The sequence below is a fragment of the Ruditapes philippinarum genome, unplaced genomic scaffold (genome assembly GCF_026571515.1).
Source record: "Ruditapes philippinarum isolate M1 unplaced genomic scaffold, ASM2657151v2 ctg5375_1_1_1_1, whole genome shotgun sequence".
NCBI lineage: Eukaryota > Metazoa > Mollusca > Bivalvia > Venerida > Veneridae > Ruditapes > Ruditapes philippinarum.
Genome location: NW_026855535.1, coordinates 30442 through 102530, shown reverse-complemented (window position 1 = coordinate 102530; position 72089 = coordinate 30442). Strand labels below are relative to the sequence as shown.

The 72089-nt window shown below is 31.0% G+C and overlaps 2 protein-coding genes across 2 annotated transcripts; one reads left to right on the top strand and one right to left on the bottom strand.

Annotated features, from left to right (window-relative positions):
• Window positions 1-38940: 38940 nt before the first annotated feature.
• On the bottom strand, window positions 38941-39569 carry LOC132743655 (uncharacterized). Its single transcript, XM_060732207.1, has one exon. It carries the CDS (start codon window positions 39469-39471, stop codon window positions 38983-38985), a length of 489 nt encoding a protein of 162 aa, XP_060588190.1. The 5' UTR covers window positions 39472-39569; the 3' UTR covers window positions 38941-38982.
• An 8549-nt stretch (window positions 39570-48118) lies between these two features.
• On the top strand, window positions 48119-52777 carry LOC132743654 (uncharacterized). The gene is made up of 8 exons (XM_060732206.1): window positions 48119-48320; window positions 48629-48965; window positions 49161-49418; window positions 49628-49988; window positions 50121-50402; window positions 50759-51025; window positions 51839-51970; window positions 52191-52777. The coding sequence occupies exons 2-8, from the start codon at window positions 48909-48911 to the stop codon at window positions 52535-52537; spliced, it is 1704 nt and encodes a 567-aa protein (XP_060588189.1). The 5' UTR covers window positions 48119-48320; window positions 48629-48908; the 3' UTR covers window positions 52538-52777.
• The last annotated feature ends 19312 nt before the right edge of the window (window positions 52778-72089 follow it).

Here is a 72089-nt window from a genome sequence, read left to right as displayed (position 1 = left end):
TATTGGTTCAAATCTCGCAAGGGATTTTTTCATTATGATACTTTCCAGCTAACTCAGATGTCCGCTCGTGCCTGAAATAATGCATGTAGGGGCATCTGAGGGTTCCCACCACTAGTATAGCTAGATATACGCAATGTGATGTTTATCGTCTCGGTCTTCAAGTACTAAATTTGTATGAACTTTATCTAATTCAAACAAAAAGAAAGAGAACACAACTCTGTAGTTCAAGGACCCGAGGGTGTTTCAAATACACTAAATACACAACACATCTTCAGAATTTAAATGCACATTGTTTCGTGCATAAATGAGTTCTTCTACATTAATGAACACGTATACCTGCCGAGAATTAATATAAAATGATTTAACTTATTCTTTCATGACTTTAAAATCACTTTTTTCTGCAAAATTTCTAGAGTTTCTATCATATTATTCAAATATTCGTCGGAGCAATTTAGTTATAATGCAACAAAGTAATTCAAAATCAGCACAAAGAAAGCTATTTAAATATAACACTTTAAAAATGCAGTTTGAAATGATATAACATAAACGTCAAATAATCATATTGTTGCTCATCACTAACATTCATAATGTATTTCAATAGAAACAGATTTTGATGACATGGCTGTTGATCTATTTTGTTTTAAACCACGAAATATATTTTAAAGGTAAAACGAGGTGGCATAATTTCTCACATTTATCCGATCAACCGATGACGAAATAAAAAGAAGTAACATATCATTTGAATGAGAAAATTAAATAATTTTTATAGCTGACACATTTCTGATAAATAGATTTATAACACCGAAATCCAAAGGAGGCAATATTATGCAAATTGCCTTGGATATCTCTATCTTTAATGTATTACACCTTTCATTTTAAGCATAGTTTGTGGTTGAAATAGGATTGCATGATATTTTGAATATTATACAGGAGTAATTGCCGGGCCCCCCAAAAAGGATGTCCAGTTCCCCTTGCTAAAACAACGGCAAATATAGGTCAGGTTAAGATTTAAATTTGTAATATCCGTATTAAAAACTATATAAATTTCTCTTGATTTAAGCAATGGGTATAATCATTCATTTGGATGTAAATATTAAGTGCAGGCTGCTAGAAATAGAAACTAAATTATTTTAACGGAAACATAAACTTAAGTTGAAGCCATCAATTTTCTCTCTTTCTACGAGAATGTCTCGTGCCTCCAACAGTTTTGAATATCATTTCCATACATTTACCTTCAAATGAAGCACAGTTAATGCATTAGGAAATTTCAATAAGGAAGAAAAAGCATTTTGATTTCTGAAATATAAGACAGCCATCGGTGCCTTTTTGAAGCAAAACGAAATTAAAATACATTATCAGACGAACGTAAATATGAATTATATATTGTCATTTTTACAGATACTGCAAATACCGTGGTTACAGCTGATACTTAATTTTAGGCAAAAGACAAATAGTTAAGAATATTTGTAGAAAATTTTATGGTTTAACCAGAATGTTGACTCCAGCTAACCATGGGATGACATAGAAAGTATAAAAGTGCAACGCAAAAGTGTCATCAAAATGTAAATAGCACTGATATTGAAAGGTGTTTTGACTATAAAATGTAATGATGTCTATACACGCAAACATTGTTTGTGTGTCATCTCTAAGTTGGATCACGTCCTGTTATTGTAGCATACTTATTTAAAGTCTTATTATGCTCCATAAATACTTTTTATTTTATTTCTCAAAAGCTTTTTAATATTGATGTACTTTTATCGTATCCAAAACGTTACTCATTGGCCAATTACCTGAACCATCTTTTTCAACTATTGCTTTTTAGCAATAAGTACATTTAAGTCAATGAATATTTTGTATGGAAGTCAAAATATCACTTTGTTTATAACTTCCATGGACAATTATTTCACATTTATCGCTACTTTCTTCAGGTAAAAAGTAACTAACAGTCGTTTAAACTTTACTAAAGTCATGTAAGCCCTTTCTAAAGAAATAAACAATTATTTTTTTAAGGCATAATGTGCATTTAAAAACAGTTATATGGTACTTGACACGTAATACAAATTTCAATAACTACCATGAAATAACAAAAAACTTCTGTATTAAATATAAAACAATTATTTAAATGTTTTTTTAGCCTCACTATTTGATCTTTCTTTGCATATTTTTATAGGAATTAATAGAAATGTGTGCAAAAAAAAATAAGTTTGTCAATTAAATACGTTGTTTTGTTCATATGAATATGGGATCTTAACAGTGTTAGAGAAAAAGAACAAAGAAAAACTTACAGGGAGGAAAAAGTGATGTGCAACTCTATTCATATGAGATTCATATGATAAAACAAAGTCGTTTTCTACAAGCAATCAAGTCAAAGACATTTTGGAATAACTATGAAAAATAAAATCATTTAAAATAATATAATATAAATTGTTGTCTGTTTTAAAAATGTAATTAAAACATATAAGAACTATAAGTGTATGTAAAAGTATATGCAAATTCGTTCTGTGGCCCTAACTTTAACATACGAGGATTGATCATAAAGTTCTTGGCCTGATGTACTTCCGGTAGTCAGAGAACCGAATTTATGGTCTTACTTGTCAATATAATCGCCCTCTACATCAAACTTGTTTAACCCTTCAAAATAGAACTCTCTATTTTGGTCCTCAAAAAACTCATTTATCGCCTCCATGACACCTACATTGCTTCCAACGTCTACCACGAAGCTTGGTTTTCAGATTCGGAAACAGAAGTCGGAGGGAGCCAAGTCAGGAGAATATGGGGAATATGGGGAATTGGGAAGAATTTCAAAGCCGCAGTCAGTTGCAGCAGCCATCGCTGCTTGGAATGTGTGAGCTGGCGCATTGCCGTGCAGGAGCAGAACGCCTTGAGTCAGTTTACCCCTCCTTTTACGCGCGTGTTCTTGATACAGACGTCTTAATTCGTCTTCATAGTACGTAATGTTTTTGGTATCGTTTATGGTACGACCTTGCTCAAGATAGTCAATCATGATTATCCCCTGGCTATCCCAAAAAATTGAAGGCATCATCTTCCCTGCAGATGGCACCCTCTTGAATTTCTTCGGAAGGGGTGAGCTAGGGTGCTTCCACTGCACGATCTGTTTTATGCTCCCCGAAGATATTCGGGGAGCATATAGTCGCCGGGTTGTCCGTCCGTCCGCCCGCTCTCACGAGACAGTTATAATATGGCTAGAGGGACAATAGGTAACTGTTCTTTCTCTTCGATGTCATTCATTCCGTAATGGAATTTATGTGGCCATTTTCTTTTCTATGGCTAAAAATAACAATAGAGAGGACAATACAGTAGCCACATTATTACTGTCCCGTTAGAACGTCCGTTAGTCTCTCAGTTCGTCCGTACGTCCCGAATTCGTGTCCGGCTCATAACTTCGTTATTTAAAGTCGGATTTTACAGCTATTTCACAGAAATGATCACCACCTTAAGACGACGTGTCGCGCGCAACATTTGGGTCGCTACCTTGAAGGTCCTCTATGACCTTGCAGCAAAATCGTGTCCGGCCCATAGCTTCGTTATTTGAAGTCGGCCTCCATAGTTTCATCGTTGGTGGCCTCTTTTGGCCGCCCAGGCCACTCATCATCTCAAATGCTCTCCCTGCCCCTCTTAAATTTAGCCGCCAATTTATCTCACAGTGATACAGGAAGGGGACTCCTTCCCAAGTGTATCCATGGAGACTTCATGGATTTCCTTGGGGGACATCCCTTTGTTACAGAGGTACTTTATGACGGCTCTGATTTTAACTTTCTCCATTTGGTCTAAATGACACACCCCTCTACTGATCAAAGTGTGTATGATACGTATTCTGTGTAAAACCGCATGTAACTCAGTTATCTTCAATAAGATATTTGTATTGTGTGTAAATGTCATTGTTGTGGCTAGAAGTATAATTATGGGGCTGAGAACTGTTTTATCCTAAAATATTATAATTATTTAGTCTAGAAATTGAAGTTTAAATTAGTTTCAATTAATTGGTAATTTTGAATAAGCAATTTAGCATAATTGTATAAACACACAGTTGATATTATAAGTAATTTTACAGGAGTCTATGAGATTTGTTTACAGCCTGTATCAATCTCATATAACTATAAAACAAATCCTAAATGGAACACTTTGCAATATAAAATTCGTTACCATGGTTACGAGTCAGACGACATTTAGTTATATCAGTGTCACGTGGTTAATGTGGCATTATATCTGTAAATCAAGTATAAAACCCCATTAACCAGACCTAAGGTAGTTTTTCCAAAAGTCACGTTCGGTTATGTGATTACTTAACAAGAACTAAACATCCTTGTTTGCTTTAATTAAACCGTCAGAAAGCAATAACCGCTCTATATTTTGTTTTATTGAATTAACCTTTAAAAAGTAATTGTATGTTGTTTGTTTTATTAACTGAACGGTCACAAAATTAATAACATACCAAACACTATAAACATTGCATTCTTAGTTGGTTAACTACCCAGTTTATACCTTGAAATGTTCACGCCATGTCTCAAAGTTTAGTAACATAAATCATCCCGGTTTATTTCTTGAACCCGGTGCTAGGTTTGCTAATATTTTCACCTTGGTCACTAAACTAGTAACTTGTGTAAGCACGCTTAAACTTAACGACAATTATCGATGTATTCCATTCGAACTGTCAACTGAACTAGCATGGTAACTTAATGTTAAACATCAATTTTCACTAGAAAATATTCATTGAACATATAAAAAAGCGTTTCCCAAACGGAAGCCAATTTCCTCTTGATCCCGACCAAAATAAGTCCGAATCTTGTGAAGGACACTTGTGAAGGACAATGTTACTTCAGATATTTGGCAACAGATACTGCTCTTACCTATCGACAAAGGTTTATCACTCGATTCCAAGGAAAAGGGTTAATATAAAGTGCCCATTATGCCCATCCACATGTAAATAGTAAGTGCACATGTAAAATTTAAAAAAATTAACATTTTTGCCATAATTTTGTTCATTTAGATATATTACAATGCACCAATAATCAATAATCCACGTGCCCCACAGAATTTTCTATAAATGTCGTTCGAAATTTATGGGTACTGTTCAATTTTTAAAAAGAGTGGGGCAGTCTTTTTATAATTAAGGTTGTTTTTATATTGTAATATTTACCAATTTTATTATCAATTATTAGTCAATGACCATAACAAAAGCCTAGCTGTAAAGTATATTACTAATTCAGCAGGACTTGACAGCAAAGAAATGAGCATCATACCACTTTGTCAACTTTTATAAACACAAATGCTTCATTTGTAATACGACTACCGACTTATACAAACATTAAGAACTATGATACAAACTATACATTAAGGATACTACAAAACAGACATTTTAAGATATAAAAATAAGTATTGCAAAATTGCAGCATTTATCGTAGAAATAATATAACATTTCATTTGATATTACTTATTAACTACTCACAGACAAAAACATGTCTTGTTCTCTAAGAGCTATATATAGAACAGTATAGCATATGTACTTTATATATAAGGTATATCAAGGTATATTTTATTATTTTCAGTGTTTTTCTTCTTACTCTTAACTGATTATTCTTGCATCACAAAAAGTTAGTGAATGTTGATTTTTTTATCTTATAAAATCATTTTAAACTATTAAATCTTGTTAATGTATGCCAGAGATGAAAAACAAAAATCACATTAAAAATGCATTGAAACCAGGATTATATTTCTGGCTTCAATATTGTTCTCCATCTTCCTAAATTTCAAAAGCTCAAATAACGTTATTTGATTTTTTTAAAAGCAATTAGTTTTGGCATCAAACATCATAATTGAAGTTCTGTTTTGGAATATCAATACTCTATCAACACACATAGAAAACGTGCCGATAAAAAATGATATTCCATTAACGTTCGAGAATGATGTATTTTTTCACTCTGAATTAACCCAAAAAAGGATATTTTAATGGAAACTGATTTTAGAAGCTATTAAACGATAATGTGTGATGCCAAAAACTATTAATGTTGAATTTTATTTCTGTGTAGACACTTGATATCTTAAAAACTCGTGCGCATAAACACGGATTGTTAAAGCAGTTGATCGAAATGGTCAAAAACCATTCTTGCATGTATTAATAGTTTACATCAACATAATGATGCTTTTCTTTTCCATTCCAATTATTGTCTGTGAATATATGATTTTGCTTTTTGTTGCCATAGAACCAAGTGTTGGGAATAAATATATTTAAACTTACTTTGAAATTATGTCTACCTTAAATGTAAGGTTTAAATTTCTTAACACATTGTTTTTACTTTTCCATCGTCATGGATTTTATTTACTTGAGTTTATTGTTTTTCTAGTTTTAAGCTGATTTTAACACTTTTCTTGTCATATCTCGGCGGTATTTCCACCCACCAGATACTTCACCAGTAATTACTATTTCACTTAAAGTGACCCACTACTTATTCTACATGTTTTCTGAATAAACAAGAGACCAAGAATACTTGCTTCGAAGAACTTACGCCTCAATCTTTGGAGCAATATCTTTAGATATGATACATACATGTATATAATCTATACAAGTTTTATTCTATTATAATATTAGTTTATTTTCATTGCCTTCGATAGATCCCCCATTGCAGAATGTTCTGAAATTATGCCGACAAAAAACAAGACAGAAAGAAAATATACTGATAATATAAAAAAAGACACGCTTTTAATAAAGATTTATTATAAACGTTTTGTGATAGCGCATTTAACTTCTGAAAAGTAAAAGCCAAATAATACTCTTTACAGACCATCTGAAATTTCAATTGTACTGTTATACCTAGTTAATATATTGAAATGTTTTTTTCAAAGGAGCGTCTAGTAACATTTCATATGAAAATTATGTGATACTGATACAGTGCTTTTTATATCCACATCTTACATCTTCTTCCTATATTGAAGTAAATATGGCGTTTTCCCGCCTATACGGAACTTCTAAGTCCTAAGAGCTAAGACCTAAGTTCTAAGATCTAAGTACTAAGATCTAACATCTAAGTTCTAACTTCTATGATATCTATATACAGTCAAAATAATTGTAGTTATCCTACACATAGTTTTCAAACATGAAGTTTACGTGCACTTTACGTCTAGTTTTGATTTATAAGCAAACGCATCAATCTAGCGTGTCATTCAGGTCTTAACATTGCAGAGTTAGTTGATGCCTTATCGCCAACATCAAGCAATTTCTTTTAAGCTTGCCTACGAAAAAATATTTCTTGATAAGTAAGATTACCATTTCATAGTTGAAGTGTTTATTAATATTATTTTTGTCTCAATTTGGAGGGTATTATATCTTTTTTTTGGTTTTGCCTTGTGGTTAAGATGTTGCCATTAAGGATTGGTCCATCCAAATTGCAGCCACAGTATATCCCTGAGAGATCGGAAGAGGCGACTAAATGGGTTCGAATAACTGTTTACCTTCACGAGGTGGCTTGGTTTGACACCTGGTGTTGTTTTAAGTTTGCAAACACCGAGGTCAGCAAAATACGTCTTCCAGTTTAGGCGCCATATGGCCTAAATTGTTTTGATGTGTCGTAAACCAAAGAAAACAAACTTCTTTATAGAATAGTGAATTGATGTTGTTAAGAACTGATATTCGTTATCAGTGATTACTGGTTATTTCATACCAGCAATTATAGTTAACTTCCTAGTTCTTATTCACAAAGGAAATCAATTTTTGAATGCAATTAAACGGACCCTTTCACATATTAAGATTGTGCAGTAATGAAAACTCACTGGACTTTAAACCTAACATATTCTTTACGTAATCAACATGTATGTTTGCGCAAGTATAGACGCTATTATGCAATAACTATCCATTACCGTGTCACTAATAAACTTCCAGGCTGGGTCATTACTGGTTGCGGGAGAGAAAACTTTATCTCTATTTGCAATTTACACGTCTTGCCTGTTATTAGTGAAACATGATTTACGACACAGTTATAATTGTATTCTACGTCAAGAAATAAATGTATACAAAAAAGTATACATACAACATATCCAATGCCATCATTTGAATAGATAAGTGCAACAAACAATTTTAGCGTGTTTAAATCATCAAAAACTATACTTGTGCATTTAACATTTTTATTGTTGGCTTTTGGCTTGCTCAATATTTTTCAGGTCATTACACTTTTAATTATTTTACATCTCTATTTTAAAAAAGACAATAAACAATACCTTGCCCATATGAAAATAACATGTATGACATAGATGTAGATCAAAATTGGAATATTTATTTATTTATTTTCTTCTTTTTGAATTTTAAATCTTGTGAACATATTTTTCAATGAAATACAATATCTGAATAAACTTAACACAACAGTGTGTATTTTGAGTTAGAATTAGGTTCCAGGTATTCAAGATGTAAATTAAATTAATCCAGCTGAGGCGACGGCTCTACATATTTTTTATTGGCAAACGTTCAAAACAAGGTGAAGTACTAACATAAAACAGTCTTTCAAGATTTCCTCCTCTTTTATAAATGTTAATTTTACAGCTGTAAAATTTGTAAATCAACTTTCAGTTATCTCTAAAATACTGTTTCCATGGTAACGTATTTGTATATTTGCAAATAAATATCGTCTAAAACCGCAAAACATTTTAAGGTATTAGACACTTATGTACTGTATGTGGATCAAAACTACATATTAATTGATCTGTACTATTCTAAACATACATACATATATCAAATTATTTAATGCAACATTTTTGTTGGGTTTCAAAGTAGAGAAAAACAGAATCCATAAAGAACGTCCAAAACGACAAAATTGAAAATATTGCAGGCTCGGTTTAACTGAGCATGTTCATGGACGGTAGTGGTAATTGCAAGCTACCGTCCACGCCCCCTAGCCCCGGTTTAAGCAGTTTAAGTCACATCGATGCTGTGAAAGTACACTATTTACCGGTGTCTTATGATTAAAAATTAATAACCATACGCGGATTCACCAAACCTTTTATGCAAGAATAACGCTATTGCGGGCTTGGACTTTAAATGCGTCTTCGTGCTTCAGCAAAGGGTAAAGCACGCAAAAAGTTACATTGGCCCTCTATTTTTTAAATATTTGCTCATAAAATAAGAATAATAATAATGTCTTCCAAAACATATAGACAAAGATGAGTCAGATATCTGTTAATAGCGTTCCGTTTTAAAATCACTTTTGCAATTTCTGCTTTCATATAATGCCGTTTCTGCCTAGACAGATTGATATCCGTTACAGCAGTCTGTATTAGAAAATCTGTTTAGAAATATTACATTCATTTGTTAATTCAACATTATTACACAGGAAAGCGTGGGCTTTGGGCTGATAAAATATATAATTCAGGAAACAACAATTTTATTCGTGAAGTCATTATCAATTAACCTAACGTACGTAAATGCCATCGAGTATTTCCTTATCACCTGGTAGGTATACATTAATGGAGAACAAATCGTACATAAACAGATAAAGATCACGTAAGCAGTGTCGTTTTGGCACGTTTTTTAAATGAGTGTGACTCAGGTGACATTGCTTATTTCAATGAAGGCACCTGTAGTTTCTAATCAGAACAACTGTCAACTGACATCGTAGTAGCACATGAAACGCCTGACAAAATGGTTTCTTTACACGTGTAAAACATTCCGAAACGCGGAATTACCGAAAAAGACGAATTCCTGTATTCAGGAATAGCGGTTATTAACCTTATTAAATCCCTCGACCAGCGGGTTTGAGTTTTAAAATGTAGATGTCAATGCATGAAAAGGGTGCATAAACCCAAGTATTTTACATTTATAAATTTAAAAAGACTTTTTGGCGTCTTTCTGAAGTTTAACGCAGTAACAGTACAATAAGCAAGAAATAAGGGCTGAATTAAGAATATCAAACTCTTGTGTTGTTAAAAGTAGCTAAAGTTTTTTGCTATTTCCTATAAAACCCAATCTAAATATTGAGGCGTTAAATCTGACGCAGAAATCTCTTTAAAGATAATCGTGTGGCTGTTATCTCTATTACCATTGGTATTATCAGAGTATTATCGAACGCATGTGGCCATGCTTGTGTATTTCAAAGCTATAAAACTGTTACCATAGGAATTAAGTGAAAGCTTTCGTTTTTAACAAGTGATGTTCACAAAACATTGCAAGCGTACATTAATAACTAGATATAGTGCTCCAACAAATTATGTCAAGAGTCTTTGCTAGAACAATAACGAATGGAAGTGAAATTGAAAATTCGATTTTATTTTGCAATTCATGGCCCGATTTGAGTTTCAAGCATAAGAACGCTTTTTCAGTTTAGGTCATTTTGCAACTTTTCCAAATGTATGAAATTTTAAATGGAGTCAACAGTCAAAGTAAAACATAAATAGGTGCAATGGCAAAAGCAAAGATCAATAAAAAACTGGTTGTTTACGTAAGCGACAGTAATTGTTTCAAAGGTCATTTTTACGCCAGAATAAACATTATCGAGTCAATAATTAACCTTTAGGAATGATCATTATAGCTTGCCTGAGAGGAAGCTTTGTCTCTATTTGCTTTTTTATACATCATTACTGTAATTATTTGACCAAGATTAATTTCCCTTACGTAAAAGAAACTTAGGAAAGAATATGGATGGTGTTTAGTAAATCATCACCACATTATACTATTATTTCATTTTTAAATCTAATAATGCTAATTCTTAACGTCATATTATCTATGAAACTGCCTCTAGAGAAAGTGTTTCATAAAGACTTAAAAGCTTTCTACGCAATCCTGATTGCAATGTATATGTATTGTTTTATTGTATTATATACATTAGAGATATTAAAATTGTTAAAACTAAACTAAACTAAATTGCACGTTCGAATAAAATGCACATTCTTATTTTTAAAATGTTTTTTTAATCAGTTGGACATAATGGAAACTAACTTAAAAAGGGAGTCACTTTTATGTCACAGCTGTTAATGTTCATCTAATGATAATAACTCGATAAAAGATTATTTATCAATAAGTTTATTAGTCTATAAATAAAGCAGTCATAAATTCAAACTAAACATTAAGTAAGTAAATGTATGTCATGTGAGCGTGATTATTTTATAAGGTTGTGACAGTACATTTTTGTTATTAAGAAATTGTGACGCACATAAACGACAATACATGCGTACTAACTATGTCTGCTTACAATCTCGATATATTTACAAAGACCAAATGACGTCACCGTGCATAGTCCTGGTGCGTATTGTTGCTAATTATGACAATAAATATTGAAATTAATGTCCATCACGCGTACTGAAAGAGAGATTTTAAATCGATTTAGACACTGAACATTTTGTCAGGCCTTTCAGCTATATAGAAGAAGGAAAACTATTTAGAATTGCCTGTTTTTGTTAAATATTTAGGTAATTTTTCAACTCTATATAACAGCTTATCCAAATGTGACACAAATGTTTGGTTTGAACCTCAATAAATGACACACCAATTTTACAAACATATATATCCTATTCGGGTATAAACTAACGCAATGGAGTCCTTTGAATTGTCAAAGTATCATAAATAGGTGCAATGGCAAAAGGCCTAGCACATATCAATATGAAAAACATAGTTTTTATGTAAACGACAGTTACTGCTACAGAAGTCATTATTACACCAGAATAAACATTATCGTGTCAATAATTAACCTTTAGAAATGATCATTATAGCTTGCCTGAGAGGAAACTTTATCTCTATTTGCTTTATTTACACGTCGTTACTGTAATTATTGGACCAAGATTTATTACCCTTTATACACTTTACGTAAGGGAATCTAAGGAAAGAATATGACTAGTATTGTAAATCATCAGAACATTACATGATGATATAAATTAAAAAACTAAGAATCTTAAATATATACGTCATGAATATCTTTGATTTTTAATTTTTCCATTAGAAAGTTTCTTGTTTGGTAGTAAAAAAAAAAAAATTAAATGTCATTTCAGCTACTTTTTTTTCATTCTGATATTTCCTGATACAATTTGTTTGGCTTCTTAAGCAAGTTTAATCAATTATATATATCTTAGTAAATAAATGTGTGTGCCTTCTGAAAGAGAAGCTCACCAAATGATTGCAAGATGTTATATGATGTTTCTAAGTTTTCTTCTCTTTTACATTTACTGTAACCTAAATCTTAGTTGATTTCTTTTCGTGAATGATAATGTATCCAGTGCTTGAGGTTATATTCCTAGAACATGATACAAACTATATATTTTGCTTAGACCATTTCTTGACACTGAATAAAGTAAAGGGAAGAAATACTAAAATTGTTGGCATTCATTGACGTTGTATTTTCTTTAAAAAAATGAAATTCGGAAAATATAGACAGCTTATGTTATTTTAAATATGTCCTATGTTTTATAAAAGAAATGAATGCTATATCACTTCACAAAAACAAAAACATGAATAACTAGATGAAGTGCTTCCACAAATAATGTCATGTGTCTTTGTTCAAACCACAAGAATGGAAGTAAAAATGTAATGATTCATAGAGAAGAGAAATTACCATCTTGGCTCCTTGTAAAACAGAATGGATAAATTCCTTGCACCTATATACGAGTACGGGTACGCGTTTTGTTTTGTTTTGATTTACTTAGTTGATATATCTTTTAAATTAAACTATTTTTATCGTTTAAGATTTTCGTCTTGAAAAGATGTCTTTTAAATGTATTTTGCTCAAATTGATATTTGAATGCTATATAGTGTCTTTTGTAAAGAAAACATGAACACTACACACAGAGAAGATATGTTTTAAAACGTAAGCAGAGCATGAATACTTGTACATAGTGCATTAAAAATGGCAGTTTTTTAAGAAAGGAACACACTGACTTTACCAGAAATAGGGAGTGCAGCTTCCCAAGCATAGTTTGTGCAATTAGACAAATTAGGTAATAATTTCCAAGACTTCAATGAATGTATAATAATAAAAGTATTGTACCAAAGATGAGCATGGGATAGCAAAATTAAAAGTTAAAGTCAAATCTTGTTTTAATGTTAAGTGCAATTTTTATTAAAAAATAAATTTCCCAAAAAAGATAAAAACCAAAAAATTTTTTTTTTTATTTTTTTATTTTAAAACACTCCAAAATGAATTTTCTTTTTCATTGGCGTAAGCCAGGGGCAGCAGATTAAAAACAGATACCAAAACATAGTCATTTTAGAAAATATGTTTGTAGTACGTACAAAGTTGAATATCATCGTTTATTGAAAAGGGATGACAAAATAGAAGTAACAAAAACATTAATAAACCTAAAATCTATATCATAAAAAATAAATAAATAAAGCTCTATCCATCATGCATCGATATAAGACTGGGGTTTTATTGCCAAAAGAGATAAAAAACAAACTAAGAACACGCCAATTAAAGCAATAAGAATAAGTGAAAGGTTTTGTTAAGTAAACATCATAAAGATATGCATTCGGAAGGGCGGGCACAACGACCAAAGGAACAACATAATAAGACAAATCAAGCTTTAACCCAGCCATTTTATGTAACCAAATTTAAAGAAAAAATGCACACACTGCTTTACACAAATTATTTACGGACAACAGAACTTTAAAACGTTCTTGGTTATCAATTCTGTATCAATGAGAATTCCAATTGATTAGAACGTGAAGCGGCTACTACATCACAAATATTCTCAGTACAACACGCAGACATATAAATCATAGCTGTCATTACTCAATAATTTTTAAAATAACAATTATAGGAAAGTCATTTATATTCAGATCATTAAATGATACACTATTACTCCGCACGAACTCGAAAAAAACATTATTATAAAACAAAAAAAATTGTTACACATAGATTACTAGTTATTTATGCCTGGAATATTAAAAGAAATCCTTGTTAATAAAAGGAAATTCAGGCATATCATCATGCTTTGTTTCAAGCAATAAATTTGAAATTTAAATGAAATAATTATATGAATTTGAAAAGATAAAACGTCGGATGTTCATACAATTATAAGTAGTTAAGGGTTGTTCCCTAACAATGAAGAGTTCAAAATCATATGTGGCTGTTTGTTATTGCTAAAATATTTGTTGTTACTTAATAAAAATCACACAAATGTTCCTTTATTTAAAAAGTAACGTTTTCCCGCATTAGTCATCACTGACCCTACTTAATAAGTAGCTGAATATTTTATTGAGGAACATTTTGTTTTGTCTTGTCATTTACATATGTATCATATGGCCATGATTGAGAAAGAAAACAAGGCAATTGCACACTTTAAAAATATTATAGAAAGCATAAGTTACAGCCTTTACAAAGTCTGACAAATTCGATCTCTTTAATAAGTATTAGACACAGGCATTATAATATATTTCCATTTTCTGTCAATTTAAAGAAAGTAAAGTTATATTAATATATTGATTGACAATTCAGATGGGAAAATGTCAAAATGCAAATGTGTTTCATATCATAATTTGCACATTCGAAGACTTAAATTACATGAAATGTTCTTGAAATTGGCTATAGGAAAATTGGTTGAACACATATATATATATATAGATTGCATCTGGCAAATAAAAGGTTTTACATTTTTGATTTACACGTATATACATAAAAGAAATGAAAATGTCTCTTTAAAATAAACAATATGCACAATATTCGTAAAATTGCTGCGAAGGAATGGTCAGCTGAGCTATGCATACCTTTAGAAGATCTGAATATACTTGACGAATATCTTTTTAGATCTGCGCAGTTGTTGGAAATAAAGGGGAAGTGTTACGACACGAAACTTCTATTACATCCGTAAAAGTAGTAATCGTTTTATCCTGTGTCAGGACGATTCAGTCAATGTGGTAATGGGCCAGGACTCCAACACCATGTGTCTTATTTATATATTGACAGTGTTGCTCGTAATTGTTTATCATAATGCCTTGAACAATAGATTATAAACGAGATATAAACTTTAAATAAGCAAATGACCAACGATAAAGCATCACATTTGAGCATAAACGTAGTATACAGTGTATAAGACATTAAAGGTATCAGACCCGTTACCAAATATAATCAAATAAAAACAGCACTTTACTATATAAAAGGCGGCTATTAACCAGAACCATGCCCGCACAGCACTATCAAAATAATCCAAAAAGAAAAATACAAAATTTTAAAAGATAATTCTTTTCAAAACGAACATGTTTCCCAGTTTCTTAAAGTCAACAAAAATGAATATATTGAAAAATTCAGATGTTTTATGACAGTGCAATGCAACAGCTCTTACACCGATACGTTTTGTCCAAATGCGAAACAGTTCCCCTTTAGGTGGAGACAACGTGTTTACGCATGATTTTGTTTTAGCCTGGTTCAACGATATTATATCTCGATAAACTACAGACAGTTGCACAATCTATTATTTGTATATTGAGATAAGAAAACGTTGTATTTCTGATTGAAGAAAATGTAAATGAAAATGTTTTGCAACAAAGGCAGAAATGTATAATTGGTCATGAAGTATAAAGCTAATGTATGCGACTGTTTTATGTTCTTGTGTCTTTATTGACGACTCGAAATAAATAACTCGTGTCATTCCGCAGTAAATCATCATTCTTCCTATTCAAGATCATATAAGACACGGATGCTTCGTATCCGAATAAGAAGACACATTGAAAGTCTACAATTACAACTCTTGAACATGTTTCAGTTTCGTTTTTGGTTAAAATATTAATGCAAACATAATCTTAAATACACTTGACAATTCATTGATTACATTATATCAAAGCGATAGACGTGTGTATTTGGTTTGGTTTGCATTGCATTAGATTTAATCGAAAACTATAAATAGAATGAAATAACGTTATTTCCCTTTAAGGGACTCTAATGAGGTTTAAAGACATGACGGGACTGGAAATGTTGATTTTGTCGGGATGTGTGTACCATTTGGTGTAGGTCTTGACAAGTGACCTTTGTGCAAGTTTTCATTTCATCTACGTAAGAATTTCAAATTTATGTTTTTAGGCTTCTTGACCTTAGTCCTTTTATATGTTAAGTCAAAACATAATTGCATCGTAATTGTTGTTTAGTGTATTATTTATTTTACCCACAGATTTGTTCATAAGCTTTTACTGTAGAACCTTAAATGTCGATTTGAGTGATAATTTGACCTGACATATAACTTCAACTAGAATAGCACATGCATCAACGATCAAAATAAACAAAACAAATCACACTAATGGATAAAAACACTCTAATGGATATAGTATCAAAATTCAAACTACAATAACATAGTGTTAACTAAATGACATTTGTTCCAAGTCGTTATATTAACGTTTTATGCAAATTGACATTGATTCTCTAATGACCTGTATGCTCTATTATATCAAATAAAAGATACTAAAACGTGATAACAGTAATTTAATCTTTATCTCATTAAATTATTAAAGGTCAAAAAGAAGTTAATATTAAATGGAGGCCACAATATTTACAGTGATATAGATAAATATGATTTTAGATTTTAGTTAATTCTAATATCGCGCGCTTCTTTTCGATCCATGTTTCCAAAAGGATTCATATTTGATAGCTGGATAGTTACATGGAATTAGTATTTTACTTGTTTGTAAAATAAATACATGTAATTAAATGAAATGTTTTTTTCTTTTGCTGTTTTATACGCAACTGAACTTTGAATTTCATGTCAAGCAAATCTATGAGTGCGAAAACGTAAGAATTTTTATTGGGTATATTTTTGAAAATACTGTTTTCTTTTTCTTAATTCAAGACTTCCTTTTAATATGTATATTGATGTACAATTAACTCTGGTTGTCCTATCTATTTCTTAAATGTGACTATATTGGACGCCAATTCGTTAGAATTCGGCTAGAATCTACACCTTACATTATGTTTGTTAGGCAGCTCAATGCTTAATTACCATAAACATTGGAACGTTGTTGTAACGAAAATTACCTCTAAGAAATATGCTACAAGAAAATGCAAATTTATTGTTCGTTCCTTGACAGAACTAATCTGCTATTCTAAGTAAAAAGAAGAAAAGATATCCTGGTTTTATTCAAAAGACAGTTTTGTCTGAGGATGTTAAGTAATAGTGAAACTTGATTGATACATGTCAACCACACAACAGTTCACAGAGGACATAAGTAATTAAATAAATCAAGAATATATCCAGCAAAATGCATCATCAGATTGTCTCAATAATCATTGCGTGTGCAAATAAAGATGAGTCTCACATTTCTATTCAATATAAAGCTCATCAAAATAGGAATGATGTTTTGGTTTTCCTTACAAAATATCAAATGAAACAATGATATCTGAAAGCGTACTATTGTATTCTTATCAACCAGTTCTTTTCGGTTGATATTAAAATTAAAGCTAGTTTGTAGCTTGATTATTGCATTTTAAAATAGTTAAGACCTAAATTATCCTTAAAGGCAACGCTGACATATTGGCTTTATTCTAATGTTGTGAATCGTGAGACTGAATCTTTTCAGTCCAACGTACCTTAAAATTAGACCTAATTTGAGAAACATTGCAAGAAAATGCAGTATGTCAGGAGGCATTCAAGTACAGCTTGGAAATAATATAATATATAAATCCATTAAAACCTAGTATTTTATTCAAATCTATCATTTTGAAGGACATAATTTGACATATGCTCTTTAAGCTATATTTGGCTGTCTATTTTGTTTTTATCTTGATAGAAATCATACAGTAATACCATTACAGTTAATCAAAAGAATGATGCTAAAAGAAAACCGAAGTGCGTTAAACACACTTGCAAGGGGTTACTGTGTCAAGCTTCCACTGTGTGAAGCTTCCACTCAGGTGATATTGCTTACTTCAACGAAGGCCCCGGTAGTTTCTAATCAGAACAACTTTCAACTGACATCATAGAAACACGTGGAACGCCTGACAAAATGGTTTCTTTACACGTGTAACACATTCCGAAACGCGGAATTACCGAAAAAGACGAATTCCTGTATTCAGAAATAGCGGTTATTAACCTTATTAAATTCCTCAAACAGCGGGTTCGAGCTTTAAATGCAGATGTCAATGCATGAAAAGAGTGCAATAACCCTTTAGTATTTTACATTTATATCATTAAAAATGACTTTTAAAGTCTAGCGCAGTAACAGCACAATTAGCAAGAAATTAAAGGTTGAATTAACAATATAAAATTATTATGCTGTTAATAGAAGCTAACGTGTTTTTGCTATATCCGATATAATTAAATGTAATAGGAAATATTCAGGCGTTAAATCTGACGGAAATATCCCTTTATAGATGATCGTGTGGCTTTCGGCTCTATTACCATTGAAATATTAAATAATGGAATTATCAGAGTATTATCGGACGCATGTGGCCATGCTTTTGTATTTTAAAGCTATAAAACTGTTACCATAGTAATGAAGTGATAGCTTTTGTTTGTAACAATTGATGTTACATATTTTCGAGAATACTGGAAATGAATGATCAACAATAATAACGTTTAAGTATCGACTGTTTATGTATTTAATTTATAAAAATCGGTATTTTAGTGTTACTTATTAACTAGCGTTCATCGACTTCGTAATAAGAACTAATTGCCCTTTACGCCTCAGAAATACAATCATTTTCATTACTTAAATACTTATCGTGAAATATTAGCATTAGCCACACAGTTGAACTATATTTTTGCTCTGTTGCAATTGGTTTTATCATGGTAAATTAGTATTTTGTATGCAAGTCAAAATACTACATTTTCTTTTGTTTACCGTTTGCTCTTCTTATGACACACTACTTCACGTTCAGTTCTACTTTCTTCAGTTGTTAAGACATGTCAGACATCTTAAATGCCCCAATTCCGTTATTAAAACATTTAGCGCATGCTTGACATTTCAAGAGAATGCGCGACTTTAATGTTCATAAATAAAACGATGCTCAACGTTAGGTACAATGGCAAATTTTCTCAAAACATTGCAAGTATAAGCTCTTGATTAAAACATAAATAAGTAGATGTAGTGCTCCCTCAAATTATGTCAAATGTCTTTGCCAGAACAATAACGAATGCAAGTAAAATTGAAAAATTCGGTTTTATTTCTACACTTCTTGGCCAGAATTGAGTTTCAAGCATAACAACGTGTTTCAATTTAGGTCATTTTGCAATTCTGGGAAAAAGCTTTTCCAAATGTGAAAACCCTTTGCACACAAGTTATTGGTTCGAACCTCAATAAATCATAAATACAAACTCAATGGAGTCATTTGAACTTTCAAAGTAACGTAAATAAGTGCAATGACAAAAGCAAAGATCAATATAAATGATATAGCTTTTTACGTAAACGACAGGTATTGCTACAGAAGTCATTATCACGACAGAATAAACATTATCGTGTCAATAATTAACCTTTAGCAATGATCATTATAGCTTGCCTTAGAGGAAGCTTTGTCTCTATTTGCTTTTTTTATACATCATTACTGTAATTATTGGACAAAGAATAATTTCCCTTCCTGTTATACACTCTACGTAAAAAAATCTAAGGAAAGTATATGACTTGTGTTTAGTAAATCATCACAACATTATACAATTTTATCACTTTTAAATCTAAAATTGCTAATTCAAAACGTTATATTATCTTTGAAACTGCCTCTAGAGAAAGTTTAATACAGACTTTAAGCTTTCTACGCAATCTTGATTGCAATGTGTATGTATTGTTTAACTGTATTGTACACATTAGAGGTATAAATAGAGGGAGAAAACTAAACTGATCGTCCGAATAAAATGCACATTCTTATTTTTGAAACGCTTTTTTGATTTATGAGTCGGACAATAATAGAGACTAACTTAAAACGGAGCTTCTAAAATATTGATTTATTTATGTCACGACTGTAAATTTTCATCTAATGATGATCATCGACAAATTTCAATAAAAAAATATTTATTAAGAAGGTTATAAGTCTATAAAACAGTCATAAATACAAATTAAGTAAGTAAATATATGTAATGTTAACCTGATTGTTTTATACGACTGCGACAGCTTGAGAAACAATATTATGTACATTTTTGTTATTAAGCATTGTGACGCATGTAAACGACAATACATGCGTACTAAGTTCGCTTACAATGACGTCACCGAAGTCGCTGACATAGTCATGAGGTGTATTGTTGTTAATGATCACAATAATTATTGAAATTAATGTCAATCACGCATACTAAAAGAGATTTTCAGCGAATTTAGACACTGAACACTATGTCAGGCCTTGTCGCTATATCAGAAAAAGGAGAGAAAATGTTTAAGAATTTATTGTTATGATATCGTTAAAATTATTCGAAATAGATAGCAAATCTATGAATAGGGAAAACACTTAAGTCTCATTTTTATTTTTGTCGTCAGAAAGTTTCGTGTTTGGAAGGAAAGAAATAATGTCTCTCAGTGTCTCTTCATTCTGATAATTCCTGATATAATTTGTTTGGCTTCTTGGGCACATATGATAAATTGATAAACTGATTTTTCTAAGCTTTCTTCTCTTTTCAGTTGCTATAATCTAAATATTTGTTGGTTTCTTTTCGTAAATGATAATGTACCCAAAGTTTTAGTTAATATTTCTTAAGCATGATAGAGAAAATGTTTTGCTGTGACTATTTCTTTCACTGAATAAGTAACGGGAAGAAATATCTTTGGAACCGAAAAATTTTATATACGCAATATATTTGATTATGAAAATTTATTCAGAATTTGGTTTTATTTTCAAAAGTTAAACAATAATAAACATGATACAAGAACTGAAGTTTCAGATATGAGCTTAATGTTGTTGTTATGTCATAGTTACTGATGGTTCAAAATCTTTATAAGTATTGAAGAATGAATTCGGCTTCAGCCGGTAAAAGGGTCTTTAATTTGTTGTATTTTCTCAAAATTAATATACTAAATGAGAATTGTTTTTTTTTTAATTGCATAACATACAAATACAGGTTTGAACCCATTTCTTCAAATATAAATATTAGGCTACCTGATGGCATGTCAGATGTAATTAAACATACTTTTATGTGCCAGCCTTCTATTTCCTAACACCAAGGAGTCTCTTTTAACTGTCACAAAATAGTTAACAGGAATTAGCGAAATAACAGTTCAATATTAAAATTATTATTTTCATTTTTTCATTATTATTTTATGTAAACGACAGTTATTGCTCCAAAGAATATTATTAACCCAGAATAAACATTATCGTGTCAATAATTAACCTTTAGAAATGATCATTATAGCTTGCCTGAGAGGAAACTTTATCTCTATTTGCCTTATTTACACGTCATTATTATTTTATTTACTGTAATTATTGGACCAAGATTAATTACCATTTTGTTATGTATTTACGTGAAGAATCTAAGAAAAGAATATGCCTAGTGTTTTGTCAATCAGAACATTTTAAGATGATATAAACTAAAATTCTAAGTATGTTTAATCTAAACATCATAATACATATCTTTTTTACTGCCTCTAACAGATTATTGGCTTTCTATCCCACTCTAATTGCTATTTATCTCTATGATAAGTGTTGTAATACATGTATTGTTTTGTATACTTAGAAGAAATAGATATACTGCCCATTCGAATAAAAGTAGGCATGCTTGAAAAGTTTTCTTTATCATTCGAATATAATGGAAACGAATTTGATAAAGCCCCTAAAGTTCTGATTAATTCACGCATCGGCTTTAAATTGTGATAAACAAGTTTTCATCTAATGTTTATAAAGACAACAGCGAATGTTTGCTATTTCATTCATAATATATCAATTTGGATGTAAGGTTAATAAGTATAAAGCGATACAAATGTTTTCAATAGGTTTTAAAATTTGACTTAAATGTGCAAAATGTATATCAAATAACCGATATCAACGGCTTTTTCTAGCATAATAGTTTGCTTCTTTGCTTTTGTTTTCTACAGGGATTTATTTTCACAGAATATCTGTAGCAGGTTTGTTTCAATGCCTCCTAATAGACTGCATATAGTTACAAATTTTGTCTCATAGGATTTTCTTATTCTAAGATATACATTGAACTGACGTTTTGTAATGACTCATAGAGAAATTACCATCTTGGCTCCTTCCAATTTATAATGGATAAATTCCTTGCACCTATATACGAGTACGCCTACGAGTTTTGTTTTGTTTTACTTTGTTGATATATCTTTTAAATGAAACTATTTTTGTTTAAGATTTTCGTCTTTTTGTAACTAATGAAAAGATGTTTTTTAAGATATATTATGCTTAAATTGATTTTTGAATGCTATATATTGTCTTTAGAAAAAAAGGTGAACACTATAGACAGAGAAAATACGTTTTAAAACGTAAGCAGAACTTAAATATATTGTGCATTTAAATGGCAGATTTTTTAGGAAAAAAAAAACACATTAACGTGACCAGTAAAGGGGAGTGCAGCTTCCCAAACATAGTTTGTGCATTTACATATTCAAATTAAACTAATAATTTTCAAGACTTCAATGAATGTACTAATTCATTTGAGTACCTCAAGGTTCTATTCTTGGTCCTCTACTCTTTCTAATTTTTATAAATGATATTGTTCTAGATCTCCAATCATCTGTCAACCTTTTTGCTGATGACACAAGTCTCTATATTATTATAGAAAATCCACTAGCTGTGGCTCAACAGTTACAAACAGATATACATACAATCACAACATGGGCAGACAAGTGGCCTGTCACATTCAACCCATCAAAGATAGAATCACTCATTGTATCTACGAAACATAACGCAAACCACCCTTCTTTATAAATGCTCAATCAAAAATACCAGCAGTTAATGATTATAAACACCTCGGAATAATTCTCTCTAATAACTGTAATTGACTTTCACATATTGAATATATAACCGAAAAGGCTCGGAAACGCGTCAATATAATGCGAAAGTTGAAATATTCTTTGGAAAGAAAATCTCTTGAGATAATTTACACTTCATTCATTCGTCCTATTCTTGAATACGCAGACGTCATTTGGGGAAATGCTTTTCAATATAAAGTCGAAAGCTTAGATAAGATTCAGAATGAATGTGCTAGGATTGCTTCATGTGCAACAAGATTAGTTTCTATCGAATACTTAATTCAAGAACTTAATTGGGAAACATTAGAACAAAGACGGTATAAACACAGATTAATTCTGTTTTATAAAATGCAAAACAATTTGACTGCCGACTTTCTCTCATCAAACTAATACAAGGTATAATTTACGTAACTCTGATAATACTGCTGAAATATATGCGTGAACTTCTTAATACTACAACTCTTTTCTTCCCTCTTCTATACGCGATTGGAACAACTTACCAACCGAAGTTCAGAACTTACCAGCACTTTCATCATTCAAGAACTTCTTAACACGTAACAGGAAACGCACACCTAAATACTACTACTATGGTAACAGAAAATTACAGGTTCTCCAAACACGTCTTTGATCTTGTTTATCATATTTTACACAAAATGCAGTTCTTCAAATCATCATTTTTTTTTAAGAAACATATCTCCCTCACCTTTATGTGAATTTGGTCAAGTCGAAACCAACTATCACTTCTTCTTTGAATGTTATCGCTACAATTTGTACCGAAATGTATTATTTATTAATATTCAAGCTTTTGATATCAATCTTGATATTGTTCTCTTTGGAAACCCGGGCCTATCATATGATGATAATTGAACAATATTCTGTAACGTGCAGTCTTTTATAGCAAAAACTAAAAGATTCCTTTAACGATTTAACACATAACAAATAATTATGAGACTCTCCTTCCCCTTTTTCTCTTTTGTGTAATTTAATTCCTACTTCTTTCATACTCCATATATATTTGTTTCCATTATACGTATGGCTATATATATTTTTCTCAGAAAATTTAGATCACTAGTTTGACACCGTACTATTTAACAACTGAAAGGAGAAGAATTCTATAAGACCTAGTCTTTCGTTCTAATCGTTTTCTTTGAATATTGTCAAATTTTGTATTCGTATATATTTCAAATGTTATTATATAAATATTCTGAGATTTAATATGTTTAAACTAATGAATGTACTTGTATAATAATAAAAGAATTGTACCCAAAGATGAGCATGGTATAGCAAATTTAATGCTTAAAGTCATCTCGTTGTTGAATAATTAAGTGCACATTTTGATAAAGATAAATACCAAAATGATGAAACCAAAACCTTTTTGTTTTTTTTATATTTAAATCGCTCCGACTGGTTCTTTTTGTCATTGGCGTAGGCCAGGGGCAGCAGATTAAAAAACAGATACCAATTCATTATCAATTTAGAAGTTATGTGTGCAGTGCATACAAAGATGAAGTATGAATTACAATATCATCGATGTCAAGGGATGACAAAATAGAAGTACAAAAACATTTATAAACAGCACATTTATATCATAAAAAATAAATAAAAAAGCTCTATCTATCACGTATCAATAGCAATAGGACTTGTTTTTTATTACTAAAAGATATAAAAAATAGCTTAGAATGCGCAAATTAAAGCAAAACAAAATAAGTGAAAGGTTTGTAAAGTCATGAGATAAGGATTTGCATTCGGCAAGGTCAGGAACAACGGCCAAAAGAACAATATAATACGACAAATCAAGCTTAAAGGGACTCCACTGAGGTTTATTTGACATGATGGGACTGAAAATATTTTTCCAAATAAATGAACCATTTAGGTTCAATTTAGGTTTAGAACACTTATCTTTGTGCAAAATTTCAGACCATTCGCGCTCTTCGTCTTTCCAGAATAATTATTCAAACTGTAAAAAGATGACCCAAAATGAAAAGCGTTTAAACGCTTTCAGTCAAATCGGGCTAGGAAAAGCGTAAACATACGACATTTTCATTTATTTCAAAGTATATTTCTTAACTATCTTTGCATATATTTCTGTTTAAAGTGTCCAAGCTCATTTATGTAAGAAATTAAAATGTTATGCTTTTAGGTTTTGTAAGTTTAGTGGAGTCCCTTTACACCCCAGCCATTTTATGTATCCAAATTTGAAAAGAAAATGCAAACACTGCTTTAAACAAATTACTAACGGGCAACAGAACTTTCTAACGTTTTTGGTTATCATTTCTGTATCAATGAGAATTCCAATTGATTAGAACGTGAAGCGGCTACTACATCACAAGTATTCCCAGTACAACACGCAGACATATAAATCATAACGTGTCTTTACTCAATAATTTCACATAACAAATTATGGGAAAGTCATTCATATGCAGATCATTAAATGATGCACTATTACTGCGCACGAACTCAAACAAAACATTATTATAAAACAAAAAAAATAACGTTACACATAGATTAAAGCAAATAGTAGCTATTCATGCCAGGAATAAAAAGATGTCCTTGCTAAAAAAGAAATTCAGGCATATCATCATACTTTGTTTCAAGCAATAAATTTGAAATTTAAATTAAATAATTTGAATTTAAATGATAAAACGTCGGATGGTCATACAATTAGAAGTAGTTTAGGGCTGTTCCTTAACAATAAAGAGTTCAAAATCATATTTGGCTGTTTTTATCACTAAGATATTTGCTGTTACTTTATAACACAATCACTCAAATGTACCTTTATTTAAAAAGTAACGTTATCCCGCATTAGAATCACTAAACCTACTTAATAGGTAGCTAAATATTTTGTTAAGGAACATTTTGTTTTGTCTTGTCATTTACATATGTATCATATGGCCATGATTTTATAAAGAAAACAAGGCAATTGCGCACTTTTAAAATATTACAGATAGTATAATTTACAGCCTTTACAAAGTCTTACAAATTCAATCTCATTAAGTATTCGACACATGCATTATAATATATTTCCATTTTCTGTCAATTTAAAGAAAGTAAAGTAATATGAATATATTGATTGTCAATTCAGAAGGGAAAATGTCAAAATGCAAATATGTTTCATATCATAATTTGCACAAACGAAGACTTTAATTACATGAAATATTCTCGAAATTGGCTATAGGAAAATTGGTTGCACTCATATTTAGATTGCATTTCGCAATAAAAGGTTTTACATTTTTGATTTTCATGTATATACATAACAGAAAATTAAAATGTCTATATAAAATAGACAATATGCACACGTAAAATTGCTGCGAAGGAATGGTCAGCTGAGCACTGCATACCTTTAGAAAATCTGAATATACTAGACGAATATCTGTTTAGATCTGCGCAGCTGTTGAAATTAAAGGGGAAGCGCTAAGACACGAAACTTTTATTACATCCGTACTAGTAGTAATCGTTTTATACTGTGACAGGACGGGTACGCTTCAGACAATGTCGTGATGTGCCAGGACTCCAACACCATGTGTCTTATTTATATATAGACAGTGTTACTCGTAATTGTTTATCATACTGCATTGAACGTTAATTAATTATATCCCGATTAACGACATATAAACTTTTAATAAGCAAATGACCAACTATTAAACATCACATTTGAGCATAAACGTAGTATGCAGTGTATAAGGCATTAGAGGCATCATACCCGTTACCAGATATAACCAAATAAAAACAGCACTTTAATATATAAAAGGCGGCTATAAAACAGAACTATGTCCGCACAACACTATCCAAAGAATTTCAAGAGAAAAATACAAAACTTTAAAAGATAATATTTTTCAAAACGAACATGTGTCCGAGTTTCTTAAAGTCAACAAAAATGAATATATTGAAACATTCAGATGTTTTATGACAGTGCAATGCAACAGTTCTTATACCGATGCGTTTTGTCCAAATACGAAACAGTTCCCCTCTAGGTGGAGACAACGTGTTTACGCATGACTTAATTTTAGCCTGGTTCCACGATATTATATCTCGATAAACTACAGACAGTTACACAACCCATTATTCACCGTGTATATCCAGTAACGCAGGAATGTACAAGTAACGTAAGAGTAACGCCGAAACTGTGAAACGCTATTGCCAAAACGAAAAACACAGTAAGCAAACGAACCAAAGTATTTTATTCTTAATCAAATTTTAAGAAATTGATTAGTACATACGGCTGCTACGACATTGTAACTTAACCAGCATTACAATTTTTTCAGGAATATGTTTTTTTAAATCATTCGTGAGAAAGTCAATCTGATTACTGTTTTGAAGGTGACTTTTGTGTTTCGTCAAAAATATGTACATTTAACACATTTAAAACATTATTTCTTTCATATCTGTATACCTCAAACTACAAGTTGAGTATAACAATAGAAGCAACCTGGTAAAATGAGATTTAGCTACTTCTAATGAGATAACCGCCGTTGCTTCAGTGCTTCATTCGCGATGTAAAAATGGTCTCAATTACGTTTTATCTGCTTATTTAAGTGATATATGACACGAGTAGATTGGAAAATGTCTCAGGTACACCACATATAAAAATCATCAATTAATATGTATGTTATTGTATTTAAAGATGTCAACGAAACTAAAGGTCGCCATCAATACGCAGGTCGTCATTTTCACGAATGATCTTGAAAAATAAACATTTTCATGGAAATATTTTCATAAGGTTTTAAGTTTAATGTCTCAGCAACCGTATGCGCTTATTCATTTCTTCCAATTTTACGGTAGGGAATCACGTGACTTTTACGGTTACGCGTACAGACAATATGGCGGCCTAAACACCTCGCTTCACATGTGTTTTTCAGGTATTTTTTTATTATATCCCTTTTACTTACATACGAGACCTGTTGCAGCCTGCGCGGAATAAAGAATTGTTGCCGCCTATACCTTATTTTTCACCCCTGTGATCATAGCTTTTACAAACACTCAAAAATTCAACAGGAATTTTCAATGTTAACATTTATATTGCAGTTAACATTCACGCAAAAATTGTATTTTTTATGAATATTATTAAAATACGTCGAGTTAGCAAAGAGAAAATGTTCATAGAAGTTCTTTATTTGAAAATGTAAATGACTAGTCATTTTTTTAAATAAATTTATTAACTTTGGTCCATCCTTTAGCGTGTGTCAATGTTGTCCAAATAATCATTAGAATTCTCTTTGAATCTACATCTTAATACTTATTTACAATATTCATTGGACCGCTGTTGTAACGAAAATTACCTCTAAGAAATATGCTACAAGAAAATGCAAATTTATTGTTCGTTCCTTGACAGAACTAATCTGCTATTCTAAGTAAAATGAAGAAAAGATATCCTGGTTTTATTCAAATGATAGTTTTGTCTGTGGATGTTGAGTAATAGCAGACCTGATTGATACATGTTAACCACACAACAGTTCACTGAGGACACAAGTAATTGAATTAGTCAAGAAAATATTTTTAGCAAAAGGCATGAGATTGTCGAAATTATCGTTGAGTGTGCATATACAGACAATTCTCAAATTTTTATTCAATATAAACTCATCAAAATAGTGGTGATGTTTTGGTTTTCCTTAAAAACCCATTAAATGCAACAATGTTTTCTGAAACTGTACCCTTGTACTCTTATCAAACAGATTTTTCCGGTTGACATTAAAAATCAAATCTAGTTTGTAGCTTGGTCATTGCATTCTAAAGTAATTTAGACCTTAATTATCCTTAAACCAACTCTGACATTTTGGCTTTCTTTTAGTGTTGTGAATCGTGAAACTAATTGTTTTCTATTCCTACGTACCTTATACTTAGACCTCATTTGAGAAACATTGCAAGAGAATGCAGTATGACTGGAGGCATTCAAATATAGCTTGGAAATTATATAACATATAAATCCATGGAAACCTATTATTTCATTCAAATCTATCATTTTGAAGGAAGTAATTTGACATATGCTCTTAAAGCTATATTTTGCTGTCTACTTTGCTCGTTTCTTGATAGAAATCATACAAAAAGTACAAAAAAGCATAACAGTTTAATCAAAAGAATGATGGTAAAAGAAAAGCACATGCACAAAATCATCATTAAACCTTCTTTAAATTAAATGACAGTTGAATATTTTATTAGAGAAGGTTAATTTCCTTTTACATATAACCGTAAACACACTTGCAAGGGGCTTTTAAAGTCAAGCTTCCACTGTGTAGAACTAAATTAAACATAGATCCTATGGTGTTTCTTTTATGTTAATATTGCTTTACGTTGTCAAATTTGTGTATTGTAATACTATCAATATATGTGATATATGTAGCCAAATATCAAATATCAGCTGACTCAAATATAATTTTGTCTGAGAGAATGGTGATTAAGATAGTAAATAATGCTTGACAATTGTCGTTTAACAGGAGAGATCGTCAACTTTACCAACTATTTTATCGATATATTATTAAAGTATCATCAAGTCAGTTATATTTCATATGCTGTCAAGTTATAACGGCTCTTTAAAAAATATTTCAAACAATAAGTAAACCTCTAAAATGTTGTGTTTACTGTTTTGACAAAAAATGTCACGACAAATAGAAAACATTCTAGGTGAGCAGTACTAACTTTACAATGATTATAAAAGAACGACTAAAGTACAGCAAAACATTCTAACCCTAACCCAGAAAGGTTTGAAATGTGAATAATAAACTAGGAGACAAAATGTGCATTAACATATACAACAACAACAAGAAAACACCAACAAAATATGCAAAGCATTTTAAATAATTGTCTTAACATAATTATCCTACTTCTATCTTTGCTAATAAACAATTATAAAAATTTTAGAACCTATACGTAAATCAAATGGTATGGAAGTAATACCGGGTATCTAATTTAGGGAAATTATAGATAAACAAATGTATAAAAAAAATATTTCAAGGCCAATTGTTATGGTCCTAACAAATTCGACTTTGCTATTATCTTCTATTGAAAAACAACTTCAATATTAATGCATTACATTAATGGAGATTTCACTTGAAAATCGACAGTGTGCTTGTCTGTTGTATTAAAAAAATGAGATTTAATAATGATATTGACGGATGATATCACGTGATCATACAATGGTATGCCTTCAAACATTTTGTGTTATGTCAATGTGAAAACATTCCATAATATTGTATTTATCATGTTGTGTTTGAACAAACGTTTGAATAATATTTGTCACAAACAGTTAACACAATCAGGCGTTATGGTAATAATGAAAAGCAAATGTCGCAAACAACATTAATGACTGCAACATTCATTATTACGCCACAATAAACACTATAGTGCCAATAATTAACCTTTAGGGATGATCATTATAGCTTGTAAGGGAGGAAGCTTTGTCTCTATTTGCTGTCTTCTCACGTCAGTACTGTAATTATCGTGCCAATGTTAATGGCACTTTTACTATGCACTCTAAGGAAAGAAAGTAGCTAGGTTTTTTGTATATCATCGGAATTTCACTTGATAAAATCATCTTACAATTTAAGAATCGTAATTTGAAACGTTGTTTATATCTTATAAACAGTCCAGGGAGATTTTAAAACAAGCTTTAATCTTTCTTCTCTATCTCGATTGCAATGTATTTATTTTTGCGACGGACGCGCCCTCAGACGCGTTCAGGGTTTAGTCATCTACACATGGGATTTCGTCGGCTACAATCGCGCAAGTGTCCTAAACCGAATAACAGCCCAAGAAAAAGTACATGAATTTGATCCTTTAAAACTCCCATACTTTCTCGGAATATCTTAAAATCTTCCATATTTAGCCTTTTCAATTTCAAATTAAGTTATCCAAGTTAAAATATGAACGTATATGATTGATAAAAACGTTGTAGTCCCGTAGTATAATTGCGCAATATGCAAATTACTGCCGAAACGATTTACCGCTGTCGAAAAAGTAGGACATCAAATTATACTTATTAAGGTGTTAGCTCTGAGTTCCAAGAAATTATTGGTAGGAAATAAATATTTCTACATTAAACAAAACATTATTATTAACAAATCAAAAGTTTTTTGTGACTCTAGAATAACTCGCGAATGAATAAAAGAAGAACTATTTTCGTGACTCATACCGCGGGTTTAGCTTAATATATCCAGCAGTTATTAATAAATTAGATACAGTACAATGGTTAGTTTTTTGAAAATGCATGTAACAAGAGATTTTTTCAACACTTTACCACCATGTAGTCTTTCATGGTAATCTTTATTGAAGGAAGTTATAATATCAGTTCTACTTCCGATTCTTGTGTTTTGTTTACATATTTTTCTAGGTCACCTTCGCTATTCTAAAAATAGATTCTGCATCACCTGTGCTGACTTTCGGGAGTACACATTATACATGTTATAAACCACCGGATACTTACTTTGTTTACATGCAATACTTTAAGAAATTCGATATAATTGGAAGAAGCAAACAAGTTTAAAATGGAATTTAGTGTGAAATTGAAAAGGACAACTAAACACTGTAGTGCTTAAGTGACATTTAAATTAAAATAAAAACGATATGCTCTGGCCTCTACATCTTTACCTTGTAAATTAAAAAAATCTTAAAAATACACCATTAATTGCTGATAATTTTAACCAAAATATTTTTAATGAGACATATCCAAGAGAAATAAAAATACAAATGACTTATATTTTATTGTCTGTATGCCCACTATAATATAACACGAAGCAATTCACATTATCACATGTATTATGTATTATGCTTGAAGTTTATTTGCATGGTTTTATTTTAGAAATATTTCGTTGACAGTTTTTTTTTTCTATTTACATATCATTTCTTGGAATAAATCGATAAGGACACTGATTTACAAGATTGACCAGAGTTTTTAGGCATAAATTTCATTCAGTATTTAAATGCTTGAAAGTAGAAAATCTGAATTATATCAGATTGGGACACATAAAATATATTGATCTACAAATCTCGAACTTGTATGGAACAAATTTTCTCTGTTATATCTTTTGTGTGTTTTTTCCCCTAAAAACAGCCTTAATGTCTTTCCGGTTGCATGTCCGTCGCATTCAGTGCTGCAGCACTTTGATTGTTTAGTACAGTGAAAAGTATATTAAGAACAAGCCCATAATTACTTGTAATGAAAATATTTTCACTTGGTGATGATAGGCGCAATATTTCTTTGCAATTTTATAATGAATGTATCAATATCGGTAAAAAATACGCAGCATATTTAGTATTTAAATTGTTAATGTTTTCATGATACGTTATAAATACAAATTCATTGTTTACTTTCAAATAAGTATTTTTTTGTGTTATGTACTTGTACGTGATAGCCATTTTATGTACGACTGTGAGTACTCGGGTATCAATAAATGATATATCTGTGACGCATTTAAATGACAATACATGGGTAGAAAGTTTGCTTTCAATACAAAACAGGATGACGTCAACGACATGGTCCTGGTGCGTATATTTGTCAATGGTCACAATAATTATTTACATGATTGTCGGTTTAATGCAATGAAAGAAACACTTGTCCAATTTAGACACAAAAACCGTACGCTTGACCTTCAACTACACATGTAGATATAATTCAATAAGAATTCCAATGCTTTATATGAAATTAAATCAAAAATGCATTTATTGTTAATGAACCGCTTAGCTTCTTCTTTGAAACAGAAAGCACATCAGGTTCAAATGGTTTAAAGTTAAGATTGATTTTAGAATTGTTTCTTCATCAAAACTGTTAAAATATGCTCGTATTTAAAAATGTAATGTCAGCGTTTCTTCTGTCTGATATTTTCTTATACAATTTGCTTGGCTTCTTAAGCTCGGAAACATGAGCATCGATAAATATCTTAGTTCACAATATATATAGTGCCTGCTAAAGGAAGCTTATCAAGTGAGTATAAATATTTTCTAAGTTTTCTCCTTTTTTCTCCCTTGCTTTTACGTAAATCCCCTGCTGTTGTTATCTTTTGATAAAGTCTGCGAAGTTGCAATAAATGTACGATTCATACTCATGTTTTTTATATAAAAAGTTTTTTCGCAACTCATTGACAATTTGTTACAACTGATATATTAGTAAAATTAACAGTTATTAAAGGTGAGGTAACAGTACTGGTATGATTTTTAACCTTAAAGGAACTCTACTGGGGTCCAATGGCCTAAAGCATAAAATTTTTGAAAATCTTGCAAATATCAAGTAAAGCGCTTCAAATGGAAAACTCTCCCCAGGAAAACAAAAAAAAGTTTCAGACTTAACTTCCTATTAACGATTCTTAGCAAGATTTGAGTGAAAACGTCTGTTATGGGTCATTTTGCACAATAAACATTATAATTCTGGAAAAAAGGATAAGGAAATGTCCCGAAATTTTCACACATAAGTCCAGACCTTCATCAAATGGTACACAAATTTTGTTTATACGAGCGAGATTCATAAACTAGTTCAAACAAATTTATTAATCCTAAAACGTCTCAAATGTCACATGTTTAAGCAGATATACTAATTATAAAACGTCGCTAATTTCAAACAACAATATGGTGAATTAAAATTCATATCATTAATGTTGTTATATCCTTACATAAATCACAACTAAAGCGAAGAGATTTGAGGTAAATAATTGTAAACAAATAATAATTTATTCGCGAAATAACAGTAGTCGCCATATTTCATTTATATTATCAATTTGAAGCTATGAATGATCGAAGATCGAGTGATCATACGTTTTAAAGTGGCTAGGGTTTCTTATTATAATTGAAGATAAAACGTTAAAAGCTCTACTTGAAGGTTTGTAATAGGTAGATTACTTGTTGCATCTTGATAAGAAACATTATTTTTAGTTGAGGTGAACTTCGCACCAACACATGATATGTCACATGGCGACTTTAAAGCTTTTCTGATGGAGGAGAAAAACCTCAGGTATCCCCTTCGTGCATCATTGCAGTGTCGAATCATTTTTGTGTAGAATCACCGACTTTCCGTCAGCAACCTGGAATAGCTTCCTCCCATTGATGAATCCAAAGTCAGGGAGGCAAACCCACAACGGTGAGGGATAAATATTTTTGAAAGTTTTAGAATTACAAAACGAAATAGGAGACACATGTGCGAGTCATCTCCGATTTACTTCATAAAACTATAGATATTCATCTTTTAGGAACATGTTTTTCTGACTTGGTTTTATAGTAGAATATTTTACAATTTTAGTCTCTTAATCCCTGAATTTACATGTTTTTCAAAATTCAAAAGTTCAAAATATCACTCAACATATGCTTTATGCATTTTAAAGCTGTAACCCTGGTTGTCTCTTATGAATAAAAACATAACATTAGCATATTATTCGGTTATTCAGACAGAAAATGTCAAAATGCAAATACGTTTTGATAAATATAATCATGTTGAACTAATTTACATATTAGTACTTGAATTACATGGAATTTTCTCATAATGAAAAAGAGAAACAAAATATATCAATAAAGTGTGGATAAATGTGGCCACTTATGTTAAAAATTCAAATGATGAATTCATTCGTTTGAGCATGTTCATGTTTGTGATCCAGTACGGACTTGAGGTAGTCACATGTACCAGTATGTACAACGGTTTTTGTCTTACCTCTTGTATATTTTTTGCTTTTATTTATGTTCATTAAATTAATCTTACAACAAATCAATTCATATGTATATTTTTAACGCTTATTTCACAGATAGAAGTCGATTTTTTAATATATACTTATGCCATGGACATTTACGATCAAACAAACAAATCAATTGTTTGATATTTGTCAAAACACATCTGGTCTAATCAATAAAATATAAATTGACTTTATTTTGCAAAATTGTGTGTGTGTCTGTGTTTTGTCTTACCTTTGTTTTCATAATAGCTATAACTAATACAGCCATCCCTTTACGACAAACATTCAGTAACACTTTGTGACCAAATGGTCATTTGTTTTCATGTTTACACTGAAATAATTATGTATAACCTAGCAATTGAGTCATTTGAAAATTAAGGTTTGGGATCTTTATCTTTGATTTCTCATGATAAGAATGCAAACATATAATGTTGGTATAGTACAAATTCTAACTACCTTTGTTACTGCGAATACGATGCCGTAAACTAATAAAATCTTCAATTTAATAGGTATTCTGATAATTATCCAATATACATATGAAAATACAAGAATAACTTGTGCAAAACCTACATGCACGTGTTTTAAAGATATCAAAAATCTGGAGAAAAAGTGATCCATCAAATCAAAATTACAATAAAATTGCAGACTCGTTTTAACTGTGTCTGTACATGGGGGGATAAGGAAAGAGTGCAATATAAAGTATACAAGTACGGATGTCGTATTATTTTTTAAACTACATTAATTAATTTTGTCTATACAGAATGATTCGTTTCTTATCAGTAAAACCAAAGAGCTAGACAGGTATCTTGTTATATTAATGCTTTATGCATATTGGCTTTAATTCTCTTGGTACATACGTCAACGACTTTTATCATACGTTGTATCATTGCTTAATTGTTCTCTATAAACTCAAGTAAAGGAGTCCAAAAAACGTGAGATAGGTTATTGGATCTTATTTGTTCAACATCAATCATTTCGTAAAAGACCAAACTAGAAGTTAATATTTCATTGATACAATATACATGTATTGAAAAGTGGTCTTGGATTAAAAATTGTAAAATTTTCCGATCATTCCATAGCTTATAATGAGCGTTTCAGAAAATTTCAGTTTTACTTTGCATTTTAAGCATTTTTGCATCAGAAAGTAAAAATATGAACTTTAGATTTATAATTTATTCTAAAGAATACTACAAGGAAATTGTATTCTTTTTCGACCCAAAGGCAACCCCTTCAAAACGGTACATTGGTGTTCTGTTAGTTGCTAAGCTTGGCAATGAATAACATGTATGTACGGACGACATTTGCGAAATTAACGACAGGAATCCATTGGTTGTGGTTCCTTTAAAACATTCGCCAAAATGATAGCATATGTATATTAACAGCATTTATTTGGATTATAACATGCCCATGTTAGAAACAATTTATGACATTTCGGTTAGAATCTACAACTTACTTTTGTTTGGTAGATCAATACTTATTTACCATATTTATTGGACAGCTGTTGTTACGAAATCAACCACTATGAAGTAATTTATAAGAAAATGCAAATTTATTCTTCGTTCCTTGACAAACCTGATTTGCTATTCTATAAAAACGAATGGAAATTCTTGCTTTATTCAAAATGAAAATCGAATGTTTGGCAATGATTCTACTGATTCATACATGTTATCTACACAAACGTTCACTACGGACATACGGTAATTAAAGGTCAAGAAAATAATCCAGCAAAGGCATATTGAGATTGTCAAAATAAAGATAAAAGTGTAAATAAAGACAGTTCACACATCTCAAAGGAAATCCATGTAAGTTGGGAAGGTAAGTTTTACTTAAAAATTAAATGAAATATAGTGATTTGTGAAATTTTACATTTGTATTAGAGAGAATGTTATGCAATTTACCTTTATTATGAATATATACCTGTACGAGGGTTGTTCAAAAAGTAATAGGACTGAAAGTCTTGCATATTCAAATTTCATTCAATTTAGAATATTTTCATATGTACAGCGATCGTGAATTGCTTTTTTTTATAATTTAAGCATATTTTATTGTTGATATAATTTTTTTAATCGGTTGTGCTAAATGCGTGTTTCCTGCGATATTGTATAACCATGGTAACACACACCCGGCGCAACACATCGAAATAGTTATTGAAGATAAGTTGTACTTCTAACTTATTCATAATTTATTATTTGTTTTCTATATATTCCATCAGTACGTTTAATTATATTTAAGTGACATTATGTCCAAATTTGACGTCAATCGGACATGAAATGGCTTAATTATTAAGTTTTAAACAGCTGTGGTCATTACGTTAAATGTAAAAATATGACACTCGTTAAGAACTGAAAAATGTGTGCGATCGTTAAATTTTGTCAACAGATTGGCTATACTCATTCAGATACACACAAATAGATACAATTAACAAATTGAAAATTTGAAAATTTTACAGAATTTTTATTCGTCAACATTTTGTTTTGATTTTTTCAGTGTGTAGAAAGAACATATTCAAATATTTGTCTCGTGTTATGCAATCGAATTAATTTTAACCTTATAGTGACTGTGTGTAGAATAATAATTTCACGCGTTTCGTAGTATAGCGTGAAATATTTGTCTTCTCGAAACGTACATAGTTTACGGTATTGGAGGTAATGGTCAGTTGTGCACGAGATTATCGTGCTTTTTCGAGTAAGCTATCTATATCAGGGTTATAAATACGGAGTGTAAAGATTTTTATTCACTTCTACCCAGACGATTTCCAACAAAGTACACTTTCAATTTGAGCGTGTGCAGTGCAGCCATGGAAGAACAAAACAATTTATTGTCAAGCATGGAGAGACTTATTACTCAAAAGCTTGAGGATTTTGAACAGTCTCAGAGGGCTTTTACTCAAGAGCAGATAACGAGATTAAAACACAGTGTACAGAGACAAGATACTTTCACGTTTCGTAAGAAAGGCAACGAGGAACAACATAAAGTAAACGCACGTGTTCTCGACAAAATGAAGGAGGCAGACTTGCATCTTCAAGAGGCCGCCAGATCTCATCAAAGTGAAGCCATGTCGTCTGCTATGGAAAAAGTCTCTCAAGGTATTGACATTTTAAATCACCGCCAGAAGTTAATACGTCTTGCTGATTCCAGTGACGCTGGTTGGCGTGTAGTAATGGAATATGAGGCCCATCCTCTGGCCGAAAACGAAGATGACGAGAAAAAGATTTACAGGTCCCAGAGAGACGCTGAGCGTAAGCTCCGACAGGAGAGGAAAGCAAGAAATACCCGTTATTCTCCGTTTTCACGTTACGGGCGTTATTTCCAAGGACAAACGTTAACACCTGAAAATAAGGATATTGTCGGCTCATCGACTACGTGGAACCAGACGAACGTATTTGTTGGCCGTAAACCTGGCACGTGCTTCCGGTGTGGACGTCCCGGTCATTGGCGGAACAACTGCAGGTCTTGTTTACAAAACGACGGAGGGTTTATGAACAAGGATGTACAGTCAAATTCTAAGATAAGTTGCTCTTTGTTATATTTATCTACGCAAAAAGCTGAATGCGAAAATAGTTCAAAAATTAGTACACGGTTAGCAAGTTAAAATCTTGTATAAATCACTTGAAAGATGCTGGAGCAAATGAGTTTGTATTACAAATAGTAGAAAATGGGTATAAATAACTTTTCAGAAATATTCCAGATTCAGTTTTTATGTTAAACAACAAATCAGCAAGAGATAATTCTTCATTTGTAAGTCAAGAAATTAAGTCATTACTACAAAAAGGTTGTATTTCTGAGGTGAAAGAGCAGCCTTATATTGTAAATCCCCTTACAGCAGCTTATGGAAAATCTGGAAAGGCACGTTTTAGTCCAACTAATTAGACTTGTCAAAGAGACACCGAGATAATTTTGGACGGGCGCTGTCTTTTTTCCAAGTCCAACCACGAACTGCATTTTTATGCACGGACGCTTCCCAATTAGAAGTTGTTGGGAGAGAAAACTAAATAAGTTTAGAAGAAACGGTCTACATTACCTGAAAGAGCACTGTTTTTTATATTAAAATCCAAATTATCGTTCTTCAAAGTTGAACTTAAACACAATATTCCATTTCATTTTTTTTCAAATCGGTGAAAATATACACAAGCGGACATATTGGAAATAGAGGGAATGACGTAACCGGTGCATTGGTAAACATTTCCTCAAAAATGACACGGTGTAACACGGGTATCGTGAACTACCTGTCATGGCTTTATATTCGTTATAATTAATATTAAAATGAGGAAATACTTGATGTACTGATAAAATCGAACGATTATCAGTTAATTGATTTAGACGCGATTAATTCATTAGAAAATTTTTTTTTAAATAAATTATTTAATTTATTGATTAGAAATACATGTTGATCTACGTATATTTCTAAAATTTGGCCTAATATCTATTTACGTACAAAATTTCATTCAGCGTTAATGATATCGTCGATTGAATATAGGGGAAATATACATAAAACTGAATATCCAGCGATATTTAACTTTAATGTTTCACATTCTCCTACAACAACAATTTTGACCAAGCATCTAGCTTTCCTTTGCACTGGCAAAGTTTGTAGCAAAAGGAACAGCAACTACAAGCTGCACAAGCACAGATTTGGCAATTGTTTGTTACACAGTTTTCACTGGATGGGAGTTCCCCTTTCATCTTTTTTGTGACTAATTTTGTCAAAGCGTATTTCCTTAGGCATTCGCTTGATTTAGACAAGGTTTTTATTTCCTCTGTTGCCATATTACTAATCAGTGAATGTTTGTACGGATACATAATGGCATATGAATACTGGCCACTTCTTCCACTTCTTCCAATTTCTTGCCAGTAAGCAAGTATGCTCTTCGGGGCTCCCCAGTGAATCACTATTTCTGTATCAGAAATGCTGACGCCCATGCCAAAGGCTACAGTGCACACTAGCACTTTGATCGTACTGTCACATTTCGTAAAGTCCTCCATTATCCACCTTTTGGTGTCAGCGTCTGTTGAACTATGATACATTTCGACTTTTCTACTCCTTGCAGATATCTTGTGTTGAGTAAAAACACGATCTCCAAGAGCGTCCACCAGCCAAGCCCATACCTCAAACACTTGTGAATAAGACCTGAATTTCATAAAATTATGTGAAATAAAATCTCAACTTTAGTTTTAAATGTGTTATATTGCTTTCGATAATTTCTTGAGAAAAACGAAAATTTTATAAATATTTTTTTTTCAGTCAGTTACACCATGCTTCGATAAAAAAATCTACATGAAATAAACCAATCAATTAGATTTTCAATAAAAGACTTGATTTCTGCTCAAAATGGCATACCTGCAGAAAACGATTGTTTTCTTCCATTCGTCGGTTTCCAGGAGATATTTCAAATACCATTCTAGCTCGGACTGAAAGTCTCTTGTGCAATTTTCATTTACTTGAAGAAAGATATTTGGCCTAATAAAAGAGAATAAATGACCATTATTGTTATATTTATTATTAATTGATTTATTGAATTTTTGGTATAAAAACTTTATTGTAACATTTGACCTTTTACGGAATTCCATAAACGACAGCCTACTGCTCACTGCCTACTGCTAACTGGACAGCCTGCTGCTCACTGCCTACTGCTTACTGCTTATTGGCAGTCTAAGTCTATGTATGGATCAAATAGAAGTATTCCGAATGTACACACATGTGCGCCCGCCATTTTGTTGACAAAATCTGCTTGGAAAACAATGGTAGGTAAATTAAAAAGGATTATTTTATAATTAAGCCTAATAATTTGTAATTTCGATTCATTGCAATGACTTGTGTACGTCCCACCATTGCACACTGCAATGGTTATGTTATGAAATGGTTCCACGTGTCTCTTGCACATGTGATTAATAAATTGTCAAATATAGGACTCATTTTAGGGTAAATCAGCTTAATAATATTTTATTCACAAAGAATCTTTGTTCAACAATCAACATGGATGTACTTGAGCCCAATATTCCTCGGTTGAGAGTCGGAGATCTGGACCATTATGTCAACACTCCCTTATTTTATTTAGAATTTCATAGTTTATTAAGCTTTAATACATTTCTAGAAGAAAATCTGTAATATACTGGTGAAATCACGGGTGAAATTTAGGCTAAACATTCTCTCATAATTAAAAATGTGTGAGTTCATTTACGAGGTCATTTTGGTTCAGTTGTCATTGGCTGTTAGTTATAGCTTATAAATGTGTAATTCCTTATTAGATATTATGTAATGCATTTTTGTTAAGTTGATTGCACTCTTTAGTTTATGTTGCAAAGATATGTGCTTTGAAGGTTAATTATAGAATCATTTTTATTCCAGTACAGAGGATGATAAATCTGACAGAAACGTTTCAATGGAGGAACAGCCTATACTTTCATTTACCGGTACTTCACAGACAAGTAACAGAACCAGTACACCTGTATGAAAATATTCAAATTACAATGGAAGAGGAAAAAGACTACATAAATTTATCGGATCTTAAAGGCGAGTTTAACTCGGCTTCCTTCTGAAAGCATAAACAAAGACAAACTTGGCTGTTTCAAATTGTTTCAAAAACGTTCAATATTTCAATGACATAAAGTGTGAAAACATGAATAGATAAATTACAGTTTGGACCAGCTTATTTTACTTTTATGAACAGCCATCGTTATTCTCTTGTTTAAATTCAATTGTGCTATTGAAAAACTATGAGAAATAATAGATTGTGTTTGTTTAAAATCCATCTTTTATATAATTTTTATAATTATCTTGTTAACAAACACACTTAAAAGTGAACGTTTAGGTTGGTTATTTTTTCTATTTCTTTTTGCAATTACCGCAAGTAAAACCAATGAGCAAATCTGCCTTGGTATTTGCCAGAATCATCCAATGAAAGTCATTGCTATTTCTATCAGTGTTTTAAAGGTTTGACAACTAAGGTAACAGTTCTAAGACATCGTGATAGTGTAGAGCTTCTATGGTATAATATGAAGCATTTTTAAGTTACCATTCTTACAACGTGTATATCACTTTATATTGCAGAGTATATTTACATTAATATAATATCATAACAATTATATAATTCATAACAGAACTTTTTATTATAATCTGCTTTTATATTAATTGCTTTCCCCGAAACTTTACAAATATTTTATATAGATTTTGATTTTTTACAGGCGTGTCGTAATTTTTATTTAAAATAACGGCGTATACAAGAAAATATTAGCTTCCTGGTCTAAACATAATTTTTATATGGTGTTATTATCAATAAGTGTATTTTGTTTTCGTTTTAATTGAAAATAAAAAATTTCTTTAAAAATAAAATATCATACTTTTCTTGTAATTTTGTTTATGTTTCGCCCCCTCCCCCGGAAAACAAAATTATGACAAAATGAATTGAAATGGTTATATATATGTTAACCATAAAGCAAAGTTTGTTTGTTGAATGTTGTTACATGACCAATTTGGAAAAAAAAAACATTGTCCACATTTAAACAGTGTCTTAGTCCACCAATTTTTAATGCATGGGATCGTGAAAAGTATGCATTAGGAAGATCAAGATTACGTTATATTATTAGTTCATTAAGAAATACATCTGAAGCTCCAATATCTGGCAAGTTATCTGAATATTTTTCTTCAAAACAGCTTTACAAGTTAACCTAAACACTCTTTTCTTAAGACAAAGAAATAAAATTACGGACGTCCAGCCATATATTGATTAGTCTGTTTTCTATCCTGTGGTTTTAATGCCTTTATCATAAGTTATAAAAATCAGAATGTTACAGAGGCAATACTGCAAAAACTAAGAAATTACATGCGGATGGCATTACATTGACTCAAATTTAGGATGCCGCAGTTCATCATATCGTTAAACAAATACTAACATCACTTTGTATTAATAATGCCCAAGTAACTCAAAGAGCTTTCAATGATTTTATTATGCATCGACTTTCCAATTATAACACAATAATTGACATGTTAGTCATCATGCTTCGATCTGTCGAATACGTTTTAAACATCTACTAAAGTAACATTTTCTTGAGTCAAATCTAAGGCTTTGTAGAATTATGGTATACATGTGCGGTCTACAATCACCAGAACAAGTATGAACTTTTTTAGATAGAACTAAACGGTTTCATGTATGATTTGGACCATGAAGTGTGTATACTCCAGTACGTTTAACGTTTATCGTAATTCGAGACGTGACTGGTTATTTGTTTGGGTCGTCACAACGCTTGAAAGCATTGGTGGCTATACAAAAACAAATTTGTTTATAATCTCACAACCTTCACCTTTCTGACATTCTGAGACCCAAACAAATTCAGCGCCTTCTGTGCTTTGATATATATAATTATGTCTGAAAATCTATATATCTATGTTTTGAGCACCATTCATTATCTAGATTATTTTTTAACAAAACATAGCATTATTTTCAAAATACGAACATAAAACTGACCGTTGTGATGACATTACAAGGCCTCCGTTTAAAATTATCATTAAGCTCTATAGCTATAGGGTAGGGTCAATATCATTCAATGAACAAATATTATAATATACATGTTATATGGTAGATGTATCTAAGCTTGAACAGGGATAAACATGTATAAATAATTAAGCATGCAGTTATATTTGTTAGCTCAAAATTACCGAACAAGATTTCATGACAGAAAAACTTGTAATATTTGGTTTGATAACATTTTTATAAAGTTTACAGGTCTATGATTGGGAAAAGTTCTAGATGCCTGCAAAGATATATACTTATTTTTCTGCTTAATAAAACGAGAATTATGCATGTACATGTATAAATGTAACAAGTTCCAAGGTTTCAGTCAAAGTCTTCATTAATTATACAGAGTAATTCCTTGACTAATACTGTTTCAAACGGCCTCGTTGTAACATATAAACACATTGGAAGAAGGACATAAAAAGCCAACATTTACTTTCAGGCAATTAATTGGGTATTAGACAGGTGTAACAGTTGGCATTTATCAATTAACAGTAAGCATTAAACAGTAAACAGTCGCTGTAAGCATTAAGCAGTTGAAAGTAAGCAGTTGACAGTAGGCAGTTGACAGTAAGCAGTTGACAGTAGGCAGTTGACAGTAAACAGTAGGCTGTCGTTTATGGAATTCCGTAACCTTTAGGTATTCTTATTTTATAACGGAAGGGCACAATCAATTATATATAAATAATAAACATTTAAGTCGTTCATTTGCTTTTTAGCATAAATACCTGTCTGGTATAACAGCCACTGAAACAGTGAGGTCTTCGTCCAACAAAAGGTATCTGAATATATCTTCCTGTACTTTGTCTGTAGCTGTAGCTGTCAAGGCTATAAACGGGGCATCTATAAAGCTCCTAATTGAAGATATTTCCCTAAATTCGGGTCTAAAGTCTTCACCCCTGAAATATGTTTCAGTTTATCAAACAGGATAGATACTTCATCAAACACAGGGTATATCTGAAGGCTGTGTGTGTGTGTGTGTGGGGGGGGGGTCTTTTTTACGTCTGTTTTTTTTAACATATTTTATGCTTGTATTTTCGGTGGCATAAATGGGATATCACACGCATTTTTTACACGTGTGCCTGTTAGAATTACACGCGTACGTTTTAGCATTTTTGTTTGAACATGAGAAATAGATAATTTGTAGATCATTTCAGGAATGAACACATGTAAACTTCTAACTGCGCACATGTTGTCTATTTAATAAGGCCGCACGTGAAACATGTGCGCATTGATGACTAAAATATCAAAATAGCCAAATCATGACTCATTTTGTATTGTTTTGTTTTTATATTCTAATAAACATGCTGACATTTCAACAAATAGTACATGTAACTTACCAGTCAGATATGCAGTGAGCCTCATCACAAGCTATAAGACACAATCTTTTCTTGAAGTTTTCATCCAACAATATTTTTCTCCAATTTTTATTTTGAAGAGCTTCAGGTGTAGTGAAAACTATCGATGCGTCTGCCTTACATAAATCTACGAACAACAACAAAAAAAACAAAAAAAAACAAATGACTTTCATAATTTAAGTAAAATGTATATTACATGAAGGAAAGAGAATTAATTATGACATAAATAATTGATTTATTGAAAATGATATTGATTTCTCGCACAGCTTTTCATTTATATTTCAAAAGTTATGATGAGTTTTATTGTTAGACTCATTAACTCATTATAATCAAACTTTGCGACTAAATTTAAATACCATCCAAATCTGTGAATGTTTCACGAGTAACACCCAAAGATGAAATATTATGATTCTCAAGCTCTCTTCACTGGTCTTCTATAAGGCTCAATAAAGGGGATATCACCAAAGCGATGTGCCTGATGCCTGCTTCTACCTTGAAGATAAACCACATTTTTTATCAGGTATGAAACTTAAACATAAGAATAAATATTCATTTATCATTTACCTTCATCACTTTTACTGAGTTATTTATTTTTAAATTTATATTAAGTGTATCAAATTTATTTTCTACAAATAATTCTATTCTTTTTAAAACGTCGTTCAGGTTTTTGTCGAATAAGAAATCTATCGATATAATCAAGTTTATTTATAGAAAAGTGTTAAAGTTATTGCCTATTCTTAAAAGTTCATGCATCTAGATGAGCCCCCAAATTATTTTTAAAGGAAATCAAACTTTTATTAAAAATAAGCATGAATCTTGAGGCGTGCTGCTTTAAAATATACATGTATCGTAAAATTATATAAAGAATAATCACTTACAGCGTCTAAATACAACGGTGGTATAATGTATCATAAACTCTTCCCAAAGCCCGTTGGTAGAATTGCAGACACGTCTTTCTTTTTTATTATTGATTCAATAACTTCTAACTGCTCTTTTTTCAGATCGAAGTTAAACCCAAACTCTACTTTTACTTTTTGTAACACATTATCATCCATTTCGAAAAAAAGCGTTCTCTTTATTTTACGTAACTGAGCCGAACTTTATATAAACATGTCAATCGTGGTGCCAAATATTATTCTGCCCCGGAGGCCTGGTCAAATGATCAAAGATAATGCCGCGTCGCATCTGATTGGTCGTTGTCTATATTGTTCCATAATTGGACAGTTGATGATCTATATATACAGTGTGCATTGTATGTTGGGAAATGGAATCTTAAAATAAATGAGAGATGCTAGTAATCATTTATTAAAGCATGTGTTAAAATGGAATGCTCAAATTGTGGTGAGAAGTTTAAGGTATACAAGAAGAGTTATGGAAGAAAACCATTACTGACACTTGAACATAGCGAAGAAGTAATACAGGACATATTAGGGAGTACAATTACGCCAAAAGGAAAACGTGATGAAAGATTTTTGTGCTTAGAGTGCGAGAAACTGTTAAAGTCTGCAAGTATAGGAGAATCATCTAAACAGAAACTTTTTGACAAGACATTGCCTGGAACTTATGTATCTACAAAACGGAAAAAGAAAGCAACCTTTACTCCATAGAAAAAATTGAAAAGCACGATTTTCACATCTGCACCTTTAAAGGGAAAGGTAGGTTAATGAGTTCAAATTTCTGTCGATTAAAATTTATACACAAAAAAAGTCACGTTTTTACTGGCACTACAGCGATATTTTTCCGCAGAGGTGAAAGTCATGTGTTAGCTCGTTGTTTAGATAAACTTTTCTTAATTTATTTTAAATGTTTGAAAACGTTATAATGAAAACAAATTCATTTATGAGATGTGATGGGCATACATTTTTTTTTATTTAAATGGTTCATTTCCCTGTCAACATTATACAGACATACATAAATATACAGATATATATATATAAAAAACTATACAGTAATAAATAACTTAAAAGCAAATATAGTGTTTACATAGATTATCGAGAGCGTTTTCAGCTGTAATAATGAAATAGTGTCACAGTTTAATGTTTACTTATAACAATCACAAGGTTATAAATTGTTATTCTCATATAAAACGTAAATATGATTTTGTGCATGTTGTAGGTTCAGAAATCTACACTGTCTACTGAATCCAAATATATAATCAACTACCATTACAAGGCAGGGTTTCGATGGTTAATAAAACGATCAAAGGCGGCAAAACGTGATTTAATCAGTTTGTTGGTACGTCATGTTAGAAAAGAAGTGCTGTGTCTCCTAAAACAAGATTTGCAAATTACGAAGAAGGCTAGCTTTGAAAATTTTCGTAATTTGAGGTGGGATGACTTAATTCAGTTGGTCAAGTCACATGCACCAATACTGGTTAATGTTTTAGTTGGAGCCTGCACATACCCAGGAAACGAAGACACACTGATGAGGTAACTATTTGATTGCTTAATGTATGACCACCTAACTGGCGCTATAAGAAACTGAACATTTGTAAAAATATTAAATAATTTTACCGTCCAGTTTTTACTTTATTAGACTTCAAAAATATCATGTAGTATTATATTAATTTAAATGTTAAAGTTAAACATGTTTTTAGTTCAAGAAAGGCATATTACAGGTACATACATAATGTTTAAAGAAAAAAAGTTGACCCTTCTGGGGTTTGAACCTACGTCCCTAAGTTTCGTTAACCGGAATTTTAGCATAATTTAATGCTCTTCAAAGCAGGAGGTAATACATAAGGATTGTCATACCTTAAAATGACATGTAATATTTACAAAATGACATAACTTTCTTAAAATGACATGTAAAATTTACAAAATTACATAATTTTGAGTGTAATTTAATTCATGATATAATAAGCTCTTTCTTTTGTAAGAATATTTAGGCATATCAAAATGCTATATGCGTTTTCGTTCTTAAATGATTTAATCATAATAAAAAGTATTAAAACGGCCTTAACAACATAATACATTTTTCAGAGGAAGGCTCGTTAAAGGCAAGAGTAGCGAGATATCATTGAAACCAGTTATTGGTTCATTGATTTGTCAGATCCTAGCTCAGATCAAACCTCACAGGGCAAATATGTTCCAGAAAATGAATGCAATTCAGATGTGGAGAGCCGGCTGTAAGAGATCCGTGAGTTCATTGTCATTTATCTATATCATATTTAACTAAAAATTGGAATTTAATTGCTGTCTATCATTACAGCTGTTCAGTGATTTCTACCACATCGGAATATAAGTTGCTGAAAACCTGATGTTGTCAACATTAGATAAGTTAGCAGATACGTTTGATAAAGGACTGAAACAGTGGAAGATAGAATTACAGGTAAATGCAACGAAATAGTAATAAACCTTTATTATTATGTGTTGTTATTCCTTGCATTTTTAGTAATTTTTCAATTATTATTTAATAACGGAAGTCGTGATAAATTATTGAAGAAATGAATGAATAAAATCATATTAAATTCTCTTGTAATATGAGTCTTTATCACATAAACCGCGGCACAGGAGTGTAATAAAGCCATTTAATAAAAACTATATTACACTAGTGTAATTACACTTTGACGTGACGTCATTTGCGCTATATAGAAACATAGCGTTAAAGCATGCTAATGTTAGCGTTACACTATGGGCGGGTCATTGAAAAATTTATTGAACTCGTTGAATAAAACAATATTATGTTCGCCAGAGGCTCGCATAATATGATTTTATACAACTCGTTCAATAAATTTAGTATTGAACTGCACTCATTAAATATCCTCTATGTGACACATTTTATGCAATTTTCTATGTACAGGAACACATTTTCCCATCTAATTCTGCCATGGAAACAGAAGATGCTTCCAGTGTAAGTGACGATGATACGGACATATCTCAGCTCTCTTCAATAGTTTCTTCCGAGAGTTCTGAATCTATGGATGAATGGGAAGATATTGCTGAAGAAAGTGTTTTAGAAGAACCAACACTTCCAAATGTTGAAAATATTCAAGACATCCCTCATGGTAATTTTCTTCTTAATTATTGTAACTGATAGAATCTACTGTGATTTGTAAACCGTTCTGCAAATAAAAATCTTTTTAGTATGAAATCTGCTCCAAACTGAAAAATAGACATTTTGTTTGAGTTTCCGATTCAGTATACGTACCAGCACTTAGAGTGCAGTCCATACATATTCTGTACCAGTATCAATATTATACATATTTGATTTTATCACATTAACAGCGACTCAGAAGTGTAATAAAGCCAATTATTTCATGCTTTTCAATACTTTATAGAAATATATCAGTGAAGTGTTATTTTGTTTTTAAAGGTTATACAATTTGTTGGGACAATGTTGGGAAGCAAGTGAAGGCCCGTCATCAGACTCGCAACCATGGAAACAAGTATTTAAGTTGGGCACTTGCATATGTAGCAAAAACCGTGTACAAAGCAGCCACCTTATTGATAAAACTGTTATACCGGCAACCGCTGTACCTTTGGAGAAGTATTTTCTAGAAGAAGCCGAGATTTTAAAGATAAAGGACGCATTAATAAATAGTGTGATAGAGATATTAGTGAACCACGTTCCTCTTTTGTCTCATCTCAAAACAATGGTGACAGAAGAAGACCATAAATACATAGAAGAAAGTAAACGAAAAAGTGAAATAGTAAGTGGATTTTTCCTATGTGAAATAGTGCTTCTACATGCGTTATTCTGTAATGTAAATTGAATACTGTTATTGATAAAAAAACATGTGTATTTTCGAGCGTATGTGTTTGTGTGCGTCCGCGCGAGTGAGAACATACATCAAAATTTGAAGTGGTTACTAATATTTTAAAATGTGTGTTTTTTTTAATTTCAGTTTAACATAGGTGTTCTGCAAGAAAATCCATCTACAACAGCAGGAGTTATAAACATTTTAGATATGTTACACCGCTATGTTCCCCAAAATGAAGCTGACGGTACCCTATATCCAATTATTACATGGGGAGATGGATTGTCATGCGAACGTCATGCTGATGCACAAAACGCACGTGCCAATGGAGCGACTCCACGTGAACGGCTAGAGGGACTGGAACCGTCACCACAGGAATTTCATAAGCGTATGATTTTAATGCAGGTAATAAAGCAGACATATTTAACATAAAATGCACATGTATGTGATTTCAGTTAAGACAACTATAGTAAATGCTTACATAAATACATTTCATCTATTCACTTCCATGTATCAAATATATGTTAGATGTTCATATTTCATGAAATTTAAATAATACTAAGTATTCTTATTGTTATGTTTAAGAAATACACAACGCATTATTCTTTTTTTAGGAAACAATGGATACCTTGTTTGATGGTAGAAGTGCACAGGATAAAGGAACTCTCTTCTACCTCAAAAATGTCTTTAATCAGCGGTCTGTTTCAAAGACTGTTGCGGAGAGCTTTAACTACGTGAGCGACTTTCTTAATTTTGTAACAAAGGGATATGTTCTTCTGTTTGGTATGGACCATCTAAATATGGAGAATTTGGATGACGATATTGCATTGTTTGATGGCATGGATGACAGCGAGCAGAGACAACAATTGAAAAGCACAGCGAAGGAAATAGTAGAGAAAGTATGGTGTGGAACAACAAAGATAGAATCAAATTTGGAGGAGTTAGCGGAAGAAGGGTTATGTCACTGTAAAGAAGGTAAATATTTTGCATTTACATTACTTAATTTAGAGGACTGTGTCATGAAAATCTGAGTTTAAATTAAGCCTTTATTTATATCCTTCACTTAACTTGCTTTTCTTTTTCTAATTGTTTGGTTTTGTGTTTCAGACTTAGACGATTTCGATGAACCTATGATTGAATGTCAGAACAATGACTGTGAAAAAGGCCATTGGTTCCATTACGTGTGCGTAGGAATCGATGAAGACAACATACCTTCAGATTGGTTCTGTTCGGAGGAATGTCGGAATGATGTAATTCACTACAAATACTGTATTTGCAAGAAATACATTAAAGATGAGCCCATGATAGAATGTTCGTATCCAAATTGTGAAGGACAATGGTTTCATGGTTGTTGCTTCGGAATGACTGAGGACCAGTTTCCAGACACGAGTAGGTTTTATTTAGAAAACTAAGTAAATCATTGTACAATTTAACAGTTCATTCAATTTAATTTTTAAAAACTTAAGAAATTAAAAGTTACTATTAAGTCATTATCCCATCTGTACCTAATTTATTTCTGGTATCAAGCTTAAAAGCTTTATACATTTACAGCGATATATTACAGAATAAATGCCCCTACATACTTCATACTACACAAAACTATTTTGAATTCCCAATTTTATCACAAAATTCACCAAAATTTTGAGAAATGTTCCCAAACAGGTTCATTATTTAGACACACAAGATTCTTTATTAAATATACAATACATGATGTGAACATGCATAATGATTTAATCTGCTTTTAGAAACAAGCTGGTATTGTTCCAAAACGTGCAAGACTAAAGATCGAGGGAAGAAACGGAAGAAGACACGTGAAGAAGAAGAAGGGCTCGATAGAAAGTTCGAGTATACGAAGATATTAGTATGGAGAGGACTGAATGATATGATTAGAAGAAAGGCAGTTAGATCTAATAATGGAGAGATGATGGTGTTATTTTGGAAAATGGACCTTCCATTGTTTCATAATGGAAACCACACCAAGTATTTCATTCTAGGCCATCGACTAATTACAGGTAATTAAAGTGCTATCCTACCAAAAAGTTGCATAGTGCTTGACTTTTTCATTCATTATTGCATATAATAATGTTCATTTTCTTTATTTATTGTAATAAAAATTAAGCTGAAATTTACTTAAGTAAAAAATGCCCAGGATTTGAATTACATACCATTTAAGACGGAAGAATATCATACATAGAGGATATTGAATGAGTGTAAGTTCAATACGGAATTTATTGCACGAGTTGAATAAAATTATAGTATGCGAGCCGAGCATTATATAATTGTATTCAACGAGTGCAATAAAGTCAGTAATGAAATTACACGAATGTAATATTCATTTTATCACATACCCAAAATAAAGACCGTTTAAAGCAAAATAAGAGTCATTTTTCATTGACGCGCTTATAGTTAAGGAACATTTTTAATATAGGATTGAACAACCTCTAGCTTTGAAATTTATAATTCACAAAGTAGAAAAATGTTTTTTTTTGCACCGATTTCTTTATTATTATATACAATAAATGATGTGAAAAAATGAATTAACCTTTTAAAAAATTATTTTTCCCTTGGGTAAAAGAGGGAAACGAAATGATCACGTTAATATAAGGGCTCGTTGTCCGGTATATACCGGAATACGGTATTTAGTGTGGTGCTCCAACCCTTTTAGTTATTTAGCGCGTCTGTAAAGCGCTCATGACTTCACTTCAAAATATATGCACGGCCTTGCAATATCATATTTACGGAGTCCAAAATCGGCAAAAGTGTGTGATAAATTTTTGATAATACATTTGCATAGAGAATATTTAATAGTCAGCATCTCTTTTCAGCTCTAAACGGTTGGCTACCAGAGGGATTGAGGTTTGACCTAACATGGAATAGGACTGTTAACCTGCACGGTGGCCGAAATAGAAATGATGAAATGGACTTGGTTAATGAATTTCTAAATAGGGAATTCAAAGGTTAGCATTGCAAATAATCATAAAGTAATTATTAAAACTAAATAGAAAATAAATTACACTTTTTGTTCAGATATCCTGCCTTTTTTCAATGATGAATACCTATTGCTGATAAAAATTACTTTAATTACCTTATTCTTTCTGCATATTGTTATTATACATTTCCTGTATATTTTTGGATATATTACAGTTATGGTGATGTATCAATAACATTTCTTTACAGATAGTATAAAGACGGCCGGATCTAAATATTCAAAGGAAACTTTGGATAGGCACGGAAGGCTTGCTGGTGGTCTCGGGACAGCCATTCAGGAAATATATAGTTCTTTGGTTGGTGGATCTGGAGAAGGAATCCATACTAGAAAAGAAGACAGAAGACAAGAAGACCTCCGTCTTTTTACTCATTTGCTTAGGCCAGAAAAACTGACTGTAAAATGTCTTGGTCGGAGTCATAAAGCTTTCCCAACAATTGTATCAAATGAGTCCTGCAAAAATGTTGAAAAGTTTAAAGAGAAAATAAAAAAACATCAGAAACGTCTAGACAAGAGACGTAAAGTAGCACTGAATTAAAATAACTGCTACTGGAGTTGACACACATAAGGCGACACATAAAAGACGTATACTTGTTCACATATATATACATAAATATGGATATATGTATATCTCCCGACCTTTATCGGTACCACTTGAAATGAAAAATGTCGAGTATCTCGCTACAAAGATGCTTCTCGTTATGGACATTTTAATTTTTCACAATGCCATTTTATATGCATACATCGAAAAATAAAGTCCCTAGCGATATTTGTTGGATTTCTTTTTAAACGTTATATCTACAGTATAATAAATAAAGGAAAAAATGGATTTATGGTTGTTATATTATTAGATCTATATTATAATCCCCTCGCACATAGATCTCCTGTAATTATGATAACATGCAGCATTACGGAATGTATATCACATTTCTGGAACATGTCATAATCTGTATAATCTTTGTTATTACATAAATAGCAGAATTTAAAAGAAACGTTTAAAAAAAAAGTTCTATTTATCAGACGCGAACTTCAACATTACCGGTTAAACACCCTGAATTATACTACCAATTTTCACGATATCAAATTTTTACGAGTGACGTCATCCGCCCTTTGTATTGGGAAATGTTTTGGTAACAATTGAGAAATAAAGTGCATAATAATTGATACAAAGGTATTTCACAGTTATTTTTATATTGACAATTGTGTGAAAGTGTGTTTACTGTGTATATGTAGCAAAAAAAAACAATTATTGCTATTTTAAATGAAAAAATCTAATAAAACTACCGATGGTGTTGCCGGTAAATTTTCCGTGCATAAAAATGACAGTTAAAATTAGGCGTAACGGTTTGACAGTAATAAAAAAAGTCTGAAAAATGGGTCAAACCGTTCACGCCAAATTAATTAGGCTATAATCAAACCATGCTATTAGAAATTTTGTCAACGTTAACATTATTTCTGTTTCATTTTCCATTGATTGCTAGGTGAATTAAACAAGGGCTAGACAAAGAATTTCTGATATAACGACCGTCTGATTAGATGAAATCTTCATTTCCCTATGCAATGCATCTGTAACAAAACATTGGCATAATGTCTGGAAGGAATTAGTGTAAGACTTTCGCACAATATACGTTACGGTGAATACAATGATCTGTTCAGTACTGTTAACACTTCACAAACTAGATAGTCGAGTTGTTGTTTTTTTAGCGGTAGGAAATCATGCGAAGGCAAATATTATTAGCAATAATCTAGTTCAGGTAATTAAGCAATGTATCAAATTATATCTTAACGAATCTCACGTAAGGTAATTTCCTAATTGCATACATTTTTAATTTCCTTTCATAGTAATTATGCAACCCCCCCTCCCCCCAAAAAAAATAAAATAGAATAAATAAATAAATAAAATCAGGTATGGCGTAAAGTTTGGTCTGTTGAAAGATCAGTTTCTTCCCGATCAATTTGTTGGGTACGATATATAACCCACAACCTCTAACTTCCCTCCATGAGCTCAAATTTCGAGATCCAAGTTACCTTTTTCCGCTTTATTTAGGTGGGTTTTTTTTTGTTATTTGTTTTGTTGTTTGTGTGTGTTACAATAAAACACATTAAACTTGATCAAGGCAAAGTTATAAATCATATAATGTAACTACATCACGCTGATATGAAGCATAAATATTATATAACTTGTATAGAGGACATCAATATAAAATAATTTACATGAAGCTAATTTTATAACTAATATAGGAATATCATATATCAAATGTTAATATTTCTAATAACTTGAGATACTGATTCTGTGGAGACTGTAAAGTAGAAATAAAACAGAATATCAATATCATAGAGTTTTTGTTTTAATACGCATGCAGTCAATTATTTCAACATAGACTTTGACTGACAGCTTGAAAAACAGAAAATCGTTCCCTTTACATCTTTTGTATTCAAAATGTTTAAAGAAAATGCGGCAAGGGTTATTTCTTTGAAATTGTTATTGAATTAGATGCTACTTACTTCCGTTATTCTCTCCTCCCAAGTATATCTGTTTTTTTTTTAAAACGTCATTGGGAAACGAATTTTCAATGCTTCGATTAATGGTATCTGTTACTCTATTTACACACTTGACTTCTGAATAGAAATAGACATTTCCAGTGTTAACGGCTTCATGCAAAATGCTTTAGTAGCTATTAGCTTGCTGCACTAGAATAATTGCATAAGAAAATGAAATTTGCTATCTCCGCTGTAATTGTGGGTAATGTGCATAATTTTACAAAGATGATGATAAACGTAATATACAAGAACAGGTATTTTCATGAATGTATTAGCATCATTATAATTAACATCAGGGATATTTACTTATACGTTTCATTTACATCTTTCTTATTTTTCTTCAACATAATTTTGTACAGATACATCTGTTGACAAGCCTACAATTTCTTATTTTGTGTTTGAACAAATTTGTTTTCATTTATATTTGCTTGTTGAACTTGATACATTTAATAAAATACTAAAGGTTAATTGTTATATGTAGAGATATGTTGATAATGTAATGACGAAAGGGAATCCAAAGACGCAACATTGAAAACAAAATTGAATAGATGGAAGATTTTGATTATTTTTAAAATCTAATTATTAACAAGAGAAAAATGGATATAAATATTGGCAATTGTAAAGAAATGAAAACAAAGCATGATTATCATGTCAAAAGCAGTTTAAGAAAGAGTGAAATAAGGAAATAAAATAGGATTGTCTTATCCTGCCAAAATAAACATCGTTCAAACTCGATTTGAAGTGCGATAGATCATTGGAGACGTCAACGTTGGATTATTTAATGTTGTCCATGAACAGGCATAGTCTAATTGGGCATGTAATATTCTAATGAGGCGCAATGGTTAATGAGTGCTCCCGCAAATGACCCTAGCAACGACTTAAGTAGAGAATTAAAATGGTCAATTAAGAAATCAGAAACATCATGTGTGATCCATACAGTACCATTGATGTTGCACTTCTGTTATATTTCATGACACTCAAATATGTCCATAGCGTAAACACTAAAGTTATAGAATACTGCCAAGTCTTTTAAAAGTAATACTAAATCCTTTTTATTAACTAGAAACGTTTAGAGCAAGAAGAAGGTGTACTTAAACTTTTTCCAATAGACTATTTATTGTTCAAATTTCTTTGAAAAGAACATTGTACAATCAAAGATATAAAAATTTATTTCTTTATCATGTAAATATATATGGTATTTCATAATTCAAACAATTAATAATATTACATATCATTTATAGCAACATACATTTATTTTCATTATTTTGTTTGAAAATAAAATATAGTATAATACAATATAAATGCATGGAACAAAAGTGTTAAGTACTCTGATGATATTTTAATTATAAAATATTGTATTATTTAAGTTTTGTATCTGTAACAAAGTACAACATTTCATGTTTGCTTCATGACATCTGTACGGACATATGCATTTCATTCAAAGAAATAATGACCGATTCCGAGAAAAAGGTGGTAATTGAAATTCGCAAAAAAACTTTGAGGTTTGGTGGTTTATGTGTATGTACCACCACTCACAGTCCGATATTATGCTGCTTGGATAAAATAATCTTTTCAAAAGAAAAACCTGTTCCATGTTTTTGACAATTCTATTACATAACACTTACAATTAATACTTAAATTTTATACTACAATTTAAGGTATACAATCTAAGATTTTCCCGCTTTATACGGATTCGAACAAAATGAATAAATCTGTGATTGCAATAAGCAACCAAGACACTTTACCAATCGGTGGAACTTTACCAATATTCGACAATTGGTCCATGCGTGAGAATACCGTATGTACGTAAGCATTCACATAACTAATTCACATTTTAAGTATTTCAAACTTTGATAAAACAATAGAAAAGTATCATTTGGATATTTTTAAAAAATATTGCTGTAAAAATTGTTAATAAATGTCTTAGTTATTTAGTTTGAAGAGTTATATAATGAAATATTGTTTTGTTAAAGAACAATTTATCATCTGCTATATAAATATTTTTTAACCATCTGCTCTATAAATATATGCTATATCGGATCATGTATCTCACACCTGCCAATAATGCTTTCGAGGTTTGTTGTCATGTCTGGTACTGAATACTATCAGCAGAAATATTTATCATGTAACAAACCTTCAATTATAGACCAATTGACCTTAATAAGTGGCAGTTCTTGAATAAATGTACTAAAATCGTTTATTGAACAAGATTTAATCGTGACCTTTGACAGGGTCAATTATATAGGACATTGACACTTCCAGCTAGGCGACATCTGGCCTTAATCTTCAAGACAAATCTCTTGACTATGTTTATAATTCTTGCTCCATGGAGGAAATCTGAAAATAATTTCTGCTAGCAGTTCACTTACATTACAAGTGGCGCAACTTTCCGTGCGTTTTTATCAAAATAAGCTTAATTACAAAGAAATAATGTAAAAACATGCGATAACGACTTTCAACTTGGATTTAGACCCACATTCTGTAATTTTTCTGCAATGGACATACAAGGAATTTTGTGTTTTTCTTAACGTCTGCACATCAAAAACATTTTAATCATTTGATATAGATATTCTGTGAGAGATCTTTTTTGTTAAGTGTATACTAAAAGCCATTTAAAAAAATTGATAACTTGTCAAAGCAAGATATGCAAAGAACAGGTATTCACGTACCAAAGATTTATATGATGCAAGGTACAGTAACTTCCTATTGATTGCATTATTTAATAATGTTTAAGAATCAAATAAAATCAGTTGAATTATTTCTACCGTGTGTAAAATTTGCTTGTATTAAGTAAAACATGATTTTATTGTTAACTTAAATGTTTGCTAGATAGATAGATCTATTACCCAATTTCTTGAAACTATTTTTTCTACGTATCACAACCTTTTTAGAAGGACATATATTTTTTCATGTTTTCTGTTCTATGGCTGGCCCTTTACGAAACATGGTTAAAAACGTAATTCAATTTTCTAACAACTATGTAAAAAATTCTATTGCAGTGACTGTTCTGAATTAGTGTTTTATTTATCAGGTTTGAGATCAAACAATCAGATAATTTAGATCATGTTTTTTAAATTCTTGGAAATGACATAATACTTTGGAGAGCAACCGTAGTCAAAATAACATTTGTTTATTTAACTTCATGTAAATAAAATATGTATCACATACCTGTGCAATTTTTGCATTTCAGAAAAAAATGGTATTGAAAGGTCGTGCATATAATTCGATTATACTTCATTTGCGTTACACAAACAGCTTTTTTGCAATGTATTAACTTATCTTAAAGCTCTAATTTTCATCTTACATATTAAGTATTGTCCTATATGATATACGTTTGTTTAGGTGCCTTTTACACCACAAAATAATTAGTTTACCTTAAAGCAGATTTGTTATTCAATCAGATGACCTTTAATTAATTCTGAAGATGAAAAGGTTGTGATAATAAATTTAAATTTAAATGGCATTAAACTGATATAAAATAGGGTGTTTAACTTTGAAGAACACGGTGGCTTTAGAGTCATTTGTTAAATACCAGCATTCCTCAAGGCTAAGTTTGTTCAAAATTTAAAGATTCAAGATTAAATACTTTAAGCTATATTGTTCTGCAAAGGCATAAACGTCATAGTTTTTTAATCGTAAATCAGCGATACAGCGTTTATTTAATTAGATCAGAGTCTTACAATTGACAATAAATTAATCAAAAGAGACATTTGGCATCATTGGCTATATGGCTGAAAATTATTAATTTTTTAAATCATGTTTCCAAAATGATAACACAATTTTAAATTGTAAAGTGTACAATATTGTGTGGTTTTGGTTATAGAAAGAATAATGAGTGTTGTTAGATAATGCATTATTTTAAATGCTTGTTTTATATGCTGGATAAACGTTTAAACAAAACTAAAAACGAAGCAAAAATAGGTCAACAAATAACACAGAATACTTTGATGAAAGAAGCCTTTTTCTAAGTAAGACAAATGTATATCGTGAGTGCTTACCGCTTCCTTAAATTCATGTCTTATCGATTTTTCACATAAGATGCTAGTAAATCAGCCTTACTATTCATGGTTAATGGAAACTTGACACTTTAACACTTTTCTTGACTTGAACGAATGATTTATATAATTGAGCGATTGACCATTCTGTAACTGAATGACGTCAGACAAATGACATATGAATAATTGCATAGACACATATGAAGTTATGGTAACTTACAATTTTAAAAGACCAGGGTTGACCCAAAATAGCTTTATTTGAAATGAAGTGCTTCTTATGATATAGAAAATTTATTAAAATAACTAGTATTAACTTTACATAAGGTCAGAATTACCTTATTAGTACTGCGATGCCACTATACCGTTCATATGGGGGTCTTATTTGTCTATTCACGGATTAATTGTGCAATATTATTTCAAAGCTAAGTAGTGTCAGTCTTTGGTTGAATATCAGTGATCACTCCTTATTTTAAAAATAATGAAATAACTGCTGTTACGTTATGTTTGCTATAATGCTATAAATCTGTTACCTTAATTTTGGAAATCCTGTTATCTGTTTTCTTGACCAAGTTTGGTTCAATTCCAAAGTGTTCTTTATAGAAGTAAGCAGGGAACCAGAAAAAAAGACGATTTTTTTTTATATATTCCATTCACAAAAGGTTGGTTTGATAAACTGAAAATGGAATCAAATCGTCTAATTGTATAACAAGCATTAGTCCTATGTATATCATCTGATTTTTTAAAGGAAATACATGATGTAACTATAATCTGTTTTGAAACTAGTCTAATATTTATTTCAACAATAATCTTATTTATGTTGAGAATATTGATTTGAAATATTAACGTTATATTTTGTTCAATGTAGCAAACATGTTTCAGGATTTGTTTGGGGAAGAATTTTCATAGACGAAGGTACTGCAGGCAAATTTGTTTCACCAGTTCTCAAGAGCAAGAAAATGGCAAATGCTTATAAGAACTACATACATGTGATTATTTTCTTTTTTCATTTTATATACGAGTAAATCATCTCATTGGAATGACCACTGGAGCCTGTGATTCGGGTTTTCAAATTAATGTAGTTGATTAATTTTGAGTATCTTTTTTTTCCTTTATCTTTACAATGCTGTGTGTAAATATTTATTAAGGGAATTACTTGAATGTGAGTTTATAGTCTTATCATATATTGCTATATAAAAGCAAAGTATAAAGTGTCTGCGCCGGCAAATTTACCATTGATTATCTCAAATATAGCTATTGAGTAAGATTCAGTTCAGATGTCAAAACATAACCCTGAGACTAAACTTATTCTCAATGAAGAAAGAGTACTGAAAATTGTAAAGATGTGTCTGATTTAAGTCATATAATTGAAACATTGCCGTTATAAATTCTTAGTAGATTGCTTTCTTCAATAATCCTTACTTGGATTTATTATGCGCACATAAGTAAGTGTCCGTGATAAAATTAATAGGGATTCGCAATCCTTAACTTCTGTTTGGCTCAATGTGGTTAAAACAAGCTCAGGAGTTGTGATTTATCGTTTTTATAGAAATATGTGCATAGCTTTAATACCCAACACAGACTTACTATCTGTATTTAAGCAAGTTACCCCATGGTGTAATTGTTATTGTATACAGTATGTGTCAATTTAACAGTTTTCATTATTGCAAAACATAGACCTTGAAACTACATTTATACTGTTTGTGTCTTTATGTGCATTTTTTTTTCACCGATATCAACACAGTGCTTTACCTTGGCAATCGGTCGATCTAATAGGCTTTTATGCATCATGAAACCAAAGAGGGCAATAGAAAATGGTTTTAAATTTTCAAAGTCAAAAACTCAATGTGTTCATTTTTGTCGATTGTGGAACCACCATAATGACCCTACATTACATATCTGGTTCTAAAGTTCCAGTAGTTGATGAAGCTAAGTTTTTAGGAATTATATTTAACAAAAATCTTCCTTTTATACCACATATTAATCATTTGAAAACTAAATGCCTTAAAGCTTTAAATTTACTTAAGGTTTTATCAAGTACAAATTGGGGATCAAATTCTTCCACATCACTGAAATTATACAGAAGTCTTATCCGATCAAAATTAGATTATGGTTCTGTTGTATATGGGTCTGCAAGAAAATCACATCTTCAAATGCTAGATACCATACATCACCAGGGTTTACGCTTAGCTTTAGGTGCTTTTCGCACCTCACCTGTAGAAAGTCTATATGCGGAAGCTGGGGAACCATCGCTTCAACTTCGTCGAAAAAAGCTATCACTTCAATATGCAACTAGAATTTCATCAAATAGCAAAAATCCAGCCAAAATATTATTTTCAAACCAAATTATATTGAAAAATTTGTTAACAAACCAAAGGAAATTAAACCATTAGGCCTTCGTTTAAAAGATAATTTAGATAAACTTAAAATTAATCCTGTCAGTATCCTTCAAAATGACGATGAGGATGTTCCACCTTGGACTTATAATTCCCCTAAAATAAAAATTAACCTTTCAAATATAAAAAAAGACATAAAATTCACATGAACATTTCAAAGAGAAGTTTCTAGCAATCAAGAAAGAACATGAAAATTTTATACATGTTTATACGGACGGTTCAAAGGAAGGTTGCAAAGTAGGTGCGGCTGTGTATGAAAGCGATTTTACATCTAGTATGAAATTACCAGATAATGCATCAATTTTTACTGCTGATGCAAAAGTTATGGATTTAGCATTGTCATACATAGAACAGCACACCCATGATAAATTTGTGATATTATCTGACTAGCTTTCTGTTTTAATATCCATTAAAAATAAAAAAACTGACAATATCATGATAAAGAAACTTCTTTTGCGATTTCATGATATACTTAAAATAAAATCTGTTAAATTATATTGGATTCCAAGTCATGTAAGTATACGAGGAAATGAAAAGGTGGATGCTTTAGCTAAACAAACTTTAAATTTTCAAAACAAACTGACTTATTGTTACCTGCTTGTGATTTTAGAACGGCTATAAATAAACTCGTTTCATTTGAATGGAAAGCAAATTGGGGCAATGCCTTTTTTAATAAATTTCATGATATAAACCCATCTCTTGGTGTGTAACCATCTCTGTCTTTGTCAAACCGCCATGATCAAACATTTCTTCTTCGATGCCGAATTGGACACACTTAAGTTACCCATTCTTATCTCCTAACGAATGACAATGCCCCTTTCTGTGTAGGCTGTAATGAAAATTTTACTGTCAAGCATTTTCTTCTGGAATGTAATGATTTTTCACAGGCCGTAACAGATTTTATAATGTAAACTCACTCAAAGAACTCTTTAATGCAATTCCATCAAAAAACATCATCGATTATTTGAAAGAGATAAACTTGTATTCAAAGATCTGATTGGCTCTTAATTTATTTTTTATTTACAACATTTTGCATAATAGTTTAAGCCTATTTTAGCATTTAGCACGATATGGCCATTTATGTGTGGACGTGCCGTAAAATCCAAACAAACGAAAAAAGGAAAAATAAAACGAGTATCATATTTGCAAATAAGCATTTTACCTGTATGCATTGATCGTGGCAGATTTAAAATAGCTGATTTGTCTCCTTTTGAATAAATTTTAAAATATCTCATTTTTTAAAATTTAGATATCGACAATAAATGTGTCATGAAAAAAACCTAATATAAGCACACATGATTACAATTTAAATACAGATGGTTTCATGTTTCATAAATTCGTGTCACTTCAAATATTTCCTGCGCATTATTTTGAATCATTGTTGAAAATACGGATTATTGTGCTTTAAATACCCTTTATTAGAAAACGTCCATTGAACAATGTTTTACCATAACATTTTAAAAAACATTTTTAAACACATTGATCTAACTGAATAATCGACGTCATCAACTTTGATGTATCACATACTTAATATGATTTGCAATTGACAATTGATATATTTTAACCTTAATTGTGAAATGAAGCCTGCGTCCCATTATATTTTTTACAATTGGAGCACTTTGACATTTCATAACGCAAAACATGCAAAATGGAACTTTGAAATCAATTGATCTAGGTTCTAACTTTGAACCTGTTGTTGATCATTATTATCGTTTTAATTAAGAACCTTAATAAACAGTTAAGCGCTCTAGGGTCATCATGGCTGTCTTTTTATGAAAAACGTTTTGGATTAATAGTTTATTACTCCTGTGGTAGAGTGTACTTATAGATAGGATATATTAATGGTAAATTATTGTGTGTTTATCACTAGTTTTGTGTTTGTAGTTACCTTAAATAAGTAGATGGCCAACCATTAGTTATCCAGTGCTAGGAAAAAAGGCCTGTACAGTGGACCTAAAGTCGAGATATATGATAGAAAGTATGTAAAAAGCGGCGTTAAAACTAGCCAAACATTTTTTTCTGAATAAGTCACCTCTTTTATATGTGTAAACTCAAAAAGTGCTTTTACATCTTAATAAACATCATGTACTGTATCCCCTAGTCCAATTTCCAAAAGACCTCAAAACATTTTTATACTTATCACAGACATAGATGGTATAAATTATAAGAACTTAAAAAAGACAACAAGTCCTTTAATATAATATTTTTACAGTTTGATTGTTTATGAGACAAACAGAATCTAGCTTGGTTTATCTGCTTTCTAAGATAGTCAATTCAATTATTTACATTTAAAAGATAACTATAAACATTATTTCAGATAATAAAATTAGCATTGACTAATCTAATAAGGGTCCTCAATTTTCATTTTATTATTGATTTACTTTTCATATTTCATCAAATATATACCGATTTATCTACAAAAGTGTTGTCTTCTGTCATCTTATCAGTTATTTTTCAGAAGTATAGCTGGTCAAAGGGATAGTATCGAGGCATACATTTCACCGACACCTGATAAAACTAATTGTTTTATTTTCAAATTTACCATCAAACAAGCACATGCACAAGCATAGGCAGACTTTGTGGGTGTTGTCAAACTTAGAGGTTTTTCACGTGTTTATATTATAATAACGTTTTGTTTATTAAAAAACAAGCGGACAATATTGCTTAAGATTCACTATGTTAAGAGCGTCCAACATAAGGTTCTTCTAATATAATTTTTTCCAAAAAGTAAACAACAAACGCAAGGAAGTTCGTTAAAAATCATAGCTATAGATAATAAATTGACTTGTATAGATCTTAAATATCGATGTTAAAAGGAATATTCATAAAAGAGAAAATGGCTCAAAGATCCAAGTCAGATATTCTACGACGATAATTGACATGGTCCTGAACATACAACTTGGGAAAGTAGCAAATTGCTCGAAAATGAATAGTTAAAATATGATATTTAAATATAACACAAACAGATTAATTGTATGAAGCAATTCATTGTTTTATTTTGTAAACAATTTTAGCATTTGCCTCTTTAAACTGGGTATGCTTATTTATATCTAATGCTAGGATGCCAAAAGTTTTTGAGTACCTCTTTCTTGAATGCTATATTATCGATAAATATGTGATATTCACATTTAAAAAACTAATAGCAAAAATGCAAAAGAGAAAGAGGTAGCTTGCGATAAACTTAATTTAAATCTTATAGAAATTTTGATAAAGGGACTCATCGGAAACTTTGTTCTGATTTTGTTAAAGTTGATAAGACTTGGCACACACAAAACTTGATGCAAATAGCTATACATATCATTTGAAGAATGAAAACTTCACATGTTTAAAATTACCATTTTTGAAACAATAAAAAGATATTTATCATATTTTTTTACTTATGTAGAGAGCAGACAAGTGGACGTTCCACTCTTCTGTACATTTATGCCGTGCATCGTATTGGCTTGATTTTTTCCGTACTGTAATATATTTTTCTGTGATAATTGTGTATTGAATGTGTCAGTTCAAACATAAAACATTGAAAGTGCTTTCAGATATCAAAATTGCACTTAAAAAGTATTAAACATATCAACATTATCATTGGAATGATTATTATATGTCACACTATCAAGGTCACCATATAGTTACATTTATATTATTTTGCAAGCTCTGGTGAACACGACAGGTAACCTCAGATAGGTCACCTCATTAAGACATAGTACTATGAGACGTCTGTCAAATGGAACTAATTAAAGTCAATTAAAGAACTAATTACTTGTTTCAATTTACGTTTGATATTTACAAGTCTTTAACTGTTCAAGGATTTAAAAATATCAAATGTGTGCGGCAATTACAGCTTTTTAGGTATTACCATCCAAATGCATTACCTCCGCTTTGAAGAGTTTTCAAATAGAATATTACTTTTAACTACATTGAAAATGAGGGCCGTGAGTTCAAGCCCCAGAAGGCTCAACTTTTTTTCTTACTTTTTATTCTTTTAACATTATTTATGTATCACTCATGTCCGATTGGGAAAGAAAAAGTGTTGAATTTTGATTTTTTAATTTATATAGGTATTTATTTGTTAAAGTATGCTAAATCTAGTAATAAATATTGCACCTGATATTTTAAAAGTGTAAAAAAATCAAAACTAGGCGGTAAACGTATTTCATATTTTACAAGATCAACCAATATACTTCTTAAAAATTTAGGGAAACTTTGAAAACAGGCACCCATTCGGGTAAATTTAAATTATTTTTTAAATTAGGCTCCCTAAGTAGGAAAATGGTCAGACACGTGGTAAAAGTGGGTGGGGTAGGGTAACATTTTTATACAGATTTCTAAAATTTTTGGTAGAAACCATAATTTTGCTTATGCGGATTGTTAGCTGAATGGTTCTATTTGTTTCTTACCAAACAATAATGGGAAAACATTTTTCATTAGAATGTTATTGCAGATTTTTTAAAGGTTCCTCTAAAAAAGGGCTTTGATAACATCCTAGCTCGAGTTCAGAAAAGTGGCCATAACTTGATTTCCGTACGGTAAACTTTGTTTAAATTGTGTATTCAGTTGTACTCTAAGGTATATATCTGACCTATGATGTCAATGTTTTAGTTCCTTATAGTGCCCGTTAAGGTGGTTATACCTTAAATATGTCTATCACGTTGATTAAATGAGAAAAGTGCTTTGCGTTGTGAGAAGAATAAATTGATATAAGTCACTTTTTCTAATACGCTTTTCGTATCGTTTAGCTGATATTCGCAAAGTAGGTTTATCCAAAGGTCGATTAATTTGTTGTCAATGTGTTTTATTGAAGTACGAGTACAATTGTATGGTTTAACAAAGCTACAAGATATTCAGAAATATCATTCTGAAAGACAATTAGTTTGTTTGTTGTTTTTGTTGTTGTTGTTGTTGTTTTTTCGTATTTTAATTTTGCTGATATAGAAATAAACTTAAAAAATCTTTTTAACTACGCACAGGTGTTTTCTTGAATGCAATATCTAAATTATCACTAAATAATTTCATCAAATGAGGGTAACATGTATCTTGTCGATCAATTATATTAACTAAATTAGTTATGGAGATGAAAAGGTTTTTATAATTCCATCTACATATTGAGCAACCTTTTCCTTTGCGCAATTTTACATTTTTATATACAGAAGATACTACATCAAATATAAATTATTAAATGAATGTCAGTTTCATTGAGACATTTCATTTAAAACAGACAGAGCAAAAATATGAAAACCAGATCTTATCTATGTTGATGCAAGTGTCGTTTCTCAGAAGCCATAATCAATTTTGAAAATCACTTCAGGGCAAGAAAATATGATAAAGAATGTATAAACAAACAAAACCATTGTAAATAAACAATATGCACGGATCTTCTTGTAAGACAATACTGACTATAGAGAAAGAAAAGAGAAATGTTATTTAAGGAAAGATAAGGTATATAATTAAATGAAACACACTTTAAAAACATCTGCACAGAAAATTATTTTATGCATTCTTTCTTAAAGTGATGAGTCATTTTAGATTCACATTATGACATTTTAAGCTGGTAAATTATTTTCGAAAAGAAAGATAATCTGACTGACAAATTATAGACAAAAATGTTATGTGGGGAAATATGTTTCGCTTTCTTTGTAAATTAAAAATGAAATTACAAATACAGTGTGATGGTATAAGAAATATTTTTTTTTTATTTACGTTTACTAAGTTTGTTTCTAAGGCGCACCCTCGGGTGTCACAAACCGTAAGGTATTATCATCCTTATGCTTTACCTCCGCTTTGAAGAGAATTCAAATAGGCTAGAACTACTGTTAACTACATTGAAACTAAGGGCCATGGGTTCAAACCTCAGATGGGTCAACTTTTTTTCTTTTATTAATATTTATGTATCTCTCAATCCATTGTGGGTAGAAAGTGTTTATTTTTTATTGTTTAATTTATATAGGTATTTATTGGCTAAATAATGCTAAATCTAGTAATAAATATGGTACATGTACCTGATATTTTCAAAGTGTAATAAAATCAAAACTAGACGGTAAAAGTATTTCATATTTTACAAGATCAACCAATATACTTTCTTAAAATTTTAAGGAAACTTTGAAAACAGACACCCATTCGGGTAAATTTTAAGGATATTTTAAATTAGTCCCCCTAAGTAGGAAAATGGTCAAACACGTGTGACATGTAAAAATGGCAGGGATATGGTAACATTTTATACATATCTTATTAATTTTGAGTAGAAACCAAAATTTTGTTTATGTTGATTGTTAGCTGAATAGTACTATTTGTTTCTTACCAAAAACTAAAGGTAAAACGTTTTTCATTAGAATGTTATTGCAGATTATTTAAAGGTTACTCATTTCTGAAAAAGGCCCTCATACAGCTGAGCTCCAGTATATAAAAGTGGCCGTAACTAGATTTCCGTACGGTGAAGTTTGTTTAAATTTTGCATACAGGTGTACTTTAAGGTATACATATATCTGACCTATGATATAATTTTTCAGTTCCTTATAGTGCCGGTAAGAGTGGTAATACCTTAAGCAACACTACGGCTCAAAAACCACCTCACCTGCCAATGTTAAGAGATGCTTTAAATAGTAAAATAAAATGATTATTTTTATTAATTAAAATTTCTAGAACAGTGGTGATCACTCTGAGGTAACGAAAACAGCAAAATTAAATGAATTATTTTCAGGCTCTGTACATAAGAGGCAGTTGGGAAAAAAGCAACATCTCTCACGCACCACAGCACCAGCTTAAGCGATATTCGATCTCCAACTTCATAAACTAGAATCAGTGATTCTGACGAACTTCAAAAGAAGAATAACACTCATACTGAAGTGATTAACCGGGCCACTTTAATGCTGCCATACATTACTAAAGTATAAAATGTGGAAAAGGGGTTGTCCCTCGGAAAACAAACTTGCCACATACATGATGAAAAGAATTTAAAATGTGTATTCTGTATAATAGCTTCCTTTATTTGACGACGATCAATGTGATTTATGTTGGAATAGGTCAGACAAAATTTCTTGTTTGAAATAGCAAAATGGAAATAAAAGATTTGATTGATTATTCTTGGATTATTTGAACTTTAAATACTTCTTCCACTTATACATTTCTTTGATACACAGATGTCTAATCTTTATTGTAATTTGAAAATAAGTGTTTTGCTTTTCCTTTCTAATTAAGACAAAACGATTTAAGCATTATTATGTCAGAAATTGTTGCTTAATTAAAGGACATATTAGTTTTTAATAAAAGTCGACTTCAATGGGGGCTGCGTTCATTGAATGCCACCTTTCCTTGTCGATCTTGTTTATCATATTTCAATAAGTTGCATACCTTGAGCAGAGCCAAATAAGATAATACATTGACAAATGGCTATTTAGATCTGCACAGTTGTTAACATTGAAAGAGTTACGATACAGAAGGTCCATTACGTCCGCTTTAGTCAATACCGCATGTTGTCATTCAATAATTGTGCCGTGAATCCACACCACGTGTTTTATTGATCTATAGACAGTGCTGACACACTGTTACGGTTTATCCTAATGCCTTGGACATTAATCAATATATCCCTGTTAACGATATATAAACGTTGATAATGTTTTTCGTCTATATGTAAATTTCTAGAAATACATTTCTTACATACACGTGAAATTTACTTTATATGTACGCATATCAATGTCAGAAAATTATGTCTATGTGATTTATGTGTCAATTGTTGTTAATGACACATATCTTTAGAAAAACACTCTATAATATTTATTTTCTTCAGTATTGTCTTTACAACACTAGTCTGTTGAAAATGTTGTCTCAATTCTGAATATATATCAATGTTTTTCGCTCATGTTTTAAGAGATATCGAATACAAAATTATTCTATTTAAATAATCAATATATTGTTTTGATGGAATGTAATTGTAAGAACTAGTTCTTTGTAATTTACAGAATAAAATCTATCTACAGCTTGTTGAAAAATGTCATGTTTACATTCTTAGATAGAAAATGTTGAATAAAATTGTCATTAACAACCTACAATGTAATTAGTGTGTTTGCATTTCTTTGGATGAGATAAAGTGTAATATTTCATTGTCCATATTCGACATCGAATACTGTATTATTGAAAATTAAGACCGTAAAGCTGTTCATGGTTGAATGTTTATTTGTTTATTTGTAGTTTATTATTTCTTATACAAAATTACTTAATTGCACAACCTAGTCACACTCTGATTCCAATTACCCCATGGAATGTATTAACGTGTTATATTAACATTCATTATTGCAAAACTAGTCACGAAATTACATTAATTTTATACTGTTTGTTTCTTTGTATATAAGGGGGCAGGGGACCTAAAAATGAAAAAAATTGTATTTTAGTGTGACCAAAAACACAATTCCAAATATTTCAAAATCTGTTTCACAGGCAGATAACCAGTTGCACAGCATTATTCAATGATATATGACATACATTGAAGGAAATAATAATTTGCATGCATTGCTCCTTCAAAAAATGACTGACAGCAATTTATATTTACCCCCACCCAGCCAAAATCACACCTAAAATATACCAATATGGGCAATCTTCATGAAGGTGCAGCATACTCCAGAATCCGCCCGATTCCTTTAAAAATATCAGTAACATGCAGTGCAAGCTATGGCATTTTCAGAAATGACAAATAAAGTGTCTGTCATACGTTTAGATTTTTCACAACATTTATCTGAAATTTCTTAGTTGTTTGGCGCCAACTGTCAAAGCTTGATTTTTTTAACTTTTTCACCTCCATTCGGAAAGTCAGAAATACATACAAAGCTACCAAAATGCTTAGTTTCGGGTAAAAACCCAAAATTATATCTCATTTCCTACACACAAACAAGAAAGAATTACAATGACAGAGAAATATCAGAAGTTATCAGTACCTTCAAAACACCATGTCTGAGTTATTAAAAAATTTGACCGGGGCCATCATTCGAATATGTCCCCTGCCCCCTTAAATAACACATGGGTTTGTGGGTAACAGTAAAAATATCATCCCGAGGGAAATACTGTTACCCGAGGCGTAGCCGAGGGTAACAGTATTTTTAAGAGGGATGATAATTTTACAAAAAGATATTTTATACGCGAAAAGCACACCAGGTTGCAAACAACTAAAGTTTATGGGTGTCATAGTTACTCAAGAGAAGAAATTGATGTCTTATCGGGGTTTAACGTTGAAAATAAGAATGAATCGAGAAAAAAATGGCGGCCATTTTATTTCATTTTATTTAGAAAATAGACAACATGACCAGATTTTATACTGTTAAAAATACTGTTACCTATGTAACAGTACAAAATTCTTAGTCACGTGGTTCACTTGCATTAACATTAAAAATAACTCCCAGAGGCCTATGGGAAATTAGCATTACGAAAAACGTGAGGGGTTAGTAAAATATTATATATTGACGGTGGGTCTATCTAACAGGCTTCCATTCATCATGAAACCAAACTTACATATTTCGTTGAAAGTGATAAATAAGCGTTTGCTAGTCCCAAATGATTTATATATCAGTGATAAAAACAAATAACCATTAGACTCAATGTCCGAAATCAATTGTCACGGAAAAAATATTCCCTTTTAAAAGGATCGAAGCAGCGACTCCTGGGTTATAAAACCGATACTTTCCCTATTGAGCTCAGCATATAATTCTACACCGTTCCGTTAGAGTTTAATTTCTCTATTTATTCCATAGTCTTATCTAAAAATTATATCCCTCACTTTATTTGTAATGTTACTTTCCAATAGGCCAATGGGATTTATTCTTACTGTTAATGCAAACGTACCACGTGACACGAAATTTGTACTGTTACATAGGTAACAAAATTGTTAACAGTAAAAGTCTGGTCATGAAGTTTATTTTCTAAAGAATAAAATGGTCGCCATTTGTGATATTTTTCTTAAGGGCTCTTTTTCAGAAATGAGAAACTCTAAATATTCTATTTTATAATCATTATGAAAACATGTTTTCCTATAGAACATTTTTAACAAACAAATAATAGCATTAAGCTAACAAATGACCAAGCAAAATTATTGTTTCAACTAAAATGTTTGAAAATGTATATAAATGTTACCCTATCCAACCGATTTTATGTAGTTGTTTGATCATTTTTCTACTTGGAGGGCCTTATTTAAAATATCCCTTAAAGGGATATTCAGGCAAATTAATGACAAAAATTTCAAAATTATCTTATGTACTTAAATTACGCTAAAATGACATTTGTAAAAGTCCCAGCATGAATTTCTGTATAAATTCTACATATTCTGGGTTTGAAGCGTAAGTATATCTTATATGTTGAACGAAATTTAGCCACTGACAGAATCACCGAGTAGTCTTAAAACTAGTCATGTGACTTGAACAAAACATGGAATTTACAATAACAGATATTGTGGATATTGTATAATTGAAACAAACCTAAATCATTCATTTGGCTTGTTCTTTAACCTTTCAAGAGTTAACTGTGACAACTAACGTGAAAATCTCACGCTCTAACCTGACCCACGTGGGCCAAGTAAGGAAACCACCATTTTCTTCTTTATAAGGAGGAAAATTTTGTTCCTGTGACTTAATAGTGTATTTATTTTGAGGACATTTACAGATTAATGAATGAAAAATTCAAAACGAAGAAATGAAAAGTTTGCCTGTGTCTCCCTTTTAATTTACTCATATCTGGCTGTTTTCAAAGTTTGCATAAATTTTCTTAAAAGTATATTGGTTGCCCTTGTCAAATATAAAATACTTTTACCGTCTAGTTTTTTTTTTAATTAGCCTTCGTAAATATCAGGTACCATATTTGATAATAAATTTGGCACAATTAAGCCAATAAATACCAATAATAATTTCATAATTAAAGTGTAACATTTCTCAAGCAGTTGACAATAGTTCTAGCCTATTTGAATACTCTTCAAAGTGGAGGTAATGCATTAGGTGGATCATACCTTAAGAGCCAAAATAAACAGCTGAACGGTCTATGGTCATCATGGCTCTCTTTTTTGATGATAAACATTCATATTTTATACTTTATTAGTCCTGTGGTAAAGTGTAATGATTGATAGGATTTATTAATTGTTAATAATAAAATTATTGTTTATTGTTTTGTGTTTGCAGTTATCTTAAATTAAGTAGTTGGT

What these genes read in the sequence shown, in the direction of transcription:
- LOC132743655 (XM_060732207.1), bottom strand. Translation starts at nt 39,471, where the DNA reads ATGTATCATAGTTCAACAGACGCTGACACCAAAAGGTGGATAATGGAG.
- LOC132743654 (XM_060732206.1), top strand. Translation starts at nt 48,909, where the DNA reads ATGGTGACAGAAGAAGACCATAAATACATAGAAGAAAGTAAACGAAAA. An exon ending in AGCGTATGATTTTAATGCAG is followed by an intron (nt 49,419 to 49,627) that starts GTAATAAAGCAG and finishes TTCTTTTTTTAG; the next exon opens with GAAACAATGGATACCTTGTT. An exon ending in GGACCAGTTTCCAGACACGA is followed by an intron (nt 50,403 to 50,758) that starts GTAGGTTTTATT and finishes ATCTGCTTTTAG; the next exon opens with AAACAAGCTGGTATTGTTCC.